This window comes from Mustelus asterias (assembly GCF_964213995.1).
Source record: "Mustelus asterias chromosome 26 unlocalized genomic scaffold, sMusAst1.hap1.1 SUPER_26_unloc_9, whole genome shotgun sequence".
Classification (NCBI taxonomy): Eukaryota; Metazoa; Chordata; class Chondrichthyes; order Carcharhiniformes; family Triakidae; genus Mustelus; species Mustelus asterias.
In genome coordinates, this window is record NW_027590116.1 from 23,946 (window position 1) to 96,034 (window position 72,089).

Here is a 72,089-nt window from a genome sequence, read left to right on the forward strand (position 1 = left end):
TCTGTCCAAACCTCCCGTTACCTTGCAAAAGTAACCAGCCTAATTCAGGAATAGCGCACAACGGACATCAACTTTTCCCACTTGTTCCATCAGAGAAAAAGATAAAAAATGTGTGAGGACATGGACCAACCGACTCAGAGAATCATAGAATCACTACAGTGCAGAAGGGGGCCATTTGACCCATCGAGTCAACACCGACAACAATCCCACCCAGGCCCTATCCCCGAAATCCCACATATTCACCCTGCTAATCCCCCAAACATACATATCCCAGGACGCTAATGGGCAGTTAACATGGCCAATCAACCTAACCTGCACATTATGGACTGTGGGTGAAAACCGCAGCATCCAGAGCAAACCCATGCAGACACGGGTAGAATGTGCAAATTCCACACAGACAGTGATCCAAGCCAGGAATCGAACTCGGGTTCCTGTGAGACAGCAGCGCTAACCATTGTGCCACCATGCTGCCGACTCAGGAACAGCTTCTCTGCTGCCATCTGACGTTTGAATGGACCCGTATTGCATTAAGATGATATTTTACTACATCCTAGCTATGACTGCAACATTACATTCTGCCCTCTCTTCCTCTCTATGTACAGTATGCTTTGTCTTTTTGGCACTCAAGCAACAACACCTTTCACTGTATATCCAATGTTATGAAATGCATCAAAAGGTTAGTCATGGCATGAATCAATTCCGGCCTCCCAGATTGCCTGGATACGCTACAGTTCACCTACCTCCCCAACAGGTCCACAGACACCATCTCCCTGACCCAACACTGAACTCTGTAACACTATAACTCTGAACATAGAGAAGGAGAGAGTGCAGAATGTAATGTTGGACTCAGAGCTAGGGTGTAGAATAAGATCATCTGAATCCGATGTGGGTCCATTAAAACGTCAGATGGCAGCAGAGAAGAAGCTGTTCTTGAGTCGGCAACATGGTGGCACAATGGTTAGCACTGCTGTTTCACAGGGACCTGAGTTCGATTCCCGGCTTGAATCACATATTTATGATATGTGAAAATAATAAATCAATTCAAATCAAATCAGTCTTTTGCATCTCTAGCTGAAACATCAGCACGATGTGCCCTGACCTTACCAATGAACTTATGCAGGTTGATGATGTACACGGGACGGCTGTGATCGAGACTGAATTTACAAGGCTGAATGTGGACATTGGGGAGCTGCGAGAAACTGGACTTGCTCACAGTGGATTCTTTCCAGAGGAACACCACACGTTCTTGTAATAGGAGAAATCCCAACAGGCGAGATGTGAGAATGGAACAAAGTAAAAAAAAAGCTTCACTGGTGCTGATGGAATCCCAGGAATTGAAATGGGATCCCTGATGCTGTGAGGCAGCAGTGCTAACCACTGTGCCATACTGCCATCCTGCAAGGTGCCCTGGAGATATCCAAGATCACGGCCAGGACACCACCATCACCATATCCGTGGTAGGGAAATGATTGGAAAACAATCTGAGGAATAGAATTAATCTCCACTTCGAGAGGTAAGGATTTATGAAAAATAGTCAGCATTTATTTGACAGGGGGAGATCATGTCTAACAATTCGCTGGAATATATTGAGGAGGTGACTGGATGAGGAGATGAGGGAAGTGCAGTCGATGTAGTCTACGTGTTCTTCAGACAAGCTTTTGACAAATATGGAAGACTGAACAAGGAAGTGATTCCGATTGGAACCGGGTCAATTTGGTAAATTATATTCAAAATGGCTGAGAGGCAGAGGGTGATGGTGGAAGGTTGTTTTTGTGACTGCAAGCCTCTGTTAAGTGGGGTTCCACAGGGATCGATGTTGGGTCCCTTGCTGTTTCTAGTGTACATTGATGGTCGAGACATGAATGTGTGAGGTGTGATCAGTAAGTTTGCAGATGATACAAAAATTGGTGATGTGGTAAATATTGAGGAGGAAAGCCTTAGGTTACAGGAATCATAGAATCCTACAGTGCAGATGGAGGCCATTCACCCCATCGAGTCTGCATTGAGCACAATCCCACCCAGGCGTTTTCCCCTGAACCCCATGCATTTATCGAAGCAATTCTCCCTGACAGTAAGTCCAGTATATCCTGGCCAATCCACCTAACCACAAGTCTTCCGACTGTGGGCGGAAACTGGAGCACCCAGAGGAAACCCATGCAGACACGGGGAGAATGTGCAAACTCCACACAGATGTGGTCCAAGCCAGAAATCGAACACACGTCCCTGGCGCTGTGGGGCAGCAGTGCTAACCACTGTGCCATCGTGCTGAGGAAACTGAAAGGCTGGTTAAATGGGCAAATGTAATTTACACCTGACGAATGTGAGGCCATGCATTTGGGACGACTATCCGGGCAAGGAAATGCACCATGTCCGGTCGAGTCTGAGGAAATGCAGAAGACCAGAATGAATTTGGGGTGCAAATATGTGGATCCCTAAAAGCAGCAAGACAGGTAGATGAGGTGTTTAAGACGACACGTGGGATACTTGCCTTTAGTAGCCGCAGCATAGAATATAAGAGCTGGGAGGTGATGATGGAAGTGTATAAAACGCTGGTTAGACCAGAGCAAGAGAACTGTGTAGAGCTCTGGTCATTACAATCCAGGAAGGATGTGATTACACTGGAGACGGTGGAGAGGAGATTCACCAGGATGCTGCTGGGCTGGAGATTTTCAGCTATGAGGAGAGGCTGGTTAGGCTGGGTTTTTTACCTTAGAGCAGAGATGGCGTGGAGGTGGAGCGGGTGTAGTGGGTGGTGGTGGGGAATGCTTTCAGGTGGGGGCGGGGGGGGGGGACTGAGTGAAATGAACAAAATTATGTGGCACACGGATAGGAAGAAACATTCTCCTTTCAGTAGAGTTGTCAATAACCAGAGGGGCGTGGATTTAAGGTAAAGGGCAGATTTTTGTGTGGATTTGAGGGAAAATGTTTCCATCCACAGGGTGCTGGGATCTGCAGCTCACGGCCTGAAAGGATGGTAGAAGCGGGAACAACCACAAGAGGCATTTAGATCAGCAACTCAAACGCCAGCGCATATAATTATTAAACTAGAAAGAGTGCAGACAAGATTTACTAGGATGCTACCGGGACTTGATGGATTGAGTTATAAGGAGAGGCTGAATAGACTGGGACTTTTTCCCCTGGAGCGTAGGAGGCTGAGGGGTGATCTTATTGAGGTCTATTAAATAATGAGGGGCACAGATCAGCTCAATAGTCAATATCTTTTCCCAAAGGTAGGGGAGTCTAAAACTGGAGGGCACAGGTTTAAGGTGAGAGTGGAAAGTTACAAAAGGGTCCAGAGGGGCAGTTTCTTCACGCAGAGGGTGGTGAGTGTCTGGAACGAGCTGCCAGAGGCAGTAGTAGAGGCTGGTACAATTTTATTTTTTAAAAAGCGTTTAGAAAGTTACATGGGTACGACGGGTATAGAGGGATATGGGGCAAATGTGGGGAATTGGGATTAGTTTAGGGGTTTAAAAAGAAAGGGCGGCATGGATAAGATGGGCCGAAGGGCCTGTTTCCATTCTGTAAACTCTATGACAAGGCTCTGGATCGCGTGCTGAAAAATGGGATTCGATTGGATAGTTGTTTGATGACCAGTTCAGACATAATGGACGAAGGGCCTCATTTTGTGCTGTTAAAGCTCGATGGCTGTTAGACCACCCACAGCAGTGGCCCTTTCACTTGCAGCTCTCACGGCGCTGGCTGGGATACCAACCATGTACCAAACCTATCTGGTTGCAAATACGCAATTGCAGCCAGCAGTGAATTGCCTGGTCTGAGAGAGACATCTGTCAGCTCTCTGCCGCTGCAGCTCGCTTCAACACAGCAGCTGTCCCCAGGTAGTCCGGGGGTCCTCAGCTCTTTCTGAGCAGCCCCCGACCAGATATAGACCCAGCCCCCTCCCCACCACCTGGACCAATCACCCCCCCATTCCCCCACACCAATTGCATGCAGAGTGTCAGCAGGGCACCTCTCCCGAACCCACTGTCCATGCAGGGAGGCAGCGAGATCCCCCTCCCTACCCAACTGTGCATGCAGAGGCAGCGAGGCCCCCCCCAACCCACTGTCCATGCAGAGAGGCAGCGAGACCCCCTCCCTACCCCACTGAGCATGCAGCGAGGCAGCAAGACCCCCTCCCTACCCCACTGTGCATGCAGAGAGGCAGTGAGAACCCCTCCCTACCCCACTGTGCATGCAGAGAGGCAACGAGACCCCACTCCCGACCCCACAGCATGCAGAGAGGCAGCAAGACCCCCTCCCTACCCCACTGTGCATGCAGAGAGGCAGCGAGAACCCCACCCAACCAAACTGTGCATGCAGAGAGGCAGCGAGACCCCCCACCCTACCCCACTGTGCATGCAGAGAGGCAGCGAGACCACCCACCCTACCCCACTGTGCATGCAGAGAGGAAACGAGACCCCACTCCCGACCCCACAGCATGCAGAGAGGCAACGAGACCCCCTCCCTACACCACTGTCCATGCAGAGAGGCAGCGAGACCCCCTCCCTACCCCACTGAGCATGCAGCGAGGCAGCAAGACCCCCTCCCTACCCCACTGTGCATGCAGAGAGGCAGGGAGACCCCCCACCCTACCCCACTGTGCATGCAGAGAGGCAACGAGACCCCCTCCCTACCACACTGTCCATGCAGAGAGGCAGCGAGACCCACTCCCTACCCCACTGAGCATGCAGCGAGGCAGCAAGACCCCCTCCCTACCGCACTGTGCATGCAGAGAGGCAGCGAGACCCCCTCCCTAACCCACTGTGCATGCAGAGAGGCAGCGAGACCCCCCACCCTACCCCACTGTGTATGCAGAGAGGCAGCAAGACCCCACCCCCTACCCCACAGCATGCAGAGAGGCAACGAGACCCCCTCCCTACACCACTGTCCATGCAGAGAGGTAGCAAGACTCCCCTCCCTACCCCACTGTCCATGCAGAGAGGCAGCTCCCTCCCTCCCTACCCCACTGTGCATGCAGAGAGGCAGCGAGACCCCCTCCCTACCTCACTGTCCATGCAGAGAAACAGCGAGACCTCCTCCTTACCATACTGAGCATGCAGAGAGGCAGCGAGACCCCCTCCCTACCGCACTGTGGATGCAGACTGGCAGCGAGACCCCCTCCCTACCCCACTGTCCGTGCAGAGAGGCAGCGAGACCCCCTCCCTACCACACTGTGCATGCAGAGAGGTAGCGAGACCCCCTCCCGAACCCACTGTGCATGTAGAGATGTAGCGAGACCCTCTCCCTACCCCACTGTGCATGCAGAGAGGCAGCGAGACCCCCCCCCACCCCACTGTCCATGCAGAGAGGCAGCGAGACCCTCTCCCTACCCCACTGAGTATGCAGAGAGGCAGCAAAACCCACTCCCTACCCCACTGTGCATGCAGAGAGGCAGCGAGACCCCCTCACTACCACCCTGTGCATGCAGAGAGGCAGCGAGACCCTCTCCCTACCCCACTGTGCATGCAGAGAGGCAGTGATGCCCCACTCCCTACCAACACCAATCACGTGCAGAGTAGCAGCGAGGAGCACTCGACCCCACAGACAGCGGGCAGTGTGGTAACGGGACCCTCTCCGACCCAGCAACTACGTTCAGAGTCGGCCCCGCTACCTTCAGGCTCCGTCCCTGTAGACCCCACCACCTCATGCCCCACTCCCTGGTACTGCCCGGTGGGCATTGCCCAAGGGGCACCTACCTTTGCCCTCGGCCTTCCCCGGTGTCCTCAATGGCCTTCAGTGCTCCCGGCGAGGTCAGCATGACTCGTCCTCATACATGTGGCCAGCTGTTTTCCTCAACGGACCCAACCTCTCCCGGTGAGGCTGCAAAGGCAAGTGTGGCACACAATTCCATCCCAGGCTGACGAATTTCATTTAAATTTGTTTTAAAATAGATTGAAATAATTTATTCAGCCTCTTGCCGGACATGGGCAGGAGACTGAATCCGCTGTTTATCCATTTCCGGTGAAGGTTGCAAGAGGTGAGAAATGGGACGTGGACCTGAGTTCCAGGCTGTCACGCGGTTTTACTTGATCACGCCACCATCAATGGACAGGGAGTAGCTGTTATCCTGCCCCCGACCGTGTGTGTGTTGCGTGTGTGTATATTGTCTGTACCAGTATGCATGTGTGTGTATGCGTGTTTGTGTGTGAGCAACAGAGTACCTGACGAGTGTTGCGAAGTGTGCGTTATTCTGGAGTTTTACAGCAATTTTCGTTCTTGAATTTGTGTGTGAGTGGGAGTGTCTAAAATCTGATTGCTTCCATCAACAAATGTGTGTAATAATGTATGTGTATTTGGGTGTGTCTGTGTGTTTGTGTTCCTGTTGCTCTCGGAGAGCTTGTGGTGGCACAGGGGATAGCGTTGTTGCCTCACAGCACCAGATTTCCTAGTTCAATTGCAGGCTTGGCCACTGTCTGTGCAGATTCTGCATGTTCTCCCCATGTCTGCGTGGGTTTCCTCCGGGTGCTCCAGTTTCCTCCCACACTCTGAAAGTTGTGCTCGTCGGGTGCATTGGCCGTGCTAAATTCTCCCTCAGTGTACCTGAACAGGCGCTGGAGTGTGGTGACTTGGGGATTTTCATAGTAACTTCATTGCAATGTTAATGTTCGCAGACTTGTGACACTGATGAATAAATTTCAAATTTAATGAAATATGTTTTCTCTCTGTGAGATCCTGCTGTGCAGATATGAGCAATAAAATTGATTCTGTGGCCTGGTGATTGGGTGGGTGAACTGGTGTTATATGCAGAGGGTGAAAAGGATTCTGTCTCAATCTTTTACGCACGAAGCAATAGTGTTTGAGGTCCCATGTCTATGGAAAGTCACAGCACTCAGAAGACATCCCAGCCCATAGACCCTGAGACAATTGTCAGTGGCTGAAAGAATTAATAACCGGATACAGAGATTCAACAATAGCAGCAAACCCAGTACAGGAAATGACAAGAAAATTAATACAGTTCAACAGCCTTTCCAGAATTAGGAACTGGACACAGGGGACGGGACTTTACAGCCTCACTCTTCCCCAAGCTGTAAAGTCCCACCCGTGTTCAACAGACCTTCCCATTCTCCGCCCCTCGCCTGCTCCGATTCCCGTGGCGGTCGGGCCGGTCCAATTCCAGCCAGAGACTTACCCGGAACACCAACAATCGCCAGGAGGGGATAGTAAACGCATTGAATCGCGTTCAGTAGATATTGAATCCGTTCAGCTGATGTTATCCACCAATCATCAGCAGTAAACCGAGAAATCCAATAGAATAAACTCCTGTCCTTGGTTGGAACATTCCGGTACATTGTTCCCAGATTCTGATCCATTGTTGGAAGATTCCAATCCATTGTTCCCAGATTCTGATCCATTGTTGGAAGACTCCAACCCATTGCTCCCAGATTCTGATCTCTCCTCTCCCTCCCTCTCTCTCCACTGCCGCTGATCTCTGTTAGTGTCGGAGTTGCCGCTCCCGCTGACTCAATGGGACAACACATTGAACGGAATCCCTTATTAATAGAAGAGGGGAATCCCTCCAGGCACACTAATCGGATCCATGGAGACTCACATCAATTCCAGTCACTAAACAAACAGCTTCACTTAACCCCCTTCAATCCAACACTTTTTATCCCCAACGGAGAACAGTTACAGCCTCGATGGGGTGTTGAGGGTCAGGGAGGGATGGAAAGTTGGAAATAATGTAGGGTCAATATTAATTCGATACAGCAGAGATCACTCTGCTAGTGTTAATTTTGAGATGACGAGAATACAAAAGCAGGGGTGTACTGCTGAGGGTTTATTAGACACTGGTCTGACCGCATTCACAAAATTGTCAGCAATTGTGGTCCCCGTATCGAAGGAAGGATGTGCTGGCCTTGGAGAGGGTCCAGAGCAGGTTCACAAGAATGATCCGGGGAATGAAAGACTTGACGCATGAGGAGCGTCTGAGGACTGGGGGTCCATACTCGATGCAGTTTGGAAGTATGCGGAAGGGGATAACATTGAAACTTACAGAATAATGAAAGGCCTGGATAGAGTGCACTTGGGGAAGATGTTTCCATTAGTTGGGGAGACTTGGACCCGAGGGCACAGACTCAGAGGAAAGGGACGGCCCTTTAGAAATGTGATGTGGAGATGGCGGTGTTGGACTGGGGTGTGCGCAGTAAGAAGTCTCACAACACCAGTTTCCCACTCACCTGATGAAGGAGCAGCATTCCGAAAGCTTGTGATTCGAAATAAACCTGTGGGACTTGAACCTGCTGTTGTGAGACTTCTTACTTCAGAACTGAGACGAGGAGGAATTTCTTCAGCCAGAGGGTGGTGAATCTGTGGAATTCATTGCCACACAAGGCTGTGGAGGCCAGATCATTGACTGTATTTAATAAAGCGATAAACAGGTTCTTGACTGGTACAGCGATCAAGGGTTACGGGGAGAAAGCAGGAGAATGGGTTTGAGAAACTTATCAGCCAGAACTGAATGGTGGAGCCGGCTCGACGGACCGAATGGCCTCATTGTGCTCTTATATCGTATTGTCTGATGGGTATCATGGTCGTGGTTACTAGATGAAGTTAACGTCAATCAGGGTTGATACAGTCTGCTTACTCCAAGTTGTAGCAGATCGTATGTACAGTTCATGGACAGAACAATCTTAGTATAGGACTTCACACGGATCAATCTCTCAGCATTACGTACAGTACAGTCTTAGCTCGAGTCATCAGATAGAACTGTCGCTCAGTGTTATGTACAGTACAATCTGAGGCTTCAGATAGAACTATCTCTCAGTGTTATGTACAGTACAATCTGAGCCTTCAGATAGAAATATATCTGTGTTATGTACAGAAGAACCTGATCAAGAAGCTTCCCATCAATCTTTCTCAGCATTTTCTTTTGTGAGGTTGTAAGGAGGCAAGTGTGAGTTGAGGAGTGTGTGGGAGAAGGACACCGGGACACCTGAACAGGGTCAGCAGCACCTTGAGGTGAGTGTGAGAGGGGGACACTGGGACACCTAAACGGAGTCAGCAGCACCTTGTGGAGAGTATGAGAGGGGGACACTGGGACACCGGGACAGACAGTCAGCACCTTGAGGAGAGTGGGAGAGGGGGACACTGGGACACCGGGACTGACAGTCAGCACTTTGAGGAGAGTGTGAGAGGGACACTGGGACATCGGGACAGACAGCACCTGGAGGAGAGTGTGAGAGAGGGACACCGGGACTGACAGTCAGCACCTTGAGGAGAGTGTGAGAGGGACACTGGGACACCGGGGCAGACAGTCAGCACCTTGAGGAGAGTGTGAGAGGGTCACTGGGACAGACAGTCAGCTTGTTGCGCACATTGAAATTGGCCGGTCCGATGTTGTGGGCATCACAGAGACGTGGCTGCAAGGGGATCAGGGCTGGGATCTAAATATCCAAGGATAGGTGTCTTATTGGAAGGACAGGCAGATGAGCAAAGGGGGCGGGGTTGCATTGTTCGTACGGAATGGCGTTAAATCAATAGCAAGAAGCGATACAGGATCAGAAGGCAGAGAAACTCTGTGGGTAGAGTTCAGGAGAAACAATGGTAAAAAGACCCTGATGGGAGTTATGTACAGGCCTCCGAGCAGTAGTCAGGATGAGGGGCAGAAAATAAATCTGGATGTAGAAAATGCACATAAAAAGACAATATTACAATAATTATGGGGGACTTCAATATGCAGGTGGCCTGGGAAAATCCGGGAGGTAGTGGGTCCCAAGAAAAGGATTTTGTGGAATGTATAAGAGATGCTTTTTTGGAGCAGCTTGTGACAGAGCCTACTGGGGAAACGGGAATTCTGGAGTTGATGATATGTAATGAGGCAGATTTGATTAGGGAACTTAAGGTGAAGTGACCCTGAGAGAGCAGTGACCACAATATGATAGAATTTACCCTGTAGTTTGAGAGGGAGAAACTGGAATCAGATGCAAGAATATGACAATTAAATAAAGATAACTACAAGGACATGAGGGAGGAGCTGGCCAGAGTTGATTGGAAAGGGAGCCGAGCAGGGGAAACAGTGCAACGGCAATTACAGGAGTTTTCGGGGGGGGGGGGGGGGAGGTGGGGGGTTATTCGGGAGGCACAACAGAAATTCATCCCAAGGAGGAGGAAACCTGCTAAAGAGAGGACGAAGCTTCCATGGCTGACGAGGGAAGTAAAGGACAGCATAAAAGCAAAAGAATCACTGGAGGCAGGGAGGGTACCAGAGATCTGGAAATTAGCTGATGTAACACCGCTGTTTAAGAAGGGAGGGAGGCAGCAGATGGGAAATTATAGGCCGGTTAGACTGACTTCGTTCATTGGCAAGATCTTAGAGTCCATTATTAAAGATGAGATCACAGAGTCCTTGGAAGTGCATGATAAAGTAGGACTGAGTCAGCACAGCTTTGTCAAGGGGAGCTCATGTCTGACAAATCTGTTAGAGTTCTTTATAGAACATAGAACATTACAGCACAGAACAGGCCCTTCGGCCCACGATGTTGTTCTTTGAGGAGGTAACAAGGAAGTTAGATAAAAGAGAACCAGTGGACCTGATTTATTTGGATTTCCAAAAGGCCTTTGACAAGGTGCCACATCGGAGACTTTTAAATAAGTGAAGTGCCCGTGGTGTTAAGGGTAAGAAGCTGACATGGATAGAGGATTGGTTGACTGGCAGAAGGCAGAGAGTGGGGATAAACGGGTCTTTTTCAGGATGGCAGCCGGTGACTAGTGGTGTGCCTCAGGGGTCGGTGCTGGGACCACAACTTTTCACAATACACATTAACGATTTGGAAGAACGAAATGAAGCCACTGTTGCCAAGTTTGCAGATGATGGAAAGATATGCAGAGGGAGAGATAGTATTGAGGAAGAAGGGGGACTGCACAAGGACTTGGATAGGCTGGGAGAGTGGGCAAAGAAGTGGCAGATGGAATATAACGTGGAAAAGTGTGAGATTATAAACATTGGAAGGAGAAATGGAGGCATAGACTATTTTCTAATTGGGGAAATGCTTAGGCAATCAGAAGCACAAAGGGACTAGGGAGTCCTTGTTCAAGATTCGCTTAAGGTTAACGTGTCGGTTCATAGAACCATAGAAAATTACAGCTCAGAAACAGGCCTTTTGGCCCTTCTTGTCTGTAACAATTGCAAATCAGTTTCAGCTGGTCGGCAGATGAGCAAATCAACATGGAAAAAAATCATTTTTTCCCTTGGACCACCTACTCCCATCTCTGCAACAAGCTACAGGACACCCACACAGGAAGAATGGGCAGTTAGGCATTCAGTTAGAAACATAACTTTTCTTACTTTAACAAAAATAAATAAATACCAAAATACTTCTGACAGCTAATTTGTGGATTGAGATAGATATGGATAATGTAAGCTCTCACCCCAGCATGCTTTTAATGTAAGTTTAGAATTGTGACACAAGGTGACAGTTTTGCTCAAGGAAACATCAAGCATGTTAAATACGCTTCGCAGTGTAAGGCAGATGTGACACTGAGCATCAGGAATGGTCAATAGCAGTTTGAACGGTTAGAGGAGCAGACATCACCAATTGGACTCTGCATCGACACACATATGGTGAATATAGTGCTCAGAAAATGTGGGCAGGTGGACAAATTAATACACAGACTGCGGCCATTTAGCGACCTGGCTGCTCCCAATGCAAGGAACAATGGTGTCACACAACACCCTCCAGCAAGTTGGACAGCTTCCCCTGACACTAGCTTCAAAAATGAAAAAGACACAACTTTGCAGCATTCTCTCATGCCTTCCAAAAAGAAATAGGTTGAAACACTGTAATTGAACCTTAGACAAACGGTACAGTCACTGTCAAGCTGCTTTTCTCATTACTTACTGCAGACGAATTGAAGACATCCAGGAGGAGGAAGTTGAGCAGAGCCCAGAGTTCGTGCAGGTTGTTCTGAAGTGGTGAATCCGTGAGCAATAATCCATTTGTTGTTTTAAATTCTCTCACTATTTCAGAGAGCTGTAAATTTAGCAGATTTAAAAACATGACGGTACAAACTGGGTACAAGTTTGAATCATACTCCTGGCACAACTGTAGATTCAGACTGCATTTAAAAGTTCGCTGAACTTTTAGGTGTGTATTCGTGTCTGTCATTTCTCCAATGAATTCAGATATAGTGGCACCAAATGCTTTGCATTAGGAAGCAAAAAGCAAGTGTAGTAATAGTACATCAAGATTACAAACGGTTATCTATAACTTGCAAGACGGGAATATGGAAACTTCCAGAGCCGTCCACAATTGAATGGTATTTCTTTCAAATCGAATCAATGGTTGTGGAAGGAGCAGCTGGTGAAAAAGCAATGGTTGTGGAAGGGGCAGTTGGTTAAAAAGCAATGGTTGTGGAAGGCGCAGCTGGTTAAAAAGCAATGGTTGTGGAAGGGACAGCTGGTTAAAAAGCAATGGTTGTGGAAGGAGCAGCTGGTTAAAAAGCAATGGTTTTGGAAGGAGCAGCTGGTTAAAAAGCAATGGTTGTGGAAGGAGCAGCTGGTTAAAAAGCAATGGTTGTGGAAGGAGCAGCTGGTTAAAAAGCAATGGTTGTGGAAGGGGCAGTTGGTTAAAAAGCAATGGTTGTGGAAGGCGCAGCTGGTTAAAAAGCAATGGTTGTGGAAGGGACAGCTGGTTAAAAAGCAATGGTTGTGGAAGGAGCAGCTGGTTAAAAAGCAATGGTTGTGGAAGGAGCAGCTGGTTAAAAAGCAATGGTTGTGGAAGGAGCAGCTGGTTAAAAAGCAATGGTTGTGGAAGGAGCAGCTGGTTAAAAAGCAATGGTTGTGGCAGGAGCAGCTGGTTAAAAAGCAATGGTTGTGGAAGGAGCAGCTGGTTAAAAAGCAATGGTTGTGGAAGGACAGCTGGTTAAAAAGCAATGGTTGTGGAAGGAGCAGCTGGTTAAAAAGCAATGGTTGTGGAAGGGACAGCTGGTTAAAAAGCAATGGTTGTGGAAGGGACAGCTGGTTAAAAAGCAATGGTTGTGGAAGGAGCAGCTGGTTAAAAAGCAATGGGTGTGGAAGGAGCAGCTGGTTAAAAAGCAATGGTTGTGGAAGGAGCAGCTGGTTAAAAAGCAATGGTTGTGGAAGGAGCAGCTGGTTAAAAAGCAATGGTTGTGGAAGGGGCAGCTGGTTAAAAAGCAATAGTTGTGGAAGGAGCAGCTGGTTAAAAAGCAATGGTTGTGGAAGGACAGCTGGTTAAAAAGCAATGGTTGTGGAAGGAGCAGCTGGTTCAAAAGCAATGGTTGTGGAAGGGACAGCTGGTTAAAAAGCAATGGTTGTGGAAGGAGCAGCTGGTTAAAAAGCAATGGTTGTGGAAGGAGCAGTTGGTTAAAAAGCAATGGTTGTGGAAGGAGCAGCTGGTTAAAAAGCAATGGTTGTGGAAGGATCAGTTGGTTAAAAAGCAATGGTTGTGGAAGGGACAGCTGGTTAAAAAGCAATGGTTGTGGAAGGAGCAGCTGGTTAAAAAGCAATGGTTGTGGAAGGGACAGCTGGTTAAAAAGCAATGGTTGTGGAAGGAGCAGCTGGTTAAAAAGCAATGGTTGTGGAAGGAGCAGCTGGTTAAAAAGCAATGGTTGTGGAAGGAGCAGCTGGTTAAAAAGCAATGTTTGTGGAAGGGACAGCTGGTTAAAAAGCAATGGTTGTGGAAGGAGCAGCTGGTTAAAAAGCTTTTAAAACAAGAGCACACTACAGTCTGAATAAACAGATCTGATCTTTGATTTTCAATTCAAATATTTCCACTCCACTCTTCCACTGGTGTTAAAACCCAGAGATTAACTATCGAGCCTCAATAATTAATGGTGGAATAACTTTCCCAGAAGTTTCTGAACCCCTGGAGTAATTTGATTGAATATGGCACAGCGGTTCGCACTGCTGCCTCACAGCAACAGGGACCAGTGTTTGATTTCCGGCTTGGGTAACTGTGTGGAGTCCGCATGTTCTCCCCATGTCTGTGTGGGTTTCCTCCGGGTGCTCCGGTTTCCTCCCACAGTCCGAAAGACATGCTGGTTAGGGTGCATTGGCTGTGCTAAATTCTCCCTCAGTGTAACCCGAACAGGCGCCAGAGTTTGGCGACCAGGGGATATTCACAGTAGCTTCATTACAGTGTTAATGTCAACCGACTTGTGACACTGATAAACATTAACTTAAAAAATGATTGTCTGCATTGGATTGTGAGATTAAAGCGCTCTTTTCCTCAAGATTCACATTCCATCTGTGACAATAAATAGCCCCTTTAATTTAGCTCTTAAAGCTTTGATGGAAGTGTGAAGGAACAGTGAAAGCAGCAAATAACAATTATATTAACCATGAGTACTCAAAATGTATCATTTTCCTTCATTTCAAAATCTCTACTCCTGGATTTCCCTCCAACCTTTTGTTCCAATCTTCCTGTCCTTCGTTATCTCATTCACCAGAGAACAGTCACTTCCATCCACACTGAATACTTTTTTACTGTTCTTTGCCACTCCGTCTTACCCCGTCTTTGCATTCCCCTCTCCAGGGGAACAGTGTGCAGCAAACTTCTGTGCCTCATTTTCTGTCTGGTCCCACACATAACTGCACCTTGCTCAAAAATAACCTCACTCCATGATATGTAACCGAGAATGTGACACATGGTTTACAAAGATTTAAAGTTTATTTATTAGTGGCACAAGGAGGCTTACATTAACACGGCAATGAAGTTACTCTGAAAATCCCCTAGTCGCCACACTTCGGTACACTGAGAATTTAGCACGGCCAAAGCACCAAACCAGCAATTTTTTTGGACTGTGGTAGGAAACCGGAACACCCGGAGGAAACCCACGCAAACACGGGGAGAACGTGTAAACTCCAAACAGACGATGACCCAAGCTGGGAATCGAACCTGGGTCGCTGGCGCTGTGAGGCAGCAGTGCGAACCACCGAGCTACCATGTCGCCCCCTGCTCATGCCCCCATGCTACAAATCAAGCCTGCGTTTCTCCCCAATTCACCTGAAGATGAGGCAGAAAATGTAGCATTCACTACAATGGTAGCCATTAACTCTGGTGGTAATGGACGGGATGGGGAAGAGAGCAGAGAAAATGAAGGGAAAACACACTTACCTAAGGGTTTCCCATTTTTGATCCTGTCGGCTTCATCTATAACCAGATATCGCCAATTAAATATTTTGAAAACAGATTTCTCCCTGATGAGCATTTCATACGACGTCACACAGACATCCCACTCTCCAGGAAGGAGGACATCTCTGATGAAAGCTGCCTGATGAAGTAAGAAGTGGGTTACATTTCAGTTTTCCAAACACCAGAAATTTATTTTTCTCGAAGACAATTGGGACGCAGCAGAAACAGATCTGATCACAGGCATTAATCAGACAAATTTAGCTGAATAAAACACTGACGTTGGGATTTTCCAGCCCCGCCAGCAGTGAGCAGCGTCAAGGGCAGAACAGGCAAAGGTGGAGAGTGGCCAAAGGGCAATTGGCTCTTGGCAACTCTCCAAACCATAGAATCCCTACAGTGCAGGAAGAGGCCATTCGGCCCATTGAGTCTGCACCGACCACAATCCCACCCAGGCCCTATTCTCCAAACCATAGAATCCCTCTGTCTGGAGCTCGCTCTGCCTGTCTCTCACCCCTCTCTCCCTTTCTTTCTATTTCATGGCCTTCTCGATCTTTCTCCAGCTCTCCCTCTCTGTAGTCCAGAAGATGAAATCTCCTATTACTGGAGCGGACTCAGTCCATCGGAATCTTGCGGCTTATAGATGCAGAATTTTAACTACAGGATCTTTGGGACTCTATTAGTTAGAATAGAATAGAATAGAATCCCTACAGTGCAGAAGGAGGCCATTCGGCCCATCGAGTCTGCACTGACCACAATCCCACCCAGGCCCTATTCCCGTAACTCCACATATTTATCCTGTTAACCGCCCCCCCCCCCCTGACATTAGGGTTAATTTAGCATGATCCAATCAACCTAACCTGCGCTTCTTTGGACTGTGAGACTTTTGACGAAGGAGCAGCGCTCCTAAAGCGAAAGGCATTTGCTACCAAATAAACCTGTTGGACTTTAACCTGATGTTGTTAAAACTCTTGCTGTGAGGCAGCAGTGCTCACCACTGTGCCACCACCTCAAGATGTTCCAGTCCAGCACACGATATTCCCTGCCACTGATGGGGCTGGAAAATCCCGCCCAGAGTGTTGCAAAGCAAGGAGAGAGCAATAAATTACTATATAATTAACATATTTGCAAATTTACACTCAAACGTTGTCTGCGTGGCAAATCTCGGATTTTAGTTATGCAGAGCAAAGAAAAGCTGATCTCCAAAGCCAGTCTCAAGGAACCTTGAGGGCTGCCGTTAACACTGGCGACAGATCCATTCTCCACATGCATGTTGAAAACATGTTATTGAGAGAGTCGACGAAAGTAAATTCAATACAGTGAAAGGCAGGATTAATATTAAAGATTGAACAATGGCCAAATACAAAATCTCAATTTGTTAAGTCTAAATTTATTAAAATTGTATCCCAGGTTTGATGAGTCCTTCATTTATTTTATTTTTATTACACAAAGTGCTTGTTCACACAACGGCAATGCTAGTGGTTATTTATTCAGCAATTTAAACCAGGTCATAGAGGTTCAGAGCATGGAAAAAGCCCCTTCAGCCCAACTTGTCCATGCTGCTCTTTTTAAACCCACTTAGCGAGTCCCAATTGCCCGCATTCGGCCCATATCCCTCCATACCCATCTAACTGTCCAAATGCTTTTTAAAAAACAAAATTGTACCCGCCTCTATTACTACCTCTGGCAGCTTGTTCCAGACACTCACCACCCTCAGTGAAAAAGTTGCCCCTCTGAACCCTTTCCTATCTCTTCCCTCTCAGCTTAAACCTATGCCCTCTCGTTTGACTCCCCTACCTTTGGGAGATATTCCAAAATGTGCCGTTATGTTTATGGGTCAGTGTTTAGTGGTAAAAAGAATCTTGCTCCCCCGTGAATGAACTGACTCTCTCGCGACTTGCCCAACAGATGCTGTCTGTCCTTTGGTACCTCACCCATGCAGCTTTTTCACACACAGGTTTTGACAGCAAGTGCTTGCGGATTACTGAATTCCTATTTGGTTAATGACAGATGTGGAGATAGCAACCAGCTTTAAGAATCCTGGCTGTTTTTTCTTGTTCCGATGCTGGGGCAGCAAGGGTAGTTGTACTTTCCCACTGGGGTCGGCCAACATGTGGCAGGAGATCCAACAAGCACTGCACGGATTACTTCCACAGCGTGCAATGCATTTTCAAATTAAACTCCATGCATCAGCTGTATTTTCCAACAGTATTTTAGGGAACATAAAACACAGTTCTTACCCTTTGATCCTTGTCACGTATTAAACAAATAGCTCGAAGAGTCGGTATCCATCTGTTGAACTCAAGCATCTAGTTGTGCAGTGTAGACTTGGGGACTAGAACCATGTGAGGTCCAGGAATGTTTCTATCATGTTTCATGTCCCCAAGAAGAGCAATAGTTTGCAAAGTTTTCCCGAGACCCTGTTAAACAAAGTAAAACAATTAATTCTCTTAGAATCAAAGGCTGTTTTTTCATCAGTTGAAGCATTTCTGAAATGTACTGGAAGAAACCATTCAGCCCATCAAGTTTGTTCTGCAATTTAATTCGATCATAGCTTATCTACATCGTAACTCAATTTATCTGCCTTGGTTCCATTTCCCTTCACACTAATCTAACAAAAACCTTCGTCTCAGTTTTGACATGTCCAGAATAACCATGTCTCAAGTTTTTTATAAAATAAAAGGCTAGGTTTTGGCAGGAAGGAGGAGAAAACAAACGTTCCAGGTTTCCGCTAATCTTTGAATGGTACACCCTCGAACATCCGGGAGAAGATACTTGTTCCCTATTTACAAACATAGAAGATAGGAGCAGGAGGAGGCCATTTGGCCCTTCGAGCCTGCTCCACCATTCATTACGATCATGGCGGATCATCCAACTCAATAGCCTCATCCTGTTTCCCCCCTCCCCCCCAATAACCTTTGATCCCATTCACCCCAAGTGCTTTACCGAGCCGCCTCTTGAATACATATAATGAATGCTTCACCCCGTTTTGAACCGGGAACCTTTCACGTTCGGCGAACGTGATAACCAGTACACTACAGAGACATTTATCTTCTTAAATCCTTTAAACTAAACATCTCACATGCCTACACCAAACAATTGTTATGTCTACAATCAATGTGTATTCATACCGTTTCATCTGCCAGGATACCATTAATGCCATTCTCAGATAAAGAAATCAGCCAATTCAGTCCACGGATCTGATAGTGGCGGAGTTTCCCTCCTTTTACATCTGTGGAAGAGACCCCAAATATTTAGAGCCTTCGACCGTTGCAAGAGTCTGCACAGAATACAGCTCAAGGGGAAATGAAATCAGTGCCATGACCAAAAGGAAAAGTATTACTGTTTCAGGAACCATTGAACTGAAAGCACCATGACAGCTTGAGACAACAAAAAGCAAGCAGCACAATCCATTTGGTATTAGGGTCTCAATGTTTGCATAAAGAATGTCAGCGTTCAGACGCAGGCTCCAAAACAAAGGTGGTGATTTTCACCACGACTACTACCATTCGAGAGCAACTAAATTGACCTGTAAAAGAAGGCCAAAGTTTATACAGAAACATAAACTGTTAAACAGAGCACCTAAACTTCACTAAGGCAAGTATGAGCAAGATTGGGAGGGCAGAGTGAAGGAATGATGGTGAGGAATCAGTTTACTGGGCTTTGACTGATTTGTAAGAAATCATTGCATGGACATTACTGGGATTTTGAATATGTTATGAGTATTTGGAGCATTGCGTGCAGTTCTGGTCATCACACTACCAGAAGGACGTGGAAGCTTTGGAGAGAGTGCAAAGAAGGTTCACCAGGATGTTGCCTGGTCTCAAGGGTGTTGGCTATGAGGAGAGGTTGAATAAACTAGGATTGTTTTCATTGGAAAGACAGAGGCTGAGGACAGACCTGATAGAGGTGGACACAATGATGAGAGGCATCGGCAGGGTGGATAGTCAGAAGCTTTTTTCCAAGGGTGGAAGTGTTAATTACAAGGGGGCGCAGGTTCAAGGTGAGAGGTATAAAATTTAAGGGAGATGTGTGGGGGAAGTTTCTCACAGAGTGGTGGGTGCCTGGAATGCACTACCAGGGGAGGTGGGGGAAGCAGGCACATTGGCAACATTTAAGAGGCATCTCAACGGGTAAATGAATAGGGAGGGAATAGAGGGATACAGACCCAAATAAGGACAGAAGGGTTTTTCTTTATTTTAGTGAGGGCATCATGATTGGCACAGGCTGGGAGGGCTGGAGGGCCTGTCTTGTGCTGTACTTTTCTTTGTTCTTTGATTGGGGAAATGCCATTTGGGAGAACAGATCATTCAGCTCACCATTTCATAGGGTAAGGAACAGATTATCCATGATTCTCAACACCAAAAGGACAGCATGTTACATGTACGCAATCTGTATGATAATCCAATTATTCCTCATGAAAACAGATGTTCCTTTTCATGTGGCGCACACTAACATGTTAAAATGGCTGCTAGGACACCATCAAAAATAAGTTGCAGCAGTTTCTACTCAGTTCCTTGGGAGCATTGGTTGAGAGGGCAAAGCTGAACAAAACAAAGAACAAGGTGAAAGGCTGATATATGAAACACATGTCATACTGGCATGAGGGAGATCTTTCAGCTTTACCTGCATTTTATTCATGCTGAATCTGACCTCAAAATACTCAATATCCACAATATCCAGTCAGAAAATATGATGTCAGATTAAAAGTTAGGCTGGAGTGAGTCCGTGGTGTCTGTCAGCATTAGTAGATTGTTCCATTAAAAAGACCCCTTATGCCAATAAATACAGCCAATTAAACCAGGAGAACGGGAGGTGCTGTTTTTGGAGATTTAATTACAACAAGCTCAAATAGAACATAGAACATAGAACATTACAGCGCAGAACAGGCCCTTCGGCCCACGATGTTGCACCGACCAGTTAAAAAAAAAAAATGTTCCCAAAGGTCTAATTTTGACAAAATTGAACACTGCACATCGATGAATGGTGACTGAAAATGTGAAAGCAATTGGGAAAAGGTAGTGAAAACTGAGCTACATTAACTCATGTGTGAAATAATGAATAAAATGGCTTTACACACATGATGTGGATTCTTCAAACCTTGTGCAGACATTGGTTGCCTTGCTGTTTTCTGACAGTAGCTCTTCATCCTCTTCCTGTTCCGTACGACGATGTCGATAGCTAAGAATTAAAACTGAATTGTTTTGTGCGAGGGGTTACTATTACTTTCCAAACCATTTTAAAAGAGCTGTTACTGCAGTCAATTTCAAATCCACAATCACTTCAGAATAAACAGCACCATACAAATTATTTTGGAGATTGTGCATCACTTTTGCGGTGAGGATTAGTACATAGAATCCTAAAGTGCAGAAAGAGGCCATTTGGCCCATGGAGTCTGCACCGGCCTCAATCCCACCCAGACCCTATCCCCATGATGCCATGCATTTACCCTCGCTAGTTCCCCTGACACTAAGGGGCAATTTAGCATGGCCAATTCACCTAACCCTAATCTTTGGACTGCGGGATGAAACCGGAGCACCCGGAGGAAACCCACGCAGACACGGGGAGAATGTGCAAACACTATACAGACAGTGACCCAAGCCGGGACTCGAACCTGGGTCCCTGGAATCCAGGGGAACTGGATTAATTGTTGGATTTCACAGTGATGTGTTACAGAGCAGAAATCCAGGGGAACTGGATTAATTGTTAGATTACACAGTGATATGTTACAGAGCAGTAATCCAGGGGAACTGGATTCATTGTTAGATTACACAGTGATATGTTACAGAGCAGGAATCCAGGGGAACTGGATTAATTGTTAGATTACACAGTGATATGTTACAGAGCAGGAATCCAGGGGAACTGGATTAATTGTTAGATTACACAGTGATATGTTACAGAGCAGGAATCCAGGGGAACTGGATTAATTGTTGGATTACACAGTGATATGTTACAGAGCAGGAATCCAGGGGAACTGGATTAATTGTTAAATTACACAGTGATATGTTACAGAGCAGGAATCCAGGGGAACTGGATTAATTGTTAGATTACACAGTGATATGTTACAGAGCAGGAATCCAGGGGAACTGGATTAATTGTTAGATTACACAGTGATATGTTACAGAGCAGGAATCCAGGGGAACTGGATTAGTTGTTAGATTACACAGTGATATGTTACAGAGCAGGAATCCAGGGGAACTGGATTAATTGTTAGATTACACAGTGATATGTTACAGAGCAGGAATCCAGGGGAACTGGATTAGTTGTTAGATTACACAGTGATATGTCACAGAGCAGGAATCCAGGGGAACTGGATTAGTTGTTAGATTACACAGTGATATGTTACAGAGCAGGAATCCAGGGGAACTGGATTAATTGTTGGATTTCACAGTGATGTGTTACAGAGCAGAAATCCAGGGGAACTGGATTAATTGTTAGATTACACAGTGATATGTTACAGAGCAGTAATCCAGGGGAACTGGATTAATTGTTCGATTACACAGTGATATGTTACAGAGCAGGAATCCAGGGGAACTGGATTAATTGTTCGATTACACAGTGATATGTCACAGAGCAGGAATCCAGGGGAACTGGAGTAATTGTTAGATTACACAGTGATATGTCACAGAGCAGATATGGATGTTAAGTTTGCTGATGACACAACAATAGATTGGAAAATAAATGGTGATGAGGATGTAAGGGGACGATGGAGGGACATAAATAGTTCAGTGAATTGGCAAAGCTTCGCCAAATTGTGTTTAATGGGCGGATGTGAAAATGCACATTTTGGCCTGATGAATATAAAATACACTTAATAACTAAATGGTGCGAGATCACAACATTCTGAAGGACAGAGGGATTGGGCCGTCCTTGGGCATGAATCAAAAGGGGCTAATATACAGGTACAGCAATTAATTAGAAATGTCATAAAATGTTACCATTTATTATGAGGGAATGAATTATTAAATAGGAAGGGTCAGAAATTCCTCAGATATAGGAGCAGAATTCGGCCATTCGGCCCATCGAGTCCGCTCCGCCATTCGATCATGGCTGATATGCTCCTCATCCCCATTTTCCTGCCTTCTCCCCATAACCCTTCAACCCATCACCAATTAAAAATCTGTCTAACCCCTCCTGAAATTTACTCACTGTCCCAGCATCCTCCGCTCTTTGGGGCAGCGAATTCCACAGATTCACAACCCTTTGGGAGAAGTAGTTTCTCCTCAGCTCTGTTTTAAATTTGCTGCCCCTTCTCCTAAGACTCTGACCACTCGTCCTAGAATGTCCCACAAGACGAAGCTTCCGCTACACGTCTACTTTATCCACACCTTTTATCATCTTGTCAATTTGATCTCTCATTCTTCTAAATTCCAGTATGTTTCCAGTGTGCAAGGCATTGGAGAGACCACATCTGGAGTATTGTGTACAATACTTGATTCCTTATCTATAGAAAGATGGTAATGTGTTAGAAAACTGCCCCAGGCAACTGTGAATTCCTCCAACTGGTATTTAATGTAGACTTGAATTGATTTATTTTAAAACGGTTTATTTTAAACATATTGAGACCGGCCTGAAAGTGGTAGACTGGGGACTATCACACAAATGCTCTCAATCTGATGGTGTGGTGGTATTGTCACTGGACTGCGAGCCCAGAGTCCGAGGGTAATGCACTGGGCAGCCAGCTTCCAATCACACCACAGCAAATAGTGAAATCTCAATTCAATAAAAATCTGTCATTAAAGGCCTGGTGATGACCATGAAACCATTGCCGTTAAAACCCATTTGGTTCACCGATGCCCTTCAGAGAAGGAATTTATCCGACTCCAGAATAAGACCAGAGGATGCTGGAAAATCTCAGCAGGTCTGGTAGGACCTTTAAGTCTTTCATGTGAATCCAGGTCCACACGATGTGGTTGACTCTGGAATGGCCCAGCAAGCAAGCTGCTCAGTTCAAGGGCAGTTCGCGATAGACCACAAGCAAGGAACTGGGAAAAATCTGCACAAAATATTGGCCAGTTATTTTCAGTCTGGAAATGTAAACCTGCCGTTTCGCTCTCAGTCAGGAACAGATCTCAGTTTTACATCAATCTCTGATTTAACAGCACATTGGAGAGCTGGTGCAGACACGATGGGCCAAATGGCCTCCTCCTGCACGAACACTATTCTGTGAAATCTTAGAAAACAGGGAAATGCTGGAATTAAACTCAGCAGGTTCGGCAGCATCTGTGCAGAGAGAGAGAGAGAAACAGAGTTAACATTTCAGGTCTGTGACCTTTCCTGTGAACTGGGGAAAGTTAAAAATGTAACAGGTTTGGAGAAAGGGGCGGGTGGGACAGGGACGAAAGGAAGGTCTGTGAGACGGTGGAAGACAGGAGAGGTTGAATAAGAGAAAAGTGAACCCCCCCCCCCCCCCAGAGCCAAACTCCCTCAGAGGCTCCCACACTGCATTCCAACAAACTGAACTGGATTGGACTGAATGGGAAGTCATGGGAATGTAACCCTCACTGAACTTCATGGATCAAGTACATTTCTGGATGGAAATTAGCTGCATCGACTCCAGCCTGGTTGTTGGTGTGAAACAGGAGCTGATGTCTATCTGTGTGTGTGTGTGTGTGTGTGTGAGTCCCTGCCTGCAGCTCCCAGAGAGTTTAAAATCCTGCATCTGTCTCTCTGCAGAGCTGCTGGTTAAAGACACATTTACAGCATTTATCAGACAGAAACTTCACTCTCATTCTCTCCCTCCCTTCCCCCAGCCAGTGCTTCTGTTAAAAAAAGGCTAAACGCTTTATTTTGCAGCTCTGATCAGTGGGGAATCATTAACCATGAAGCACAGGGCACACACACACACACCCGGACACACAGCATTGTAAATCAGAAGTGGGAGTTGTAAACGCAGCAACAAAGAACTTTGCAAGATCTTGTTTCAGTTCAGGCAACTTAAGGAAAAGTGAACTTTGCAAGAATCGGCAAAGGGTGCAAACCTGTAGCGGATGGAGTCCTGGATGAACAAGTTGTACAATCCACATTCAGACCTGGCCTCTCTCTCTCTCTCTCTCCCTGGCAGTGCAGGGCTGCTGGTTCATTTAAATCCATCTTCTCTCAGCTACCAGTGCTGGTGATGTGAAGCTGGGATGGGGGGGGGGAAGGGAGAGCCTTGGGATGAACCATTTGCCTGGTGCTCACTAACCCCCACACACACAAACACCCCCCCCCCCCCACACACACTCAGAGACAGGTTGGTGTTGGACTGGCCCATACCTGGAGTAGGTGGGTTCAGGTGAGGTGGAGGCGCTGTGGTTAGATGGGGGGGGGGGTGATTGGGGAGGTGTGGACAGTTTGAGTGACTCAGTGAGGTTATAAAAAGGCTGAGGCTCCTTTGTCCAGTCTCTCTCTCCACGTGGGTTGGTAAGTATCAGGTAAGCTGTGTCTTTGTGAGTGAGTGAGTCAGTGTGTGCTTGCATGGAGTTCCAGCTCTGATATTTTAACTCCCCCCCCCCTTTCCCAGCACAAAGCCCCTGTTCCTGGATCTCTCTCCCCGCCATGGGAGAGGGGATGGAAGGAGTTGGAGAGATCACCGGGTGAAAACATGTGCGATGGTGAGTATGAACCTCTTCACTTTCTGTCTGCACCTTTCCCGCCTCAGCCCTGCTTTTCTCTCTGTTTACAGCCTCCTCTCAATCTCCCTCTCCATCTTTCTCTCTCTCAACATTTCTCTCTCTCAATCTCTCTCCCTCTCAATCTCTCTTCCTCTCAATCTCTCTCTCTCTCAATCTCTCTCTCTCTCAATCTCTCTCCCTCTCAATCTCTCTCCCTCTCAATCTCTCTCCCTCTCAATCTCTCTCCCTCTCAATCTCAGTCCCTCTCAATCTCTCTCCCTCTCAATCTCTCTCCCTCTCAATCTCTCTCCCTCTCAATCTCTCTCCCTCTCAATCTCTCTCCCTCTCAATCTCTCTCCCTCTCAATCTCTCTGCCTCTCAATCTCTCTCCCTCTCAATCTCTCTCCCCGACATCCCCCCCCGACATTCTCCCCCCCGACATTCCCCCCCCGACATTCCCCCCCCCGACATTGCCCCCCCCCGACATTGCCCCCCCCGACATTGCCCCCCCCCGACATTCCCCCCCCGACTTTGCCCCCTCTGACTGCCCCCCCGACTTTGTCCGAACCCTAACCCTCCACCTGACTTGCCCCCCCCAACATTGCCCCCCCCGACATTCCCCCCCGAATTGCCCAGCTCCCCCTGACTTTGCCCCCCCCCGAGTTTGCCCCCACCCGAGTTTGCCCCCACCCCGAGTTTGCCCCCCCTGCTACCCCTCTCCATCTGTTCCCCCAACGCCTTTCCCCGCGCCACCAACAGACCCAAAACCCGCTGCTGAGTCCCCCCCTCCCCTTACTGCCAATGCCCTAAAGATACCCCTCTCAGCTCAATCCCCCCCGAACCCCTCTCCTGAATCCACTCCCAATCCTTTTAAACCCCCCGCCCTCAGTCTCTCACCCCCAAATTTCCCTCTCCCCCCCCCCCCCGCCTCCAGCTTCCCACCCCACCGCCTCCAGCTTCCCCCCCCGCCTCCAGCTTCCCGCCCCCCGCCTCCAGCTTCCCCACCCCCGCCTCTGCCCCTCCCCCGATCCCCTCTGCCCCTCCCCCCGATCCTCTCTGCCCCTCCCCCACGATCCTCTCTGCCCCTCCCCCCCGATCCTCTCTGCCCCTCCCCCCGATCCTCTCTGCCCCTCCCCCCGATCCTCTCTGCCCCTCCCCCCGATCCTCTCTGCCCCTCCCCCCGATCCTCTCTGCCCCTCCCCCCGATCCTCTCTGCCCCTCCCCCCGATCCTTTCTGCCCCTCCCCCCGATCCCCTCTGCCCCTCCCCCGATCCTCTCTGCCCCTCCCCCCGATCCTCTCTGCCCCTCCCCCCCGATCCTCTCTGCCCCTCCCCCCGATCCTCTCTGCCCCTCCCCCCGATCATCTCTGCCCTCCCCCCGATCCTCTCTGCCCCTCCCCCCGATCCTCTCTGCCCCTCCCCCCGATCCTCTCTGCCCCTCCCCCCCGATCCTCTCTGCCCCTCCCCCCCGATCCTCTCTGCCCCTCCCCCCGATCCTCTCTGCCCTTCCCCCCGATCCTCTCTGCCCCTCCCCCCGATCCTCTCTGCCCCTCCCCCCGATCCTCTCTGCCCCTCCCCCCGATCCTCTGTGGCGCGCGCGCGCATCCTCTGTGGCGCGCGCGCATCCTCTGTGGCGCGCGCGCGCATCCTCTGTGGCGCGCGCGCATCCTCTGTGGCGCGCGCGCGCGCATCCTCTGTGGCGCGCGCGCATCCTCTGTGGCGCGCGCGCATCCTCTGTGGCGCGCGCGCGCATCCTCTGTGGGAAATGTGGGAAAAGCTAACACACCGTAAGCCTTCTTAACTACCCTATCAACCTGGGTGCCAACTTTCAGGGATCTATGCACATGGACACCCAGATCTCTCTGTTCATCCACACTGCCAAGTATATTACCGTTAGCCCAGTACTCTGTATTCCTGTTCCTCCTTCCAAAGTGAATGACTTCACACTTTTCCGCATTAAACTCCATTTGCCACCTCTCAGCCAAGCTCTGCAGCTTATCTATGTCCCTCTGTCACCAGCCACTTCCCTCCGCACTGTTTTCAACTCCACCGACTCTGGTGTCATCCGCAAATTTAATAATCCATCCTTCTACGCCCTCATCCAGGTCATTTATATAAATGATAAACAGCAGTGGCCACAAAACAGATCCTTGCGGTACACCACTAGGAACTGAACTCCAGGATGAACATTTCCCATCAACCACCACTCTCTGTTTTCTTGCAGCAAGGCAATTCCTGATCCAAACCAGTAAATCAGCCTCAAGCCCATGTGTCCGTATTTTCTGCAATAGGTTACCATGGGGAACCTTATCAAACACTTGCTGAAATCCATATACACCACATCAACCGCTTTACCCTCATCCACCTCTTTGGTCACCTTCTCAAAGAACTCAATAAGGTTTGTGAGGGACGACCTACCCTTCACAAAACCGTGCTGACTATTCCTATTCCAATTATTCCTTTCTAGATTATTATAAATACTCTCTCTTATAATCCTTTCCAAAACTTTGCCCACAACTGAAGTAAGGCTCACGAGTCTATAATTACCAGGGTTGTATCTACTCCCCTTCTTGAACAAGGGGACAACATTTGCTATCCTCCAGTCTTCTGGCACTGTTCCTGTAGACAATGACGACACAAAGATCAAAGCTAAAGGCTCTGCAATCTTCTCTCTCGCCTCCCAGAGAATCCGAGGATAAATCGCATCTGGCCCAGGGGACTTATCTATTTTTACCCTTTCCAGAATTGCTAACACCTCCTCCTTATGAACCTCAATCCCGTCCAGTCCAACAGCCTGCATCTCAGTACTCTGCTCGACAACACTGTCCCTCTCCTGTGTGAATACCGACGAAAAATATTCAGTTAGTGCCTCTCCTATCTTTTCAGATTCCACGCACAAATTCCCACTACTGTCCTTGACTGGCCCTAATCTTACCCTAGTCATTCTTTTACTCCTGACATACCTAGAGAAAGCTTTTGGGTTTTCCTTGATCCTATCTGCCAAAGACTTCTCATGTCCCCTCCTGGCTCTTCTTAACTCGCTCTTTAGGTCAAAGATGCGGGTTCAACATTAGAAACATTGCGAAATGTCAACGCCCAGATACTGACTGTTTTTCACCCATTCAGATGAATGAAGGACATTAAGGTCCCTGTGTTTAAAGTTAATGCCAAGCTTCACTGGTGAAAGAATTTTGAAGTGAGAATTATATCCGTACATTCTTGTTCAAAGCGGGGACGCTGCTCACTGCACCACAGGTCACTCATGCAGTCAATAGTAGTTCGTTATCTGCTTATTCTAAAGACTGCGGAGTGAGTGACAAGGCCATCAAAGACACCTGCATATTGTATCAATGCCTTATACAGAACCATGAATGAGATGTGAGGTTTACAATCAATGGATACTCTGTGATACTCAATGGCCTATTCCTGCTTCTAGTTTCTTTGTTTCTATGTTGTCACTAATATATTCCACACCTTCCATCCAGCCAATTGACACAACCAGTCACACACGGATTCTGTCTTCCTGTGGTATGATCCACTTTAACATGCTTCTTGCGGCCTGGAGCGATGGATCCTGATTGTTCGAAGTCAAATTTCTTTCCATGATATACCTGACCATAGAAATCATAGAAATCATAGAAACCCTACAGTGCAGAAGGAGGCCATTCGGCCCATCGAGTCTGCACCGACTACAATCCCACCCAGGCCCTACCCCCACATATTTACCCACTAATCTACACATCCCAGGACTCAAAGGGGCAATTTTTAACCTGGCCAATCAACCTAACCCTCACATCTTTGGACTGTGGGAGGAAACCGGAGCACCCGGAGGAAACCCACGCAGACACGAGGAGAATGTGCAAACTCCACACAGACAGTGACCCGAGCTGGGAATCGAACCCGGGACCATGGAGCTGTGAAGAAGCAGTGCTAACCAGTTTGCTGCCGTGCCGCCCCAAAAATCATTCCAACTCTTACTTCCTCCCCCTGGTGTATCCTGGACAGATATAATGTTGTTACTCAAAACGGTGGGGCCGGCTCCGAATGTATTATCTTTGGACAACAGGTCCTGAAGTGCGAATTCTATCCGTAGATTCCGGCTCAAAGGTGAGGACGCTGGCCACTGCATCACAGGTTCCTCATGCAGCCTATAGTAGTTCGCTATCGACTAATTCTACAGACTGGCGTGTGAGTGACAAGGCTATCATATAATAATCGAAATGCGCAGCCAATTCCGTGTCAAACTGTTTGCGTGCAGATACCACTGCTCTCATCCGGACACGTGGAGAGTATTCCTTCCGGTTCTTGAATTGTGTCTAATAGATTGTGGAACTGAGGTGGCATTCGTGAGGCAGGTTAGCAACATGGAATACGCGAACTCGCACCTGACATTGCTGCATGTGCTGCTTGATTTTCAGAAGTCTGATTAGAAATTAACACCGTCTAATAATGAACAAATATATCCACTCCTGTGGAAAAACAACACGGGAGAATAGGGAGAAAATTGCAGCTGCCCGCAGAGGCCTTTGTATCATCGACAGCACCACGTGAGCTGCATGAAAATTGGCGGCGGGAATATGTTGTGCCTTTGTTTGAGAAGGTCTCCAGGGAAAAGCCTGGGAACTACAGGCTGGTGAGCCGAAAGACGGGACTGCTTAAGTTTCAAGAAATTATTCAGAGAGACAGGATCGACAGGTATTTAGAGAGGAAATGAATGATTCGGAACAATCAGCATGGATTTCTGAGTGGAAATTCATGTCTCGCCAAGCTGATTGAATTTTTTGAAAGGGTTAGCAAGAAGGGAGATGAGGGCAGTGCAGACCACGTTCTCAATATACACTTTAGTGAGGCTTTTGCCAAGGCACCATAATGCATTTTGCTGCATGAGGTTAAATCGCACGCGATCTAGGGTGAGGGAGCCAATTGGATGCAAAGTTGGTTTGATGACAGAAGACAGAGAGCGATTAAACAGGGCTGTTTTTCTACTGGAGGCCTGTGACCAGTGCTGTGCGTCAGGGATCATTGCTGTGTCCGCTGTTATTTGTCATTTATATTATTGATTGGATGAAAATTTAGGAGGCGTGGTTCGTAAGTTTGCAGATGACACCAAGATTGGTGGCAGAGTGGACAGTGAAGACGGTTATCTCGGATTGAAACAGGATCTTGGTCAATTGGACCAATGGGCCGATGAATGGCAGTTGGATTTTAATTCAGATAAATGTGAAGTGATAATTTTGGTGTCTTGAACCCAGGGCAGGACTTACTCAGTTAAAGTTAGGCGTAGGGGAGAGTTATAGAACAAAGAGATCGAGGAGTGCAGGTTCATAGTTCTTTGAAAGTGGAGACACTGCTGGACAGGATGGTGAAGAGAGCATTTGGCATGCTTTGTTTCATCGGTCAGAACATTCAATACAGGAGTTGGGACGTCTTATTGAAATTGTACAAGGTATTGGTGAGCCCACATTTCGAATACAGTGTACAGTTGTGGTCAACTTATTATGGAAATAATGATATTCAACGAGAGAGAGTGCAGAAAAGATTTTCTACGATGCTACCGGTGCTTGAGGTTTTGAGATTAATGGGGAAGCTGGATAGACTGGGATTTTTTTCCGTGGAGCAGGAGGCTGAGGGCTGATCTAATACAGATATATAAAATAATGGACGGCATAGATAAGAAAGATAGTCAACATCTTCTCCCAAAGATAGGATAGTCTAAAACTAGAGGGCATAGGTTTCAGGTGAGAGTGGAGAGATAGAAAAGAATCTAGAGGGTCAATTCTTTCACACAGAGGATGGTCAGTTTCTGAAACGAGCTGCCTAATGCAGTAGTAGAGGCAGGTACAATTTTATATTTTAAAAGTCATTTAGACAAGTGCATGGGCAGGATTGATGCGAAGGCATATGGGCCAAATGCTGGCAATTGGGACGAGCTTAATCGTGACAACTGGGCAGCATAGACCAGTTGGGGTGGAAGGGCCTGTTTCCATGATGTAAACCTCTATAACTCTATGACTCTATACTGAATATGAAGCTGAATGAAATTAAAAAGTAAAGAAATACAGAAGGAATGCTCAGCATGCCAGGGCGCATCTGTTGGTAGGGGCGGGGGTAGATTTGTTGCTTCAAGCTCATGTCCATTCCTGATATGGTTCAGCAATCATTTGGGATTTGTTTTCTTTTCCATTGGTTGTCCGATGCTGCAGCTCCTCCTCCTGTTGTGCACGTGTACAGTTGTATGCTGTCGCTCCACCAGGCTTGCACAACATTTTCACATAGGCCTGGTGCTGCTCCTGGCAGCATAGCAGAACATCTTCTCATTGAGCGAGTCATTGATCATTTGCTTGACGATAATGGTAGAATACTGGACCTTGAAGATGGAGTGGAATCTATAATTTCTGTTGGCCCAGAGAGCCACATGGAATACTCATTTGCTCTTTTCTGGCTCTAGGAATTTCAATTGGTTACATTGATTGCATTGCTGATGATGGCTTTGTTGTTCTATATTTACTTCATTACTTGAATTCATGTAGCACTGTTTCGGGGCATGAACTCGATTCTCCACAGCATGTGAACATAGTAAATAGAAGGAGTCGGTAATTCCTCTCTTAGCACCTGCTCCGTCATTCCTTTTGATTATGGCTGATCACGAAATTCAAAATCCTGATCCCAACATCCCCCCATATCCCATTATCAAATGAGCCCCAAGAGCGATGCCTAACTTATTCTCGAAATCACACAACGTTTTGACCTCAACTACTTTCTGTGGGAGGGAATTGCACAGATTCTCCACTCTATGGCTGAAAACATTTCTCCTCAGCTCAGTTCAAAAAGGTTTACCCCTTATCCTCAAACCATGACCCCAATTAATGAATCTCCCATTTTCGGGAACATTCTTTATGAATCTACCCTGTTTATTCATGATAGAACTTTCTGAGGTTCCATGAAGTCCCGCCTCTTCTAAATCCTAATCAACTTAGTCACCCCTCATATGACGTTATTCTAGATGACCAATGTAGAAAATAACCACTATATTTGCATGCTCAGGAATGAACTTCAGAGGCGGGAGGCAGAGACATTGGCTCCAACTATTATTTTACAAACATGAGGTAACAATCATTTGGTATAAGTTCCCGTTTATTTATGCTTTATTCCTCTAATTATAACGTTCATTCGAAGTTTTCTAAAGAAAGAAACCTTTCAGATGCTTTCTCTCTCTTTCTTCGCACAAGTTTTACCAACTGATAAAACAAAAATAATTCAAATGTCAAATCAGTTGGAAATATCTCCCCTGTCCAAAAACGTTTTGACGTGGAGATGCCGGCATTGGACTGGAGTAAACACAGTAAGGAGTCTAACAACACCAGGTTAAAGTACAACAGGTTTATTTGGTAGCAAACGCCACTAGCTTTCGGAGCGCTGCTCCTTCATCGGGTGAGTGGGAGATCTGCTCATAAGCAGCAAACAGGGCATATAAGGTTGTGGGGGTTACAGATAGTGTGGCATGAACCCAAGATCCCGGTTGAGGCCGTCCTCATGTGTGCGGAACCTGGCTATCAGTCTCTGCTCAGCGGAGGAGATGTTCAGAGTACCCTTCATCGTCCAGTACTTCCCCGGAGCGGAGAAGCTACGACATCTCCACCGGAGCCTTCAACATGTCATTGATGAGGACGAACATCACGCCAAGGCCATTCCCACACCCCCACTTCTTGCCTTCAAACAACCGCACAACTTCAAACAGACCATTGTCCGCAGCAAATTACCCAGCCTTCAGGAGAACAGTGACCACGACACCACACAACCCTGCCACAGCATCCACTGCAAGATGTGCCGGATCATCGACACAGATGCCATCATCTCACGAGAGAACAACATCCACCAGGTACATGGTACATACTCTTGCAACTCGGCCAATGTTGTTTACCTGATACACTGCAGGAAAGGATGTCCCGAGGCATGGTACATTGAAGAAACCATGCAGACGCTACGACAATGGATGAATGAACATCGCTCGACAATCACCAGGCAAGACTGTTGTCTTCCTATTGGGGAGCACTTCAGTGGTCACGGCATTCGGCCTCTCATATTCGGGTAAGCGTTCTCCAAGGCGGCCTTCACGACACATGACAGCGCAGAGTCCCTGAGCAGAGACTGATAACCAGGTTCCGCACACATGAGGACGGCCTCAACCGGGATCTTGGGTTCATGTCACACTATCCGTAACCCCCACAACTTGCCTGGACTTGCAAAATCTGACAGGCTGCCCTGTCTGGAGACAATACACATCTCTTTAACCTGTGCTTAATGCTCCCCCCACTCACTTTGTCTGTACCTTTAAGACTTGATTAGCTGTAAAGACTCGCATTCCAAACATTATTCATTGTTCTGTAAATTGAGTTTGTGTCTTTATATGCCCTGTTTGCTGCTTGTGAGCAGCGCTCCGAAAGCTAGTGGCGTTTGCTACCAAACAGACCTGTTGGACTTTAACCTCGTGTTGTTGGACTCCTTGCTGCACAAACGTTTTGTCATGGTCAACTGTCTGCCAGGCTCGCTCTTTCATCCTGACAAACGAACCTTGGATATTTCTTGATGTTAATCTGATGTATGGTACTGTCAGTTGTCCCAGGGTTAGCAGATGAATAATCGTCAGTGTTGGATCAGTAATTGATAGTAATAGCGTCTTTTGTGGCTATGTTACGACCAGCGAATGAAAAATGCAGTCCCCCTAACATTATGAGAGGAGCAGGAAGATGTGGTCGATGGTGAGTGCAAAAAGGAGGATGTTGACATTTCAGGACATGGCGAGATAGAAATGTAGAAGGCATTTGAGTTTAAGATTTTGAAAAAACATTAAGGTAATCAAGTCCCCAGGAGCAGATGGGGGCTAACCACGTATACTGAGAGAGGGGAGGGAAGAAATTGCTCAGGACTTTGCCAAAATCTTTGCATCGTATTTAGCCATGGATGAGGTGCCAGAGGATTGGAGAACAACTAACATAAAACAGAGAACATAGAAAAGCTCCAGCACAAACAAGTCCTTCAGCCCACAAGTTGTGCCGAACATATCCCTACCGACTCAGCTTACCTATAACCCTCTATCTTACTAACTTCCATAAACTTATCCAAAAGTCTCTTAAAAGACCTTATCGAATCTGAATCCACCACCACTACCGGCAGTCGATTTCACGCACCCACCACTCTCTGAGTGAAAAACCTACGCCAAAATCTCCTCTGTACCTACTCCCCAGCACCGGAAACCTGTGTCCTCTTGTGGCAACCATTTCAGTCCTGGGTAAACGCCTCTGAGAATCCACTCTATCAATACCTCTCAACATCTTATACACCTCTATCAGGTCACCTCTCATCCTTCGTCTCTCCAAGGAGGAAAGACCTAGCTTTCTCAACCTATCCTCATAAGGCATGTCACCTAATCCAGGCAACATCCTTGTAAATCTCCTCTGCACCCTTTCTATGGTTCCACATTCTTTCTGTAATGAGGCAATCAGAACTGGGCACAATACTCCAGGTGGGGTCTGACCAGGGTCCTGTACAGCTGCAGCATTATCTCCCGATTTCTAAACTCAATTCCTCTGCTGATGAAGGCCAGTATTCCATATGCCTTCTTAACCACAGCCTCTACCTGCGACGCGGCTTTGAGTGTCCTATGAACCCGGACCCCAAGATCCTTCTGATCTTCCACACTGACACGCGTCTTACCCTTAATATTATTTTCTTCCATCCTATTCGACCTGCTAAAGTCCAGCAAGGAAATCATTTTGCTGACCAGGTGAAACCGGATTGGGAGTGGACAAAGCCTGTAGGGTTAGCAGCAATAGCAGTTGAGGACAGTCCAGATATTGATGTTAAACACGTGCAGGAACAAGCAGATGAAGAGGAAAAGGAGAATGGAAAAAAATATAGAGAATGGAAAGGTGATAATGGATTATGGAGGAGAGAAGGGACAATAATAGTTCCTGAAATAATACAGCATTAGCTGCTGAAGACTTATCACGGAATAGTACACATGAGCAGGGACAGAATGCTTGATTTCTTGAAGAAATGGGAACATTGTCAGAGGGTCTGAAGTGCACCCTAGTGGTACCAGGACGTCCCTGCAAGATTAAAATGGGAAGTCAACTCAGACCCAAAGGACCCTGGGAGAATTTACGAATGAATGTGCCAGGGCCATTCCCACGGGTACAGGGAAAGCGTACTGTTTAGAAATTGTAGACTAGTTTACTCGATGGGTTGAAGCATTTTCATGTAAAGATACCAGAGCTACAACAGTAGCTGTGATATTAGCAAGTGAGAGAATACCCAGGTGGAGAATGCCTCTTCAGCTGGATTCTAATCATGGAACTCATTTCACGGTATGTGTAGGGGCCGGGGGTGGGTGTGGGGGGGGGGGGGGGGGTGGTGGTGGTGGGTGGGGGGGGGGGGGTGCGTTGATAGAGCTCTGCCGTATGTTGGGAATAAAACAGAGGTTTCACATGCCATAGCACCCTTAGAGTTGAGGGATGGTCGAGAGGATGAATTGAATATGGAATGATCTAATAGACATGCTACATTTACTCATGAGGAAGTTGATCGCGCAACAGCAGCACCGAGATTGGACTAAATTGGTGGGACAGAGTACTCCTAAATTGCCTTCACCAGGAGATAAGGTAATGGTGAAGCTCATGACAGGCAAAAAGGGGCTAGGAGATCGCTTGGAAGGGCCTATTGATGTGTTGGTTACAGGGCAGACATGTGCCCTAATTGGTGAGAAGTGCGACCCGCGCTGGAAACACTGGACTCAGTGAACGCCGTTGGTAAACCCCAAAATTCCAAACCTGACCCAGCGACTGAATGGTTTAATATAATAGTATAAGTGGCGAAAATCTGATTAGATCAAATTTATTCTGATTGTTAAATTTAAGCTCGCGAGGCCATCTGAATTCTATTACAGATTATGTGCACAGAAGGTCTCTGACCTGCCACAGCTACAATCAAGGCACAGTTCCAATTAAGTTCGACCGGACATCCCCCAATGCGGAAGCAAGTCAAGTCGTGAGCGCATGCAATTGTGGCGCAGTGATTGTGCAAGTTTTGTAAACAAGCTGTATTATTACCTGAAATTGATCAACAATTGTGTTTGATTGTAAGACAGAAGTTGTAGAGATTGTTGTAATGAATGCTTGTGATTATGTCTTGTTAGTATTGAACGTACAGATTTGGACTCAGGTGGGACCAGCAACTGAGCACCTTCAGCATTCCCCTCGGGTGGTACTTGTTAATACTTACGAATATATGGGACAAACATATGCTAGATTGACCAGTCAGGCGAAGTGTTGTGTATGTTCGCACATCCCCATACATGCAGGAGGGGGAATACCATTGCAGCCAATGCCCTTAACATGGTCTGAATTAGTAAAGGTGGATCAAACAGCCCGGAATTCCATGCATCCTGGACATCCAATATCAGGATTCATCAGTACATGGGTAAGTGAAGAATTTCATAGCAGTGAGCCTTGCGCAGCGAAATTAAGTCATAGGGAAACCAGCTCCTAGTTTAGTTTTGAAACAGCCAACACCAAAACCAAAAGGGATATATTGTGTTTGAAACATGGAAGGCCAAGGGGAAAACGTAGGCATAAGTGAATGTGACCACATGATATATCGAACCATCTGGCTATGCCTGAATCCACCTCGTAATGATCAGTCTTGCAATATTTCTTATTGCTGCAGAGGAGGCAATACTTATCCAACTCTCAGTGGAAAGTAATGGATTTGTGGAGAGAGGGCATTTCCTTGGCTCCCTGTCGGATGGAAGGAGTTGTGTTACCTTGGATATGCATTCCCATGCATATATCACATTCCTAAATTCCTTCCCCTGCCAAGACATCGACGAGGTTTTCCAGCAACACAATGGTACTTTGGCATATTGTTTTCCCAATATGGAGTAGCTCAAGCGATCTGTGAAATTCTGGTTCTCCACTCCATTTTGGAACAAGTCGCCAGTGATGCAGCAACTGCCATTGCTAAGGTTAATGACGAGATGGTAACCATGCAAACGGTGTTACTTCAACACAGATTAGCATTAGATCATGTCTTGGCGGCAAGGGGCAGGACTTGTGCAGTGATTGGATCAGAATGTTGCACGTACGTACCAGATAGTTCAGAAAACATATCTAATCCGGTTAATCATTTCAGGAAAGAGGTGGAAATACTCAAATACCTTGTACCATTAACCTTAGGTGCTTGGCTCTCACGCTGGCCGGGCTACTTGGACACATCAATCCTACAAGCGACTGCAATATTTTTCATGGTGTTCTTGGAATTGATGGTGCTTGTCAATGTAATTAAGTGTGCTTGTGCAAGGTTGTCGAAGTCCACAGAAGGGATGGTACCAGTGATGACAGTTAAGTTGAGCAAGCAAGATAAGAAGGGACCAGTCATACTTCAGGACACAGGAACAAGGATTGGGACACTTTTATTTGAGTGGCCTTATCTTGGGCTATAGCCAAGGGCCAACAACAGGGACTGATGCGGGGGGGAGGGAGGGGGAGTGGTGGTATAGAATTCTTAGTGTGTGACCCTTCATTTTAGTTTTACTAACGTAAGTAGACTGGGTTAAGGTAAGTAGAACGTGTCTGATACACATATTCACAATGTGCCTGGGACAAAATATGCAAAAGGTATTGTAAACTGCAAAGGTATTATAAACTGTACAACCACAAATTAACCAAGTATTATAAGCTTAAATGGTATTTTCAATATATATGTATTGTGCGCCTTGGCAGGCTTCGTTCTGATTGCAGCATGATGGTAAATGCAGTGATAGACAGGCCGAAATCTTTTGATATAATGGAGCACAGAAAGGCAGCTTCTGTTATCTGGTTTTGGCTATGCAAAAGCCAAGGTTAATAGGCCTACTATTTAAGGTAGTAAATTCGCTCATGGGTAGCGAGGCGAGATAAGTCTCTCAAGCTGATAAAGGAGGCCCCGGTTCCAGCGAAAGAGTAACTCCTTTCACCAACTAAAAATCCTAAGATGTTAGTTACTGCTGATGACGTGGGTTAGGTTTCCGAGATAAAGGGGAAGGAATCTCCTATTCCTGTTGACAGGTGGAACGTTTTTGGCAGAGGTACTAACGTTGAATATTGTGATTGGGCCCTCCAGTTTTGATTGACGAGACAGGGTGGGGTATTGAAATGGCCAGAATAACATAATAATTTTACCTTTTAATATTAGTTCAGACAGGACAGTCAACCCTCATTGACTGTGTCTCCCGCCTCATGCATGCATTCGCAAATAAATTCATGTTGCTCTTTAATATTATACTGTCTTTCACAGTCTATGCATTGGTTGAATATGGTTCAAAACTTTATATAGACGATGTGGAGGAGGGGACTGAGTGTAGGGTAACAAAGTTTGCAGACGACACAAAGATAAGTGGAAAAATGAATCGTGTGGAGGGCGGAGAAGGTCTGCAGAGAGATTTGGACAGGCTGAGTGAGTGGGCGAGGATCTGGCAGATGGAGTATAACGTTGACAAATGCGAGGTTATTCACTTTGGAAGAAATAATAGCAAACTGGATTATTATCTAAATGGAAAGAAATTACAACATGCTGCTGTGCAGAGGGATCTGGGGGTCCTTGTGCATGAGACGCAAAAACCCAGTCTGCAGGTGCAGCAGGTGATCAAGAAGGCAAATGGGATGTTGGCCTCTATCGCAAGGGGGATAGAATATAAAAGCAGAGATGTCTTGCTGCATCTGTACAGGGCATTGGTGAGACCGCAGATGGAATACTGTGTGTAGTATTGGTCCAATTATTTGCGGAAGGATATATTGGCCTTGGAGGGAGTGCAGAGAAGGTTCACCAGGTTGATACCAGAGATGAGGGGTGTTGATTATGAAGAGAGACTGAGCAGATTGGGTATGTACTCATTGGAATTTTTAAGGCTGAGGGGGGATCTTATAGAGACCTATAAGATAATGAAGGGGCTGGATAGGGTAGAGGTGGAGAGATTCTTTCCACTTAGAAAGGAAACTAGAACGAGAGGGCACAGCCTCAAAATAAAGGGGCGTCAGTTTAGGACAGAGTTGAGGAGGAACTTCTTCTCTCAGAGGGTGGTGAATCTCTGGAATTCTCTGCCCACTGAAGTGGTGGAGGCTACCTCGTTGAATATGTTTAAATCACGGATAGATGGATTCCTGATCGGTAAGGGAATTAGGGGTTGTAGGGATCAGGCGGGTAAGTGGAACTGATCCACTTCAGATCAGCCATGATCTTATTGAATGGCGGGGCAGGCTCGAGGGGCTAGATGGCCTACTCCTGCTCCTATTTCTTATGTTCTTATGTTCCTATGTAACAAGTACAGAGCACCCGAGGGGAAAACTCAAAAATTCCTCTTACATCCCCTTCAATGAGCGTCTAGGATAATCTGCCAATGGGGAAGTGACTTTAGCCAAGATGGGAGTTAGCATCCAGATTTAATGGACGAATGAGACGTCATTATGCTAGGTGGCAAAATTGAATTGGCTGAGGTCATGTCAGGGATTATTCTTGATATGTATATACGAAAGATGATTTATTTTAAGCTAGCATACGGTCAGAATGATTGATAAGAATAACGTTAAATGATCTGTTTTGGCTTGTAAAGGTCAGAGCGATTCGGAGTGATCCGACTGCTCCATCTGAGAGTTGACTCAACCCTCTGACGATCTGCAAGCAGCTGCTGGTTAAATAAATTTGCGCCTTTGGTTCAAAAACACTGGCTTTGTGAGTCTTATATTGTCTGAGATATCCTGAGAGTACTGGCCACCTCGGGTACCCCACCAACAGGCTATCAGGATGGGTTTAGTTGACCCCTCCTGATAGGAGTTTACTGAATCAAAAACGCGGCTGGAAAGATTTATAAAGTTATGTTAACTGTCTAAAGATGTTCATTCTTTTCCTTCTTATATATTTTCCTTTTTTTAATAAGCTGTGACCTTTGATATTTAACATCATTACAAATGGTCTGAAATTTATTTATTGCGATTTTAGATCATTCATCATTTTATACAGATTGAAAACTTGTTGTGGCAGCTGATTCAAGTTTCGTTTTGGGGTTTGGATAGCCTTGTATTTAACAGCTGCAATCTCCAAAAGTATGCAATAGTATGTTTTGGGTGTGAGAACCAATTCAAATGCTAATCAGTTTGCACATTACAATTGAAAATGGGTGCATTGTATGACAGGTCTGAGGGATATGGAGGGGGTTTAATTTAAAGAACACGGATATACCCTCCCAACACCCGCCCGTTAAATAAACGGGTTTTTGATTTCTGAATTCTGCCTTCATATGTGTTCTTGTTTTTCCCCACAACTGATCAGTTTGCTGTGATCTCAATCTCTTTGGAAAACCCCTGCAGTAAACAAGAGATCAGGAAACATAAGAGGGTTTGTTTATTTTCCACACACATAAACAAGGCAAGAGTTATGACAACTGCCGCCATTTCTTGCATTTGTGCAACAGAACATAGAACATAGAATAGTACAGCACAGACCAGGCCCTTCGGCCCACGATGTTGTCCCGAGCTTCATCTGAAACCAAGATCAAGCTATCCCACTCCCTATCATCCTGGTGTGCTCCATGTGCCTATCCAATAACCGCTTAAATGTTCCTAAAGTGTCTGACTCCACTATCACTGCAGGCAGTCCATTCCACACCCCAACCACTCTGCGTAAAGAACCTACCTCTGATATCCTTCCTGTATCTCCCACCACGAACCCTATAGTTATGCCCCCTTGTAATAGCTCCATCCACCCGAGGAAATAGTCTTTGAACGTTCACTCTATCTATCCCCTTCATCATTTTATAAACCTCTATTAAGTCTCCCCTCAGCCTCCTCCGCTCCAGAGAGAACAGCCCTAGCTCTCTCAACCTTTCCTCATAAGACCTACCCTCCAAACCAGGCAGCATTCTGGTAAATCTCCTCTGCACTCTTTCCAGCGCTGCCACATCCTTCTTATAGTGAGGTGACCAGAACTGCACACAATATTCCAAATGTGGTCTCACCAAGGTCCTGTACAGTTGCAGCATATCCCCACGGCTCTTAAACTCCACCCCCCTGTTAATAAAAGCTAACACACTATAGGCCTTCTTCACAGCTCTATCCACTTGAGTGGCAACCTTTAGAAATCTGTAGATATCGACCCCAAGATCTCTCTGTTCCTCCACAGTCTTCAGAACCCTACCTTTGACCCTGTAATCCACATTTAAATTAGACCTACCAAAATGAATCACCTCACATTTATCAGGGTTAAACTCCATTTGCCATTTTTCAGCCCAGCTTTGCATCCTATCTATGTCTCTTTGCAGCCTACAACAGCCCTCCACCTCATCCACTACTCCACCAATCTTGGTGTCATCAGCAAATTTACTGATCCACCCTTCAGCCCCCCCCCCTCGAAGTCATTAATAAAAATCACAAAGAGCAGAGGACCAAGCACTGATCCCTGCGGCACTCCGCTAGCAACCTGCCTCCAATCCGAAAATTTTCCATCCACCACCACCCTCTGTCTTCGATCAGACAGCCAGTTACATATCCAATCGGCCAACTTTCCCTCTATCCCACACCTCCTCACTTTCATCATAAGCCGACCATGGGGGACCTTATCAAACGCCTTACTAAAATCCATGTATATGACATCAACTGCCCTACCTTCATCAACACACTTAGTTACCTCCTCAAAAAATTCTATCAAATTTGTCAGAAGATGGATAAGTGAAAGAAAGTGGTTCAGAGCATGACCAAAAGAACAAAGCATACAATGGTTATAGCTTTCCTCTGAGCCCCGAGTCCATAATCAAAAATCCATTGGTATAGTCCTTCAGAATGCAGGTGGCTGAGGATGATGCTGTCTTCCGGACTGGACATAAGATTCAGTTAATTGATGTATCTCTGTGACAGCAAATTCTAAAATCAATTCACATTTATTTGTAACATTGGATATTGTAACAGATGCAGGTTGTATTAGATTATCTATCATTTTACATTGGATCTGGTAACACTGCGTTATCTTTTTCTTTAGTTGTAGTGAATTTAAAATCAGCTTGATAGCCAATAAAGTAAAGGAAATTTGATTTATTAGTCACAAGTAAGGCTTACATTAATACGGTAATGAATTTGCTGTGAAATTCCCCTCATCGCCAGAGTCCGGTGCCTACTGGGATCAATGCACCGAACCAGCACGTTTTTCAGAATGTGGGAGGAAACTGGAGCACCCGGAGGAAATGCACGCAGACATGGGAAAAAAACGTGCAAACTCTACACAAACAGTCACCCAAGCTGGGAATCGAATCCAGGTCCCTGGTGCTGTGAAGCAGCAGTACTAACCACTGTGCTACCGTGGTTAAGAGATCTGTATTCCTATCGAGATACGAAATTCTAAGCAAAATGAAGTGATAGCTAACAGGATATGAAGAACTTTCTAAGCACACACGGTTGTATAAACTTTCAGTTTATTATTGCTGTGTGTATGGTTAATAAGAGGCAAGAGTATGTCCGAGCATCTAATTGCTTTATTGGGCATAATGTTATTGCCTGGGGTCAATGTTCGTATTTATTTTGATATCGTGCAAGATAATAATACACATTGCATTTTACTTTCAATTCTGGGAGGTTTAGGGGGGATTTGAGGAAAAACCGTTTTACTCAGAGTGTGGTGACGGTCTGGAATGCACTGCCTGGGAGGCGGTGGAGGCGGGATGCCTCACATCCTTTCAAAAGTACCTGGATGAGAAATTAGAACGCCATAACATTCAAGGCTGGCAGGTGGGATCAGGTGGGTAGGTCAGAACATTTCATGCATCGGTGCAGATTCGATTGGCCGAAGGGCCACTTCTGCACTTTGATATTCTGTGATTCTGTGACAACTGCGGAGAGGAATCGAAATCACTCGCACGGAAATTCTGACTGACTCACACAGTTGGTAAGTCGGCACTGCTCGCTCAATTAGTCAGTCAGCCTCGCTGGCTCGGTCAGTCAGCCTTGCTCGCTCAGCCAATCAGTCTTGCTCGCTTAGTCAGTCTGCATTTCTCAGTCGGCCTCTCTGCCTTACTCTATCCGTCGGACAGTGGGCCTCGCTTGCTCGGTCCGTCAGTTGGCCTTGCTCACTCGGCCCATCTGTCAGTCTCGCTCACTCAGTCCAGCTTTCAGCCTCACTCGGTTAGTAATTCATTCAGCCTCACTCACTCTCTTGGTCAGTTGGCTTCATTCGGTCAGTTGGTCAGTCAGCCTGACTCCTCATTCAGTCTGCATTACTCGCTCAGTCATTCAGTCAGCCTCGCATGCTCGCTCAGTCAGTTGGAGTCCCTCGTCATTCAGTTTGACTTATCCACTGAGTCGGTGAGTCGACCTCGCGTAGTTGGCCTCACTCACTTGGTCAATCAGCTTCGCGCAGTCATTCTGACTTACTGGTTCTGTCAGTGAGCCTCGCTCGCTCCGGTGGTCATTCGGCCTTACTCACACGGCCAGTCAACCTCGTTTCGTCGGTCAGTCGGGCTCGCTTACAAAGTCAGTTGGCTTTGCTCACTCACTGATACCCCATTGCTTGCTCGGTCCGTCAGTATCGCTCAGTCAGTCAGTCAGTTGGCCTGGCTTGCTTGGTCATTCAGTGAGTTAGCTTCACGCTGTTGGTCGGTGAGTCGGTCAGTTAGTTGGTTTGTCAGCCTCGCTCGCTCGATCAATCAATCGGCCTCGCTCACTCGATCAGTCAGTCAGCCTTGCTTGCTCGCACGGTCAGTCGGCTTGGTCACTCAATAGGTCTGTTTTCCTCAATCGCTCAGTCTGTCATTCAGTCAGACGCGCTCGGTCAGTTGACCTCACTCGGAAGGACAGTTGGAGGCTCGGGCTCACTCACTCGCTTGTTCGTTCGGCCTTACTTGCTCGGTCACTCGGCCTTGCTCGGTCAGTCATCGAGTCAACTGCATTCTCTCTGTTGGTTGTACTATCAGACTCGCTCAATCGGTCTGTCAGCCTGTCGGCCCCGGTCAGTCGGTCAGGCTACTTTGCTCGCTCGGTTGGTCAGTCAGCCTCACTCGCTCTATCCGCCGGTCTGTCTGCTGCACTCAGTCGGTCCATTGGTCAGTCAGCCTTGCTCGGTTAGTCTGCCTTACCCGACCCCTCGGCCAATCAGCCTCACTCTTTTGGTCCATTTGTCAGTCGGCCTCACTCGGTTGGTGAGTCAGCCGAGCTCAATCAGTCACTCAGTCAGCCTCACTTGCTTGGTCAGTCGGCCTTTCTCGGTTAGTCTGCCTTGCTCGATCGGACAGCCTCGTTTGCTCAATCGGTCTGTTGTCCCAGTCAATTGGTCTGTCATTTTGTCAGCCTCGCTCACTCAGTTATTCAGAGATTCGGGCTCATTCACTCGGTTGGATTTTTGACCTCTCTTTCCCAGTATGCAGGCCTCGCTCGGTCAGTCATAAAATCTACCTCAATTGCTCGATGTTTGTTCTATTAGCCTAGATCACTTGCTCTGTCACTCAACCTCGTTTTATTAGTCAGTTGACCTCAGTCTCCCAATCTGTCAGTCTGCCTCATTCACTCGATTAGTCAGTCCGCCTCACTCGCTCGCACAGTCAATAGACCTCGCTCACTCAGTCGGCCTGTTGACCTCAGTCGCTCGGTCTGCCATTCAGTCAGACTAGCTCGGTCAGTCATTTGAAGACTTGGGCTCACTCAATGTTCAGTCAGTCGGCCTTGCTCAGTCACTATTAGAGTCAGCCACATTCACTCGGTTGGTTGAACTATCAGCCTCGCTCAGTCTGTCTGTTGGTCAGTTGGCCTCATGCAGTCAGTCCGTCTGCCTTTGCTAGTTACTCAGTTCGTCGGTCTGCTTTTCTCCCTCGGTCGGTTGGTCAGTTTCGCTTACTCAGTTGGTCAGTTTGCTTTGCTTGCTCAGTTGGTTAGTCGCCTCAATCGCCCAGTCGCTCAGTCAGCCTCAGTTGCTCAATCCGTCGGTCAATTGGCCTCACTCAGTCGGTCACTCTGTCGCACAGTCAACTGGTCAGTCAACCTCATTCCCTTGGTCCATTTGTCAGTCAGCCTTGCTCGGTCCATTGGTCAGTTGACCTCTGTCAGTCAGTTCGTCAGTTGGCCTCGCTCACTCAGTCAGTCAGTGGGCTTCACTAGCTCAGTCAGCCGCTCTCAGTCGTTTGGTAAGTTGGACTTGCTCAGTCGGTCAGTCAGTTGGCCTCGCTCACCTTGTGGCTGGTGCTGCTCTGCTGCACCTGTATGTGCAACCCCTGTGACCTCACATCCTAGGACCTGCCCCACCCTGATTTGCTATTCCTGATTGGAGGATTAGCATCCAATGTGTGTCAGGGATGAAGATGATGAACAGGATAACTAGCCAATGAGAGGACAGAGACACTTTGAAGCCCGTAAGGGATTGTAACGACGGACAATTTGGCTGACCAACAGAAGAGGAGAAATGGCGTGTGGCGCATTTCTGTCCAGTGAGAGACAAGACCACAATGATGGATAGGTGGAGCGACCAGTTGCAGAGCAGAGTTGACAGCGGTTTTTCATCTGTCCAATCAGTATGATGGTGGCGGGTGTTTTACTGTTTGAATGTCCATAAGGAAGGGAGAGAGGCCGTTTGGGTGGGTTTTCCTATCAGCGTTTAATAAATTGAAGAATTGTAGTAAAGGGAAATTGCAGCACATTTTTCATCTGCCGTCTGAACTGAGTCTGTGTCACAGCGTAAACTGCCGTGTTAGTGCAGCAACTCAGGAGCTGCATCATGAAGCCAAGTTCCATAAATAAATTAGGCAAATTTAAAGTATGATACCCTAACCACGAAAGTCGGTTAGATGTAGAATAAACCATGAACATTGACCATAACAGGATGAAATTGGCTGAGATAACAAACAATAAAATGATGGATTTCCTTCGACTCTCCATCTCAGGGTCTTTGGGATTCTCCCCACTGCTTTGAGCTCGGAGTCTCCTGCGGGCTCTGCTGCTCACTAAAATATGTCTCATGGTGAAAACATTGAGCAGAAGAATCAGGACAAACGGGACACATGGGTTTAGAATGTTGTGGACAAACACGATTGCCACCCAGGCCAGAGATATCTCAGCATTGATTGTCATTTCACAAAACCAGGGGATGTTCACCAGCCAATATTTACCGGTTAACATAAAATACCAGAAAATGTTCTTTAAGCAGCTCAGCACGGTCACTGTTCCCAGAACCACAGCTGCCGTTCTCTCACTGCAATAATTACTTTTCAATTTGGGACAGCAAATGGCCACAAATCGATCAAAGGTGAAAGTGACAGTGAACCACACAGAACAATCAGTGGCTGCAAAAAGCAGGACAGCGTGGATATTGCACACAGATATGAACCTCAGGAATAAAAACTGTTCCCCAAAAACAATGGGAATGTGTCTCAATATCAGGTCGAGAATAATGACCAGTAGATCCCCCACTGACATGGCCACGAGGTATTGAATGATACATTTGGACAGACCACATTTCCTGCTCTTCAGCGTCACAATTGTGATTACGTTCACTGAAAGGAAGAGAAACAAAGAATAAAATCATACAGCAGGCTGGGGAAGAAGTCACGAATTTCAGTGAGGTGATGTTTACAAAGACACACTGATACACATCCACATACACACAATACACATACACACACACACACACACACACACACACACACACACACTCTCTCTCCCAGAAACACAGGAACACAAAAATACACGCAAACTCACCATTGGACAAATGAACATAAACCCATACGTGAAAATTGTCCTCGAGACACAGGAACACAAACCCACAAAATGTTCTGGAGACAAAGGAACACGAACCTGAACAGGAAATTCTCCTGGAGGCACAGGAGCACAAACACAGACACAGGCGCAAACTCTTCTGGAGGTACAAGACATATACACACACATAAACTCTCCCAGAGACACAGGAACACACACTCACACGCACAAATAAACACGAACTGGCAAAAGCACATAAATAGCGCACTCTCCCAGATTGAAACACATTCAGTTACACACACTGATATTAACGCACAGAAGGATACACACAGACCCATAAAAAAGCACAAACGTTTAAATACACACATGCATAAAAAATATCCTCAGACACTAATACAGGAAAAGACAGACACTTGCATACACAAACATCACATTGAGAAACATAGAAACCAGAAGCAGGAGGAAGACGTTTGGCGCAGTGAGCCGACACAAACATTTATTTTGATCATGGTTGGTCATCGAATTCAGTATCTTGAGCGCTCCCAGCCCCCACCTCCCCCCCCCCCCACCAACCCCATATGCCTTGAATCCTTTAGCCTCTGGAGCTAGATTTAATTTATTAGTTCCCAGAAAACGTTTTGCCTCAGTTACATTCTGGTAGTGAATTCCAGACTTTGACCACCCTCTGGTTGAACAAATCTTTCCTCATCTCTGCTGTGAGATGTTTACCCCTTATCCTCAATCTATGACTCCTAGTTCTGGAAACCCCCACCATTGTGATTATTCTTTCTGAATCTACCTTGTCTAACCCTGTGAGAGTTTTATAAGTTTCTATGAAACCCCCTCTCACTCTTTTAAACTCCAATGATTATAATCATAACAGACTTAGCATCTCCTCATATGGCAGACCTGCAATCCCACGAATGAGCTATGCCCCCTCTATAGCAAGGGCATCCTTCCTCGGCAAATGATACCAAAACTGCACAAAATACTCCAGGCGCGGCCTCATCAACACCCTATATAATTCCTGTAAAACATCTTTATTCCTATAATCAAAACCTGTTGCTATTAAGACCAATGCACCATTTGCCTTCCTTACTTCCTGCTGTACTTGCGTGCTTAATCTCAGCGACTGGTGCACGGGGGCACCAAAGTCTCGCAAGGTATCAGCTTCTTTAAATTTATAAGAAGTTTCAAGAAATAATCTGTCCTCCTATTATTGGTACAAAATTGTATGATCTCACATTTATCTGCATTATAGTTTGCATCTGTCATACATAGAGCCACACACTCAGCATGTCAAAATCACGCTGAACCATCTCTGCATCCTTCTCACAGCTCAACCTCGCACACAAATTTGTATCATCCGCCAATTTGGAGGTACTACATGCAGTTCCTTCTTCCGAGTCAATTACATATAATGTGAACAACTGGAGTCCGGGCACCAATCCCTGTGTCGCCCCACTAGTCACTGGCTGCTGATCAGAAAAAGACCAATTTTTCCAACTTTTTCCTTCCTACCTGCTAACCAGCTCTCTAACCATCTCAAGCCATTACCTGCAATCCCATGTGCTTTACCTTTATATGGTAGTCTATTTTGTGAGACCTTGTCGAAAGCCTTCTGAAAGTTTAAATAATACTCATCCCATGGTTCTTCAAGGTCAACTCAACTAGTTACATCTGCAAAGAATTCCGAACAATTCGTCGAGCATCAATGTCCATTCTGACTTTGTCTGATTATACGACTGCCTTCCAAATACTGAGTTATGAAATCATTGTTTATGGACTCTGCTAATTCACCAGTACCAATGTTAAACTCACTGGTCTATAATTCCGTTTTCGCCCTACTTCCTCTTTTGAATAGCGGGCTTACATTATCTCCCCTCCAATCTGTAGTAACAGCATAGCCCCTAAAGAATTGTGGAAAATAACCATGAATCAATCAACTATTTCCACTTCCTTAAGATCTCTTGGATGAAGATTATCAGGACGTGGATGTTTATCCACCTTTAATCCCACCAATTTCCCCAAAACACGTTTCTCTACTACTGATGATTTCCTTCAGCTCCTCACTAAAACTTTTTTTTTTCTCTCAGATCTCCTCGCACATTTTTTACATCTTCCTTTGTGAAGACTAAAGCAAAGTACGAATTTAATTCCTGTCTTTAATGTATTCCCCATTTTGAATTCTCCCTTTTCTGATTATAAGAGGCCTGCATGCGTTTTTGTCAATCATTTTCTTCTTGCATATCTATAGAAAATGTTGCAGTCACTTTTAATGTTCCCAGTTAGCACACATTCATACTCTATTTTTTCCTCTTAATCAAAACTCTTGGTCCATCTTTGCTGAAATTTTAACTGCTCCCAGTCCTCGTGCATCTTGCGTTTCTTGCCAATTTATATGCTTCTACTTTGAATCCGATGCTATCTCTAATTTCCGTTGTCAGACATGGCTTTGGCCACAGATGTCTTCCCACTCACGCACCAAAGAGGAATAAACAACAGCTGGAGTTAATTTATTCGTTCTTTAGGGGCATGCCAATGGCTGTCCACTGTCGTTCCTTTCAGTGACGTTTCCCGCCAATTATGGTCATTTCATGCTTCATGCCATCAATTACATTCATTGAGACTCAGGACTCTGGTTTCCTGGTCTCAGAATCAACTTCATCACTGTCCACCATGACAAATAATTTTACCATATTATGGTCAGTCGTCCCCAAGGGTTCTCTCACAACTAGATTACCAGCTAATCCTTTCTCATTGCGCAACACCCAGTCCAAGATGGCCTGCTCCCTTGTTGGTTCCTCAAAGTATTGTTCCAGTTAACCATCCCGTATGCAGTCCAGAAATTCCTCCTAAATTGTACCGTGACTAATTTAACTCTCCCAATCTATATGCACATTCAAGTCGATCATAGTCACAGATGTCCCTTTAACAGATGCATCTCTCATTTCCTGTCTAATGATTTTCTCAACATTCCCACGAGAGTTTGGTGGTCTGTATACCGTCCCCACTAATGTTCTTTGCACTTTGTTTTTTTTTTTCTGAACTGGACCCATACAGATTCCACATCCGCTATGCTAATGTTTTTCCTCAATATCGTATCAATATAATATTTGATCAACAATGCAACTCCACCACCTTTTCCTTTCTGTCCGGCCTTCTTAAACACTGAATAGGCCTCAATGTTTAGTTCCCATCCTTGGTCAACTTGGAGCCAGGTTTTCGTATTGGCAACTATATCGTACCCATTTACATCTATTTGTGCAAGTAATTTATCCATTCCTTGAACGTTCCGAGCATGGAGGCACAAAGATGAGCAGTTTTGACACTTGCTTCCCGTTCCAACTGTTTTTATAGTGTTTATCTCATTATGGCTCTTTATTTCTCTGCCTATCAGTTTCCTTATTATCCTCATTACCTTTCCTCTGGTTATTAATTGATGTGGCTCTGAATCCTTGCAAAGTTTCCCATCATCCTGTCATATTTATTTAAACCCTCCCCCGCCGCACTGGCAAGTACCCCCTCCCCCCCCCCCCTCCTCCCCACCCCTCCACCATGCCCAACGATATCAGTCCCGATCCTGCTCATGCGTTACCCATCCTGTTTGAACAGGTCTAACCTTCCCCAGAACCAGTCCCAATGTCCTAGGAATCTGAAACCCTCCCCTCAGATCATATTTTCAACCCTGTCTTCATCCCATGTAACCTGTTGTATCTACTCTGACTAGCACTTGTCACTGGTAGTAATCCTGAGATCACTAACTTTGAGGTCTTACTATTAAGTTTGTTTCCTGGATCCCTATATCCTGATTTAGGACGTCATCCTTTCTTTTTTCACCTATGTCGTTTGGACCAACGTGCACTACGGCCACTGGCTGTTCGCTATCTCCCTTCAAATTTTCCTGCAGCCAAACCGAGACATCATTGAACCGAGCAGGTGAAATTCCATCCTGGAGTCTCGTTTGCGGCCACAGAAACGCCTAACTGCTCCCCTTACCATTGGATTCCATATAACTATTGCATTACCACACTTTGTACTCCTCCCCTCTGCAGCAGAGTGAACTGTGGTGCAATGGATTTGCGTGTTGCTGTTTTCCCATGAAAGGACATTCCCCTCAACAGTATCCAAAACGGTATATCTGTTTTACAGGGGAATAGCCACAGCAGATTCCTGCACTGCTGCCTAGTTCTCTTGCTGTGCCTGCTGGCCCCCATTGACTTGTGCCTGTTGACTCTTACCCTGCGGTGTAACCACCTCTCTATACTTGCTAAGCATGATACTCTCCGCTTCGCGGATGCTACAGATTATCCCCAGCCGCCATTCGACACTGAGGCTTCCAGGAGGTGCAGCTTCCTGCACATGTGCTGGCCCCAGTAACTGCAAATGTTGCCGGCCTCACATACGGAGAGGGACCAGCAGACTATGGGTTGGAGCTCTCCTGTTAAGTCTTACCCCTTTAAATTCAACATTTGAAATACTTTTGCTTCAGATTATATTTTATTCTCTCGTGCCCTTCTTTCCTGCTCCTCGTTACTACCCAATATATCATTTACAAACAACAAACTACAGAAATTACCACTGAGGCAGCAAGCGATAAAATGATTAAACACTTACCCCATCTTTCTACTTACCAATGAACTCTTTCGCTTGTGTCCTCTACTACTGCAGAAGTGCAAGACCACTCCTATCTTTTACCTTTTTTGTCCTCTGAACAGAGCCATTTTTGTGGTTGGAGGAGGAGGGAGGGACATAGGGAAAAAGCTCATACAACATCTCGGGCCTAAGAAATCCTCGGCAGCAGTTCTTTCTCTACCCACTATGCATTCGAGGTGACGACGCGAATTTCTCCCAGAATGCCCCTCAGTGCAGTTACTCTCCTGCCTCTGCTGGATTGGCTTATAGAAGCAAACATATTCAAACACAAACACACTCAATAACATAAGCACTCAAGAATTCTGGAACTCCCCCAGAACTATGCACACTCAGAAACACTGATACAGAACTGTCACTTACACTCCCGTACACCGACACAGAAAACATGGGCACACACGATCACTCTCGCTCACACACGCACACGTCGATAGAAACAAAATAGACACGCAGAATTTTTCTCACGCACATTGATAGGACAATATAGAAGCACACAATCTTTCTCACACACATCGATAGTAACAATACAGAAATACACATTCTCTCTCACATTAATATTGACAGAGACAATATAGACACACACACAATCTCTCACACACATCGATAGCGACAACATAGACAAACACACGTTGACAGAAACAATATAGACACAATCACGACTTCTCCCACAGTTGCATACATCGATGGAGCAGGAGGTATACATGCTTCAATGTTTAAAGATGGCATCAAGACTGTATTAGAAAATGACACTGGCACTAAAATGCAATAAGAGTTTTAACAACACCAGGTTAAAGTCCAACAGGTTTATTTGGTAGCAAACACCATTCGCTTTCGGAGCGCTGCTCTTTCGTCAGATGGAGTGGAAATGTGCTCTCAAACAGGGCACAGAGACATGAAAATCAAGTTACAGAATACTGATTAGAATGCGAATCTCTGGCTGGCTGTAGGGATTCGCATTCTAATCAGTATTCTGTAACTTGATTTTCGTGTCTCTGTGTCCTGTTTGAGAGCACATTTCCACTCCATCTGACGAAGGAGCAGCGCTCCGAAAGCTAATGGTGTTTGCTACCAAATAAACCTGTTGGACTTTAACCTGGTGTTGTTAAAACTCGGACTGTGTTCACCCCAGTCCAACGCCCGCATCTCCACATCATGTCTAAAATCCAACACATTGAATCAATGTGGGTGGAAATAAAATCAAATAAGAAAAAAACTAGTAGGACTGACTTGCAGGCACCCGAGCAATACCTCCAAAGTGGAGCATAGTTTAAATCAAGAAATAATGAGGTCTTGGGAACACAGCACAAAGGTAATAATGGGCGATTTTAAACGCATATTAACTGATTAATGAAATTGGCCAATGTAGTCTCGCGGGAGATTTCATAGATGGTATGAGGGATTGTTTCTGAGAGCAATATGCGATAGAACATATGAAGGAGCAGGTTATCTTAGTTTACTATTATGTATTGTAGAAGGGTTGATAAATAGTCTTGTCGTTAAAGATCCTCTTGCCAGGAGTGATCACCACGTGATAGGATTTCTGATTCAGATTGAGCGAGAGTAGTAAGGAGTAGTAAGCCATAGGAGAATTTTGGTGATTATACAGGCCTGAGGAAAGAGTTGGCCCAAGCAGGCTGGGCACAAAACAGTGGGTGCATGGGGAGTTGGTGCATGGGGAGTTGACGAACAATGTGGGATGTTCAGGGCGATATTGAATATCTCCCAATTAATGGATATTCATGAGAAGAAGAGGAATTATAAAAGGATGAAAGACAATTCATGGCTAAACAAGAAAGTCATAGAGGACAAAAATGCAAAAACTCGTGAATACAAAACTCCAAAAGCTAGTGGCAAGATGGAGGATTGAGGGAACCTTATGATTCAGCAAAGAGCTACAAAAAAAATAGCAAAAGAGCTATAATGAACGACGAAAGATGATGTGCGGAAAACATAAACACTGTTAGCAAAAGCTTCTCTCAGTATGCAACGAGGAAAAGAATAGCGAAATAAAATACTATCCCTTCAGATGACGATACTGGTGAGGTAATAATGGGGAAAACAAAGATGGCAGAAGCATTAAACCAATATTCTGTCTTCAGGATGGAGAATCATTAAAAAATCCCAAAAACTGAAATATTGCAGAGCAACTTGGTAAAATAACCATCACTGGGGACAAGGTATTGAATAAAGTAATGGGTTTAAACACAGCTAATTGTCGAGGTCCTGATGGCCTGCAGTCTATGGTATAAATGGAAGTGGCAGCAAGATAGTGGATAAACCGGTTTTGATGTTTCAAACTTCCTTTGATTCTAGTAAGATACCGGTGGATTGGAAACAAGTTAATGTGATGCCCCAATTCAAAAAGGGCGAGAGGCAAAATGTAGGAAACGAAGGGCTGGATAGCTCCACTTCTGTGGTGGGGAAGTTGCTGGAATCAATTACTTCGGAGGAGTTGACTCAGCATTGGAAGGACAATGCTCAATCCACCATTGTCCGCATGGTTTTGTGAAGGTTAAGTCATGCTTGACAAACTTGTTTGAGTTCTTTGAGGACATAATGAGCAAGGTGGTCAGTGAAGAAACTTTGGACGTGGTGTATCTGGACTCCCAGAAGGCGTTTGACACGCTGTCTCACAAAAGACTGATCCAGAAGGTGAGTTCGGGGATAGAGTAGTGGATTGGACTGCGGATTGGCTGATTGATATAAAGCAGAGAATCGGGATAAATATGTCCTTCTCTGGCAGGCGAAATGTACTTCGTGGAGTGCCACATTCGTCAGTCCTCAAAACCTCAATTGTTTACAATGTATATCATTGACCTGCAAGAAGTGACAGTATGTAACATAGCAAAAAATCAATATGATACTAAAATAGGTCGGAAAGCAGGCAGTGAAGAGAATAAAAACATTTTACAGATGGTTAGAGGTAAGCTCGGAGAGTGGATTAATATTTTGGCTGATGGAGTTTATTGTGGATCGATGTGAGGTTGTCCATTTTGTCAAGAATGATACAAGGCAAATTATTATCTCAATGGAAAGCAGATTCAAAATGCGTCTAGCTGTCTTTTTTCATGAATCCCAGAAAGTATGTGGGCAGGTACAGCATGTCATAAAAAAGACAAATGGAATGCTGACATTTTTTGCAACCGACTGGAGTGTTAAAGTAGACAAATGCTGTTGCAATTGTCAGTGTGTTGCTGGGACCACCTCTGGAGTATTGTGTCAAGTTTCGGTGTCATTAGTTGAGGGAGGAGGTGGTGACATTGGAGGCAGTTCAGAGCAAGTTTACAGGATTGCTTCCGAGGATAACACGTTTAACATATGAGGAGATGTTTGACCGCTTCGGCTTATATGTACTGGTGTTTCGATGGGTGTGAGTGGCTCTCATCACGATACATAAAATGCTAAATGCTAAATGGATTCATAAAGTAATTGTAGACCAAATGTTCCCCCCTTGTGGCGAAATCTAGTGAATGTAGGTCTAGTATGAGAGGAGGCAGAATTAAAACTGACATGAGGAGGAGCTGCTCCTCGCAGAAGGGGGTGAATTGTGCAACTTGCAACCCCATCGTACTGTGGAGAATGAATCATTAAATCGTTTCAAGAAGGGGATAGATATATTTTTTGTCTAAAATGATAAAGGGATATGGATAACACATGGTGAGGTGGATTTGAGTGAAGGGAGAGATCAGCCATGATCTAATTGAATGGTGGAGCAGGCGAGATGAGGTGAATTTGCCCATTGCTGCTCCAAGTCATCTGTTCCTATGTTACAAATTAGGAAGATATAGATGGGTTGGTCAAATGGGTAGAGCAGTGGAAGATGGTCTTTAACCCTGAAAACTGTGAGATGATGCGCTTTGGAAGAAGTAAGGGCACAACGGATTATTTAATGAATGACAGGACAGGATATTCAGATGAACAGACGGATATTGGGGTGCTCATGCACAGACACCTTAAGACTGCAGAGCATGTGAATAGGCTGATTAAATAAGTACATGGAACATTTGCTTTTATCAGTCGTTGTATAGAGTATAAGCGCAAGAAGGTTGTATTGGAGTAATACAGAGCGTTAGTTAGGCCACGGCTGGAGTATGGTGTGCAGTTCGGTTCTCCTCACTATATGATGGATGTGATTGCAATAGAGGGGTTGCAGATGAGAATTACGAAGATGCTCTCAGGGATGAAGCATTTGAGATTTCAGGAGAGACTGGATAGGCTTGGATTGTTTTATCTAGAGCATAAGAGGCGGGGGGAGGATAGAATTAACGTTTATTAAAATTTGAGATGTATGGATAGGGAAATCGGAAGCAGCTGTTCCCCTTGGCTGAGGGGGCACCGTTTTAGGAAAACGGGCAGAATATTTTAAACAAGGTTTGAACGGTTATGGCTATTGGACAGGGAAGTGGATTTGAGACGGAGACGCGATCAGCCAAGGCCGTTTTGAATGGGGGAGGAGGCTCCAGGAACTGAATGGTCTACACCTGCATCTAGTTCCTTTGATTCTTACTATTAGACTTTAATTGCAAATCATGTTTCTGATGGAATGCAAGTCACACCAGCTGTTGTGGTAAGATTCAAAGCTGTTACTTCTGAGAAATATCCTCTTTATCTGGATTACTAATTACGGATACAATATATAAATAAAATACAGAAAATTATAATGGACATGCAGTGCAGTGAGCTTGTCACTGGATTAGTTACCCAGTTACCAAGGGCAATGTTCGTGGGACTGAGGTTCGAATCCCAACGTAATAGATGTGGTTGTCACTTACATGCTCTGTAGGGTACTCCAGCAGAGTAAGTAGGGATGGACGACAAATGCTTGCCGAGCCAGTGATGCCCAAACCTCATGATCGAGTTAAAGAAATGCTAGCGATAATTCCATAGTTTTGGGAATCCTGGGGTGGGTATGATAGAGGCCATCTAACTCATTATAGAGCATCCCCTCTCTGCAGCCTCTCCTCCATTTGGTGGTCAGGTCACAGAGCCAGACACACTGTAACTACAGTCTCTATACATCACCCAGATTTGGGACACATAATCCCCTGTCCCACCTGAATGTATGCAGCAGCTTACAACACAGCCTCCAGAAACCCATTCACAAAACCTCCCCTAACATTCCAATCACAGGGGTCAGTCAATAGCCCCTAAGCTGCAAGTGTGGTCCTGGAACGTTTTAAATAACACTGAATGAGCTCCTGGTGTTGGTAAACACACGTTGAGATGGCTGAAATTAACACATGCTTTGAGTGGATAGACACAGTCCAAGTTTCGCAGACGTGTGCCAGAGCTGCTGAAACCCGCTGTGCAACACGGAGCTCCACATTGAAGACACGAGGAGCAGAATCTGCAGCATTTCCTGTTTTCAGAACTCTGTCACACTGTCAGCAATCATTGTACAGAGCACAAAACACAGGCAAAAGGTACAGAGCGAATTATATTCACTTTAAAGAATCGGACAGGTTCTTAAAGCAAACATTGTCGTGAAAAGGGACATTGAAACATTGGATGAGACGTTGTATCAAAGGGAAGGGAATATCAAAATTCAGGTAATGTTAGATTGATTGAAACAACTTTTTGATGACACTTTCAGAGCCTGCCTCATATTCCAGTCCCAAGTTGGATATCTGCCCAGCATGAGGACATGTACAGGACACACTGCAACTGACCAGCTCTGTGCTTGTATCGTGTATGTATCTAGATTTCCATAGCTCGGGTATCAGAGGACTGTAAGAGTGAACATTGCTGTCAGGGAGAGATATGCTGCAGGACAGGAGATGGGGAAATTGTGTGGGGTGGGTGTTTTCAGGCTCTGTATAAATGTGAACAAGCAGAGACATTTTGGAAAACTGATATAGAGTGGGACAATCAGAAAGAAAATCATGTAGGGATTTGATCAGGTAAGTGAGAAAATTAAGGATTTTTCTGATCAGCTGGTGACAGAGGTCAGCGAGCACAAATATGATTGGTAAATCGGATATGGTGAGTGTTGTGGAGTGGGCATCACAGCTTCGGATGCTTTCTTTTTCAGCAGATTTTTATCTGAGAGGCTTATCAGCAAAGAATTGGAATATTTGTGTCGGGATTCCGCAACAATAGCTGGTTGAAGCCAGAGGTTTGTGCTCCAGAGAAGAATGCAGATAGGGTTAATGATGGAATGGATATTCGGTCAGTAATCAGCTCAGAGTCAAAGCACTAATAGAGGTTGCTGTGAGTCTGGACTAACCTCACGTACAGGAATGGTGTTAGTGAATAATGAACACAGATTAGGGGTGGAACGAAACTCAATGTCCATATCCCTAATACTGAAATAACAAATACAGTAATACAATGAAACATGGCTGACAAATACAATCTCTAATACAGAGATATACCAGATACAACAACGGGAGAAATTCAAATAATCTCAACTATTAAACGCACTGGAAAAGTTTTCCATGTTGTGTATGGTTCATTAATAGATATAGAGTCACAACAGCAATAATTACAAAGTAGCAGTGCAGAGGAAATCAAAAGATCAGTAATAGAGTTAAATAGGGTGTATAGAACTAATTACTGCACCGGGAGACTTACCGGGGACTCCAATCATAGCCAGGATGGGATAGTAAAATCCTTGAATAAACAAGAGTACATAATGAATCTGCGCTGATAATAATAGCATATCAAATCCATCATGTGACAGGAAGGAAAGACCCTCGGCAAAAGTGCCACTTATACTGAAATCCAAAAGTGGTAGCGGTGGTGGGGGTGGAATATTCCGATGCATTGTTCCCAGATTCTGATCCATTGTTGGAGCATTCCAGTCCACTGTTACCAGATTCTGATCCATTGTTGGAGCATTCCAGTCCATTGTTCTCAGATTCTGATCAATTGTTGGAACATTCCAGTCCATTGTTCTCAAATTCTGATCCATTGTTGGAACATTCCAGTCCATTGTTCTCAGTTTCTGATCTCTCCTCCCCGTTGCCCTGCAGAAGCTAATCCTTATTAGATCTGGAGTTGACGCTCCTGCTGACTCTATGCAATAACACATTGGAAAGAATCCCTTATAAATAGGAGAGGGAAAACCTCCAGTGACACCGCCCGGCTCCATGTAGACTGACATTATTCACAGCCACAGAACAAACAGCTTCAGTTAACCCCATTCAATCCAGAATTGCAATGTGACAAAATACCATAAGGCTGCATGGGATGGTGAGGGTCAGAGAGGGGTGGAAAGGTAAAAATGATCGAGAGTCTGACCACACTCATTTAGCCTTCCCTAAATATGGCAGTGGTTCCTGTTTTATCATGTTTCTGGGTTTTTGATGAGGTCATCATTCGTCAGGATTGATAGACACTGCTGAAATCTTGGCTGTTGTTGAAGTTTAACTTTCTTTGAACACCCTGCTATGTACAGAACAACCTTAGCAGAGGCTTCACGGAGGGTGTGGTCTTACAAAATTAATTCTAAGTCCCGAAATGGAGCATTTCAGATCCATTTTTTCGGCGAGTTCACGAGTCCAAACTTATGATACGCTGTGCAGTAAAAGGACCTCGCTCTGTTTTTCCCAGTGGGAAGAGGGGATCTGGACTATTCTTGCCCAAAAGCCGGCTACTTAGCTTGGAGGTCTCAAATGCGCTTGCGTCCAGAAAGCAGCATACCGGCTGCTCTGTTACCCACACACTCATCTCCTCCCACATGCACCCCATTGCGGACATAGGGACCTTTCTGACCACAGAAAGTGCTTCGCCGGGTCAAAGATCATGAGGAGTCTGTCATCAGTGTAAGCCAACAGGACCACTCCGATACCTAGTCTGTGCAGAGTCTAACCCAACAACCTCCTCCGCAAGAGGTGCAGGAATGGCTCCATGCAAACTGAATACAGTTGGCCACACCAATTGGCAGCTCTGCAATACTCCTGTCCCAAAGAGAAGGGGCTCCATCGGGACACTTTAACCTTAACGGGACACTGTTCGGTAGCGTACAGTAAAGCGGACTAGGGTGAAAAAGTGTGTCCCAAACCTGAATGCCCACAAAGTCCAGAGTAGATACACGTGATCCATCCTGTCGAATGTCTTCTCCTGGTCAAGAGATAGGAAGGCGTTCGACAGAGCAAACCTCTGGGAATGAGAATGATGCACCAGATCCCAACCCGATGAATGATATGCCGAATGGTGCAGCCCTCTGGAGTGAGGCGAGGAAGCCTTGTATACAGTGCTGCTCATTTTATTCCGAATCTTGCGCTCCTTGGTGAGGGCGCACACGGATCAGCCCAGCAGCACCAGACCCGACTATGTCCCGGAAACAGTGATGGTGCAGTAAGCATTCCTGGCGTTCGCCAGAGGGAATAACGGGAGACTTGGTGTAAGTTATGATGGAGTCCAGTTCCTCACTAGTAATGGCCTCTAACTCATCCTTTTTATCCACAATCAAGTCGCCAATCTCCTCCGGACAGGCGCCTTGTGGTTCTGAGTCCTCTGCCACAGTGAGTGTGAGAGGAGGTAAGGACCCGCCAAGTAGACCAGAATCGATCCTACTGCCGGGATAAAGGTCAGAGGGCTCCTCTGCGGGCACCTTCAGTGACTCTGAGCTGGAGGGTCGCAGCAGCTCAGAGCCCCGCTATTCCCCAGATCACCGAGACACCCAGCAAAATCGGAGAAATGTCAGGTCCAAAACAGGGTTGCTCATTGCTCGGCCGGAGAGGGGATGCGGGGGGCGGGGGGGGGGGGGGAGGTGGGGGCTCTCCGCAAGAATTCAAAGATTGCAGTGCTGTTGAAGCCCCACCGGGGTTATTAAATTAAAAAAACCCGTCACCTAATTGCACCAGGAGGAATGAGCCCTGGGGCTCTCACCAGGCCCCGGCTGCAGGAGTGCTGTCAGGTGCCCTCCATGCTGCACCCACCACTGGGCGGTTTTCTGAACCCTTTCAACTGAGACCACCGTCAGAGACGCCCAGCTCCTGACAGGTATGGCACCACATGCCATCCTGTGACCAAAAGATTTGGGAGCTGATTCCATCATGGGGTAATTTGAAAGTTTCCTGCTGGGCATTCCTCCTTTGCCAGGGGTATAAATAACTGCCGCCTGTTGGAGTACATATTGCGAATGCTGGCCTCCCCAGACAGAACGGGACTGACACCATCCCGGAACGGATCTCCCCCAGAAGATGGAAGTGGTTGAGTAGCAACTCATTTGGAACAAAGGGTGGGGCATTGTACCACATTAATCCCCTCAAGGGTCCATCCCCATGATGTTCCCAGCCACCGTGAGCCCCTTTTTAATGGCGAGTTGGACCACTTGCTCAGTCTTCAGGAAGTAAATTGCTGGCACAAACATTTCAGGGGCCGCAGCAATGGCCGAAGGGGTGACACATGTCTGTATAATCATGGTGGGGTGCGTGTAGCACCTCACTCAGAGGTTTTTTATTATCAATGTAAATGCGACGGGGTAATGGGAGCAGCAGCGGCTCGGGAAGCGCCTAATCCCGCGTAGGTTGCCCTGTAGGACTCCACCACCGGCGAAGGTGCTGACATCACCCTCTGGGCAGTGCTACAACCACCTGAAATATTTGTTATTTCGATATATATCAGCATTGGGGATGTCATGTGAAAAGGAAACCAAATCCCGAAGTTTTGGAAGCAGCTGAGAGCAAAGGAAAAAGGAGAGACTGAAAGGAGTGTGTTATACTGAGAGATTGGACAGGTTCCGACTTTTTTCTTTGGACCATAACAGACTGAGGGTCGATCTTATTCAGGTCTATAAGGTTATGAGAGGCGTGGATAGGGTGAATGCACTCAGACCTTTTCCCAGGTTTAGTGAATCGAGAACGAGAGGTAAGGGAGAGAACACCGGGATAATGAGGAATATGGTACCGAGATGCAAGTTACAAAGGTCAGATGGTGAGGAGAGCATCAGGAATTCGCTGGGGCAGGGGGTGGGGGGGGGGGCGGTGGCGGGGTGGTGGACAAATTGTTGCTCGCTCAGCTTGTGGGACGAGCTTGGTATTCTTTACTCCTGGAGAGATTGGTTCTGGTTCCAATTAAGAAGTGAAAATATGGTCCGAAAGTCAGCTTGCAGGGAGCATAAAGACTGACATTAAGTTTTTCTATGGCTGCGTGAAGAGAGAGGTCCCCAACAGACAGAAACTGGGGAATATATAACAGGGGACAAAGAGCAACTGAGCAACTGAATGCATACTTTGGTTTTGTTTTCACAAAAAGGGCTTAAATCAGGTTCCAGAAATGTTGAAGAATGCAAGATTTAATGAGAGTTCAGAACTGAAGTTGATCAATGTTAGTAGAAAAATGGTGCTGGGAAAATTGATGGGATTGAAGGTGATAAATCCCAGGGCCTGATAATCTACATCCCAGAGTACTAAAGGAAGTGGAAGTAGAAATAATGGATGCATTGGTGGTCATCTACAAGGATTCTATAGACAGGGGAACAGGCCCTGCAGATTAAAGGGTAGCTAATGCCACTCCAATATTCAAAAAGGGAGGGAGAGAGAAAACAGGGAATTACAAACCAGTAAGCTTTACATCGCAAGTGGGGGAATTTCTCGAATCCATTATCAAAGACTTGAAAGCAGATCATTCAGAAAGCAGTGGCAGGTTCAAACAGAGTCAGCATGGATTCATGAAGGGGAAATCATGTTTGGCAAATCTGTTGGAATTCTTTGAAGATGTATATCGTAGAGTTGACAAGTGGGAGACAGTCCATGTAGCACATTTGGACTTCCAGAAAGTGTTTGACAAATTTCTGCTTGAGAGATTGTAATGTAAAATTAAAGTGCATGGAATTGGGGGAAGTACATTGAGATGAATAGAAAAGTGGTAGACAGACAGGAAACAAAGACTAGGAATTAATTGGTACTTTTCAAATCGGCAGGCAACAATTAGTGGGCCGCCACAGGGACCAGTGCTGGGACCCCATCTATTCGCAATATATTTTAATGATTTGGATGAGGGAACAAAATGTAACATCTGAAAGTTTGCAGATGATACCAAGTTGGGTGGGAAGGTGAACTGTGCCGAGGATGCAGAGATCCTTCAGAATGATCTGGACAGATTGGGTGAGTGGGCAAATCAATGGCAAGTGCAGCAAATTTGAATAAATGGGAGGTTTTACACTTTGGAAGCAAAAACAAAAGATGGCAGATTACTAACTGAGTGGCTGCAAATTGGGAAAGGGAAGTGTGCAGCGGGACCTGGGTGTCCTTGTGCACCAGTCGCTGAAGGTAAGCATGCAGGTGCAGCAGACAGTAAAGAAGGCACATTGTTTATTGGCCTTAGTTGCGAGAGGTTTTGAGTACAGGAGTAGGCATGTGTTCTTACAATTATACAGGGCCTTGGCGAGGCCACACCTGAAGTATTGTGTGCAGTTTTGGTCTCCTTTTCTGAGGAAGGATGTTTTTGCTCTCGAAGTAGTACAACAGAAGTTTACCAACCTGCTTCTGGGGATGGCAGGACTGATGTATGAGGAGAGATTGACTTGGTTAGGATTGTTTTCGCTCGAGTTCAGACGTATGACGGGGGATCTCATCGAGATTTCTAAACTTCGAACAGGACTGGACAGGTAGATGCTGGGAGGATATCCCCGATGGTGGGGGAGTCCAGAACCAGGGTTCACAGTCTGAGGATTCAGGGTAAACCATTTAGGACTGAGGTGAGGAGACATTTCTTCACCCGAAGACTGGTGAACCTGTGGAATTCATTACCACAGGAAGTAGTTGATGACAAAACATTGAATTTATTCAAGAGGCGGCTAGATAAAGCACTTGGGGCGAATGGGATCAAAGGTTAAGGGGAAAAAGCAGGATTTGGCTATTGAGTTGGAGAACCACCCGTGATAGTAATGAATTGGCGGAGCAGGCTCGAAGGGCCAAATGGCCTCCGCCTGCTCCTATCCTCTGTGCATCTATTTTTTCTAAGTTAAGAGCAAAGGAGGTTGAGGGGCGACCTAATAGAAGTTTATAAAATTATGAAGGGCATAGATACGGTGAACAGTTGGAACCTTTTTCCCAGGTCAGAAATGACAAACACAAGGGGTCACAAGTTCAATGTAAGGGGGCAAGGTTCAATACAGATATGTGGGGCACGTATTTTACACAGAGGCTGGTGGGGGCCTCGAATGCACTGCCAAGCAGGGTGGTTGAGGCAGATTTGTTAGTATCATTTAAGACTTATCTAGATAGCCACACGAACAGACTGGGAATAGAGGGATACAAACGGATGGTCGAGTTAGGAACACAGATCGGTGCAGACTTGGAGGGCCGAAGGGCCTGATCCTACACTGTATTGTTCTTTGTTGATTGTTCAAAGCCTCCCAGCATCTTCACCTCCCAGCCTGACTTGCAGTTCGTAAATGCAGTCACCATTTTTCAACTGGAGAAGCTGGGGCAACGAACCCAAGCTCCACCCTTTGCTTCTCCCTCTAGAAGATGGAGGTGGGTGATTTGGAGCCCATTGGGAACAATGGCCAGCGCATTTATCACAGTAATCTGTGGGCGGTGGTCTCTAAAGGGTCCATCTTCAAATTGCCCCCACCCACTGTGAGCCCCTTTTCAATAGCGACTTTCACCATCCATTAGGTCTTCAGGAAGCAAACTTCTGTGGCAAAGATTTTAGAGGCCGCAACACATTCCTCTATAATCATGATGGGGTGCGTGTAGCTCATAGGCTCTGAGGCGTATGAGCCTACCGACGATGCCCCACGTGGTCCGCATTTCTCTCTCCCCGTGCAGAAGTCCTCTGGCAGATACCTTCGAGCCCAAAGGCCTCAGGCCTCTTTTTACCAGGTCACACTCTTTTCAACATGCAACTCTTATCTTCCGAGCTCCAAACATAAGTCACAATTCCGCAACCAAAACAGCAGCGCAAGAGTCAGTTGCAGCGAGTTCCATCAGAAAACAGCAGCAACCAGCTCCATCAGCAAACAGCTCCTGGAGCAACCAGCTCCAACAGCAAAGAGCAAACAGTCCAGCAGCGAACAGCAGCAACTTGCTCCAGCAACAAACAGCAGCAAGCAGTCCAGCAGCACACTGCAGCAACCAGCCCCAGCAGCAAACAGCTCTTGCAGCAAACAGCTCCAGTAGCAGCAATCTCCAGCAGCAAAGAGCTGTATCAGCAATCAACTAGAGAAACAAACAGCAGCAACCATCTCGAGCAGAAAACAGTTCCAAAGCAACCAACTCCAACAGCAAACAAAAACAACCAGCTCCAAAAGCAACCGGGAGCAACCAGCTCCAGCAGCAAACAACAACAACCAGCTCCAGTAGCAAACACCTCCAGCAACAAACAGCAGCAAACAGTTCCAGTTGGAAACAGCGGCAAGCAGCTCCAACAGCAAACAACTACTGCAGAAACTTGCCCCAATAACAAACAGCAACTGGCTCCAGCTTCCACTCTAAACACGTTAAAGAAGCCATCCCCGACGGAGAAGCCCTCCGTACACACAGGATCTGCTCAGATGAGGGGGAACGCAACAGACGACTACAGACGCTGAAATACACCCTCGTAAGAACAGGATGTGGCGCTCGACTCATCGATCGACAGTTCCACCGTGCCACAGTGAAAATCGCACCAACCTCCTCAGAAGGCAAACATGGGACACGGCAGACAGAGTACCCTTCGTCATCCGGTACTTCACCAGAGCGGAGAAGCTACGTCATCTTCTTCGGAGCCTTCAACATATAATCTATGAAGACTAACTTCTCGCCAAGACCATCTAAACACCCCCACTACTTGCCTTCAAACAACCATACAACCTCAAGCAGACCATTGTTCGCCGCAACCTACCCAGCCTTCAGGAGAACAGCGACCACGACACCACACAACCCTGCCACAGCAACCTCTGCAAGACGTGCCGGGTCATCAACACGGAGACCATCATCTCACGTGAGAACACCATCCACCAGGTACACAGTACAGACTCGTGTGACTCTGCCAACGTTATCCATCTGATACGCTGCAGAAAAGGATGTCCCGAGGCATGGGACATCGGCGAGACCATGCAGCCACTATGACAATGGATGAATGGACACCGCTGGACAATCACCAGGCATGACTGTTCCCTTCCTGTCGGGAACATTTCAGCAATCAAGGGCACTCAGCTTCCGATCTTCGGGTAAAGCGTTCTCCAAGGCAGCCTTCAAGACACACGCCAACGCAGAATCGTCGAATGGAAAGTGATAGCCAACTTCTGCACACATGATGACGGCCTCAACCGGGATCTTGGGTTCCTGTCACACTATCTGTAACCCCCACGATTCGCCAGGGCTTGCAAAATCATACTAACTGTCCTGGCTTGAGACAATTCACACGTCTTTCACCTGTGCTGAAATCTCTGAAGACGGGAATGGGTTAATGAACTTTGTGATACTTTGGGATTTGTGAGAAGCATTGTACAGCTTGTTTTTGTGTCTGTAGAACGTGTTTTCGTGTATCCACCCAGATAAGACAAGCTGCTGCTGTAGACAAGCGCATGATTTTCCCAGCTAATTGTGTTCAGGAATGTAGCTAACCCAGCTGGTATAAACTAAGCTAGAGTCCATTTTATGTTATTTTATAGTATGTACCTTTGTTTAACACATGTATGCCTTCTGTGATCGTATAATCATATATTCATATATATTCACTATAGACTATTGATCCTCACCAATATCAAGTGTTATGTAGGCCCCTGTATGTCAGTTAACTTGTTTGTGCAAACCTATAATCCAAACAACCCACAGGAGTCCACATAGAGGCAACAAAACAGACAGCCTTGAGATGGCCACAATTATGCAGACTACGCGATAGATGGAATCGCTGTGGCAGCAATAATCATGAGAAACTGCGGACGTGACCAGGGGCGAAAATATACGTATAAATATTTGATCTTAACTCGTATTCAATGAGAAGTCTGGAGACCGTGTTAGGAATCGGACTTCTCCCACAAGCTTGTGAAAATAAACTACTGTACTTTGACTCACGACTAGTCTCAGAGGTGTTATTTACCTACAACAAATTGGTGCCGAAACCGGGGATCTATTTACGGGTCCAGTCGAATGGCCACGACCGGGACAATGGAATAGATTACCAAACGTAATAGAGTGGGTCAAACTACAGTCGTTGATCATCTGTGATGAGAGAGTGAAATACGTCTGAACTGAGCACATATGGACAAGGAGGCAATTGACTCGAACACGCAGCCTGAGACCGGTTGTTAAGAGGGGAAATCCCCCACGCGATGGTCAGGAATTTAAATGGGTGTTAGAGTCTGGAAAAAGGTTTCCTGCAGTGTGATGTTCAGATGTGAGCGAGAAAGAGAGTGTCTGAGTGATCGCCGGAGTGGAAGGAAAAGCCTTCATGTAAAAGCCGGCTTAACAAATATAATATAAGCGGTGGTACGGAGGGATCTGATCACCCCAGGTATCACCGGACTCTGATAAGGGAGACATGTGAGGGCAGAGTGAGAAGTGAGAGTTGAAGACTCCAGGTGGTGAGTACAAACTTATCGATGTTATGGTGGGACATGGACAGTGGGGACCCTCAGGATCACTGATAAACGAATATATGGCTAAGAGGGACAAACTCATTAAACAGATCATAAAAGGGGCGTGGGATTTAGAACACCCACTAGACCAACAACGAAAATGGTAGGAACAGGAAAAGAAAGACAGAACTAAGAAAATTGGAGTTCTCTCAGTTCACCAATTGGCCGGATTAACTGAACACATCTCAGTCTCGGGTAAGAAATGGGCTGATGACAAAGCAAAAATTAAAATGTTGCAAGCTTCCTGTGTGTCTGCGTGTGTTTAACAAAGTGGTTGCGTGGATGTTTGTTGTTGTTTGCTTTAATGTTTTAATTATACAGCTTTAAATAAAGTACAGTTGAAACTATACCCCATCGTGGCCAGCCCCTCCACTATTTCAAAGATGGGCTGTCGCCAGCTCAACAAAAAATCCTTAAAATGGGAGTTCTCAATACCCAGAACTATGATGAATTAGTAGAATGGGCATCTGGAATTAGAGAAGGACCAGATGAGAAACCATACCTACAAATAAAACAGGAAGATGTTAGTGCAAACAATGGAGGAGCTAAACCCAAAGGGTGCGTGCTACAATTGTGGGAAAGCGGGCCACTTTTCCAGAGACTGTATGGCTCAGAAGCGGGGTGGAATGAAGGCCCCTACCTGCCAGTTTTGTAATAAGGGGGGGGGCACACAGAGGGGCAATAAGGGGTAGCCCCCGCGAGTTTGGGTAAGACGCAGGGTAGTTTCTACGTGTCTGCACAATGTGAACTGCTGGTGAACACGGCAGCCTCCATATCTATCACTGACATCCCCTTATCCATAACAAATAAAATGAACTATGTAAAAGGAATTCACGGACAGAAGACCCCTGTCTACTAAAGAGAAACAATACAAAGAAGATAGAAGTATTGTTAATGCATCAGTTAGCTGGACTAGTTGAGCAAGTAGTCGACGCTACTAAAAGGTGGATTGAAAATAAAGAAAAGATTGGAGAGTTAGAATCCAGAGTAAGGGAACTGGAGAAACAAAACCATGTGTTAGAAGAAAAGCAATGGAGAGAGGAAACTGTTCCTACCTCCTCATGAGTCCACACAACAGGAACCAACTGCTCCTCCAGAGGAGTGGGAAGCGCCAGAAGGCAACTTAGCGCCATTAACCCGAAGGGGAACAGATGCACAGCCAAAGGCAAATTATAAACCCTTCACCCCAGGTGAGAGACAGCAATTAATGGCTTCCCTGGGTAAATTACAATCTAGAAGCGCAAACACTAAATTCTGGGAAGAATTAGATACAACTTGGGTCGGACACCAATTACACCTGTGACGCACACTAGCTGGTCAGGGCACCCTGTCCAACGGATAAGTGGAGGCAGGTAGCAGGTGGACCCGCCGCTCCTCCAGCACAGGATGATAGTGGGGGACATGTAGACACATGTATTCGCCCTAACATCGGAGATAGATGCCCGACAGGCACTCCTCACCCAGTTTAAAGCAGAGATTGAGAGAGTATTAGGAAATGCTCCCACAAACTGGAACAGAATTACCACAATAAAACAGTTAAGAGGGGAATAATGCACGATGAAGAGGGATCAGTGTATGTGATCATGAGGGAAACACTAAGACTTGGGAAATGTTGAAGTGGGAATGTGAGAAGTACGAGAATGACAAAAGAGATAGAAAAGAACAAGAGAGACCTCAAAGGAAAGACGAGACCGTGAAAAAGGACTAGAACGGCCGAACAAAGGAAAGAAAAAAAACCCGGAGGTATCTGGTTTGCCAATGTGGTTCCAAAATACTGATACGGGTGAACAGGAGGAGGAGGATTGGTGGAATAGACCCAGTGCCGCTGCAAAGACAGAAGGGACTCAAATCAGGTTAAATTGGTTAGTCTGAAGTGTGATAGACCAAAGAGGAGAGTAAAGGTTTAAAAGAAACAAGCAGGCTGTGTACATGGCTCTGTACGGCACAGAGAGAGAGAGAGAGAGAGAGGATGTAATTGCGCGATTGAGAGCCTCATGTGGTGGAATAGGGTATAGCAGATCAAAGTAAATGGCTTCTCTGCGTGCAAGTTGAATAAATTACTTTCCCCCAGTTGAAACTTTACGAAAGTGCAATTGTGAGCGGAGCTGTTGAAGCCTGGAGTGTTTGTTACAGGCAGTAGATGCAGTGCTTTGCACCTTGGTTTAGCCTCGGGGGGCTGGGGAAGTGTTAAAACTGTTAGAGATTAAAGTGATAAGATTTAACATAGAAACATGGAACAGTACAGCACAGAGCAGGCCCTTCGGCCCACGATGTTGTGCCGAGCTTTGTCTGAAACCCAGATCAAGCTATTTCCTCCCTATCATCCCGAAGTACTCCATCTGCTTATCCAATAGCTTCTTAAATGTTCCTAAATTTTCTGACTCCACTATCACTGCAGGCAGTCCATTCCACACCCCAACCACTCTCTGCGTAAAGAACCTACCACGGACATCCTTCCTATATCTCCCATCATGAACCCTATAGTTATGCCCCCTCGTTACCGCTCCATTCACCCGAGGAAATAGTCTTTGAACGTTCACTCTATCATCTTATAAACCCCTCATCATCTTATAAACCCCTCATCATCTTATAAACCCCTCATCATCTTATAAACCTCCATCAAGTCCTCATCATAAACCCCTCATCATCTTATAAACCCCTCATCATCTTATAAACCTCTATCAAGTCTCCTCTCAACCTCCTCCGCTCCAAAGAAAAAAGCCCAATTTCCCTCAACCTTTCCTCATAAGAACTACCCTCCAAACCAGGCAGCATCCTGGTAAATCTCCTTTGCACTCTTTCCAGTGTCTCCACATCCTTCTTGTAGTGAGGTGACCAGAACTGCACACAATATTCCAAATGTGGTCTCACCAAGTTCCTGTACAGTTGCAGCATAACCCCATGGCTCTTAAACTCAAACCCCCTGTTAATGAACGCCAACACACTATAGGCCTTCTTCACGGCTCTATCCACTTGAGTGTCAACCTTCAGAGATCTATGGATATGAACCCCAAGATCTCTTGAATTTCTTGAATGTACTTCTGTTTTGAGCTTAATTACAGTTTGGAAGACAGAAGAATAAAATCGATGTCTTAATCAACGTTCTGTATTCTTTTTAAATGTTTTATTTTCTTTAATGTGTTAATGTTCAGAAAGGATTGTAACATTGGAAGGGACCATGTGTTCTTTCCTTTGTCTTGAATTCGAAATTATAAGAGAGTTAGTTGAGAAGTTAGGGAAAAAAATAAGTAATTTTGTGGAGAAGTAGAAAAGTATGAACAAAAGAATGAGGCAAATATACTGTCTGTGAGTCAGTTTAAGGTATATCAAGTTAATGAAATGAATCGTAGTTCTGATTACTCCAAGTTCCAGCCGGAGGTTAATTAATTAGAACCTCAGTTGTCAATGCAGATAAGGATGTTGTCATTAAGTATTTTTAATCTGCATTTGTTGCCAAACATTGCTAAACTTTGTAACAACATGGATTGTTGAAACTTGTGTTGCCATCAACTGGCCAACAGTCCTTTTACTCGTTCTAAATAACATTTGGAAATTCAAGGCTTGTATTATGAGGCTTGTATTATGTTGTTTCGTTAACATGCACAAATTACATCGTCTAAAATTGATGATCGTTCTGACTCGCCCATCCAATTGAAAACCTGACTACACTACTAACACCAAGGCAAATTGCCCAGTTAGAATGCAGTATTAAGGTCCACAGAATATAGTGATTTACGAACGTCTGATAGTTTAGTATTCTCTAACTGGTTAAAATTATGTACTGCCTTTGGAATTTCATGTGCCATCTATTGTTCAAGGTTTTTCAAATATAAAAATACTGCAAAGCTTAAAACCTAGCCAGTTAAAAAATCAAACCAAAACGTCCTAATCCATTAACTATTGTTATTGTTATTTGTATGGTACCTACTTTGATTTTGATTTGGCGTCTGTTATTTTCCCAGAGTGCAGGGATTTGATCTGGAACTCAGTTTAAAAATAGAAACAACTTAAATTAAAAGGGTTTGGATATCACAGTTATGATGTGCAAAGCGGCATGATACACCTGCCGCTCGATTATTATACAGTATAAGCACTGCCATATAGAGCCGAGAATAAAATCAAATCCTGAAAAGCCTTAACCAATTTTATATAATATATATTGTGTATTGATAAAAACATAATTTTGTAGGAGAAAAAGCTATTTATTTCCAAGCTAAATGTTGGTGCATTTGAATGCATTTCTTTGTAGGTAGGGTAGTGGCATTTTGTGAAGTACTGTCATGCGGCGCTTGCACGCTCACAAATGATCAAATAAGATGTAATGGAAGAGTACATCATATAAAGATCGGAGCTGTATAGCATGTGATTGTAATGGGGAAAGCGATGTCTTTTGATAGAATTATATACAAATTAATGGATGTCCAGCTGCAGCCAGTGCAAATTGTTATTTGATTCACACTGAGCTTTCTATGGAAGGGGGATATGTAATTAAATGTATAACGCACTAGCTAAAGCCATACAGACATCGGCGAAAATGATGGCAGAGGTATTACCCACTATACTAATGAGATTAAGGGCTACCACAAACCGGACAACGGAATTAACCCCTTATGAACTAATGACAGGACGGGCGATGCAATTACCAGAAAGCATCATAACAGGTGGGACCGATGTTGGTCCACTAAAAGATAAAATCAAGAGATATGTTTTGGAACTAAGCACACAACTAAAAGGGATGCGCAAATTGGTAAAAGGCAATCAGGAAATAAGAGGCGCGGAGAGAGAAATGCTCCCTGACGTCCCAACAGCGGGACGTCCTAGTGAAAACACGACCTGACAAACCAGGGTTTGCACCAAAACGGAATGCCCATATGAAGTTATAATTAGTGGTGACGCCTGTGCCTGTATAAGAGTGAAAGGTATATGGAAACATTAGACTCAGTTGAAAGAATATGCTGGAACTAATTGGAAAAATGTGTGATATACTTCAATTGCAGATATAAACAGACAACGACTGAACTCTAAGCAAGCTGAACGGGTTCGCGGGAAGTTGCGCGTGGGCGGTATAGCCTTTGAACCATTGTGTAACGGTTGCACGGATTATTAATAAGTGATAGGATGCTTCTCATGCTGCTTCTCACGACCCGGCCCCTGTCAGCCACTGAGAGAAAGTATAGATGGAATTATGAGAATTTAGGGATGAAGTACAGTGGACATCTTTGTAACGATGATTCTGTCTATTGTATGAACACCTTAGTGTATATGTCTTATCTGTATGCATCACAGTCGAATCTGAGCAAGTGCTGGGTCTGTTTACGCATTCCCACGCACGGAGGAAAGGGAGGAAATCCTTTATTCCCTATCCCTTTATCAGCTCCAGAAATGATAGAATGGATTTTAAATCAGAATGGAACCCAGGAAGGGCCAAGGAAACTGACATTTAAATCCCCATCGGCTACCACCATGCAGGGTACGTTTAATATCAG

General features: G+C 45.9%; 1 pseudogene; it reads right to left on the minus strand.

The window, feature by feature from the left end:
- Positions 1 to 11,834: 11,834 nt before the first annotated feature.
- LOC144482177 (SWI/SNF-related matrix-associated actin-dependent regulator of chromatin subfamily A member 5-like) lies at positions 11,835 to 37,116 on the minus strand (annotated as a pseudogene).
- Between the last annotated feature and the right edge of the window lie 34,973 nt (positions 37,117 to 72,089).